The following is a 56571-nucleotide window of genomic DNA, read 5'->3' on the forward strand; positions in this document are numbered from 1 at the left end:
TTGATTGGCTGCCTCCTGCACACCCCTTACTGGGGATGGAGCCCGCAACCCAGGCATCAAACCTGGGACCTTTCATTCTGCAGGCTGACACTCTAACCACTGAGCCAAACCAGCTAGAGCCAAAGACCCTATTTCCAAATAAGGTCACATTCTGAGGTTTTAGGTGGACATAAAATGAAGAGGGTAGGGACACCACTCAACCTACTACAGGTCTTTATCCAAAAGAAAGGAAGACATGGTTTCACCAAAGATGTGAACAGAAATGGTCATAACAGCCCTAGACTGGAAACATCCTAAGGGTCCACCAACAGGTCTGTGGATAAACAAACAATGACATAGTCACATAATGGAATACTACGTAGCAAGGAAAAGGAACAACCCAGTGCTACATGCATCCCACAGGGGGATCTTGCTGACATTAAGTGAAAGAAGCAGGTGTAAAGAGAACACACTGTATGAATCCATTTATGTGAAGTTCACAGACAGACCACACTAATCTATAGGCCAGGGACCACTTGGTGTGGATCATCAGGGAGGGAAGGCACTAACCACAAAGGGGCACGAGGCCGTGAAGTGATGGAAATGTTCTATTTCTTGATTATGTAGCAACAGGAAAGGGGGCTTATATCTGTCAAAACTCATTGAGTGCTTAAAGTGGTTGCATTATTGTATGTAAATTTTGCTTCATTAAAGCCAGTTTATTTTTTACAAAAGCGAAAATAAAAGAGGCCAGATGGAGCCAAGGTGATATGGGTAAGACCTGGGGCTGCCTCTGGGGGCTGACCAACTGGAAAGGGTCAAGAGGGACCCACAGGGGCTTGGGGTGCTCTGTACTTGGGTCACAGGAGTGTAAACATTCATGGCTCTATACGGTAAAAATGGGTGAATATTGCTGTTTGTGAATTATACTTCTATTACAAAAAAAGACCTAGAGGCTCAGAGTAAGTAATTTGCCCAAGGCCCCATCAGGAGAACGTCAGAGCCTTCCTACCCTGGAGCTCACCACCATCTCCTGGTCTCGTGCTGCCTCCCTCCAGCAGCCAGGTGCTGGGCTGTAAGCATGTCAGGCAAGATCCCTGCCCTTATGTTCCAGAATATTCTGGAATGTATATTCTTTTTTATTCATTTTGTTTTGTTAATCCTCACCCAAGGATATTTTTTCCATTGATTTTTAGAGAGAGTGGAAGGGAGAGAGTGAGGGAGCTGGGGGTGGGGGAGAGCGAGAAACATTGATGTGAGAAAGACACATCAATTGATTGCCTCCGGTATGCGCCCTGACCAGGGCCAGGATGGAACCTGCAACCCAGGTATGTGCCCTTGACTTGGAATCAAACTCATGACTCTATGGTGCGTGGGCCAACACTCTAACCACTGAGCACACTCACCAGGACTGATTCACAAACAGCAATATACACCCATTTTTACTGTATTCTAATGGGAAAGACAATCTGAGACACATAAACTGATCAATGACCAAGGCCTTTCCTGATGGTGATAACAGCCATGAAGTCAATGGGCTGAGAGCCACCAAGCGGAGAGGGACTACTTTAGCCATAGGTGAGGGACAGCTTCTTCAAGGAGGTGATGTCCAGCTTTAATAAAAGCAGGGGACAGAATATTCTAGGATGTTCCAGAACATTCCAAAACATTTTTTGTGTGGAAGGGCCCAGAATGTTTCAGGTGGAAGTAATGTGTAGGCCCCAAACCTGATGCCAGAAAGAGCCTAAGAGATAGAGAGAAGAAACCACATTGGCTGGGGTGACATGGGCAAAGCTTGGAGCAAGGAGGGAGGGTGTCGACAAAGATGTATTGAGAGCAGCCTCCTGGAGTGTGGGACACAGCTGTGACTGAGACTGCTCGCGCGTCACATCTGGCAGAGGGAACATTTATTAAACCAATCATCACATAAGCAAAGAAGCAATAATATAATTGTCAACATGATAGAGGCTTGAGTTGGGGCATAGTTACTTAGGGGGGCCAGGCTAGGCCAGGAGGGCAGGGAGGGACATTCAGGCTGAAGACGTGGCCAGGAAGAAAGCAGGGCCTTCCAGGAAGAGGGAATGGCCTGTTTGGGGACCTTGAGGAGGGAGGGTGCCAGGAGCCGTGTAGAGTCTGGTAGGACTGGGTATGAAGTGGGTGATGGGCAGAGTCACATGATACAGGACCCCTGGAGGCCTCAGCTTCCCTATTGGGTTGATGCCTGGCCCTGAGCAGGAACTTGTGTAGCCCCCAGGGGGGCTTAGCCTGCACCTCCCACAATACACAGGAGGTAAAGATATGAGTCCCCATCCTGGGGAAGTATTACAGGGATACCTCATTGCCTCCCTCCCTTCCTCAGCAGATTACCTCCCAGGGCCCAGAACTCAGGCCTGTCTCCAGGAAAACAGGACAGCCGGTTGCCATGACAACCCTGTGTTATGAGGACACATGAGCACTACTGCCATGATGCCAGCCACCACCCACCACCCACCATCCATCAGGTCTGCATTGGGTGCAGCAGGAAGGTGGAGGAAGGGCCAAGATGCCTGGAAGAACTGGGAGAACAGAAAAGAACCCTGAGGCTGAGAGAGCTGTGGTGAGTCAGGGCTCCTCACACGGTCACCTCTGCTGGCCCCACCCCTGAAAGGACCCCCAGATGGAAGCAAAGGCCCTCTCTCTCCTGTAACCCCAAAAGGGGCCCAAAGCCCTTTGCGTGGCACTCGGGCCCCCTCTCCCAGTGAACCCCTCAGAAGGGCAGGTGATGTGAGCAGGTATTACTTTTCTTGGAACACACATACACCTCCAACACACACTCATGCACCTGGGACAACCTCCCTTCTCCCCATATGCTATCCATCCTCAAAGCCCGAATTAGCTGCCACCTCTTCCAGGCAGCCACCACTTATCACCTTCCTCAAAGGGAGTCGTCTCCCCTTTCCACACATCCACAGCACTCATGGTTTCTACCCTCACCGCCTAGCGTTATTAATTCCACATCTACGAGGCATTCACTCTTGGCCCAGCCTTGGGCTGGTCACCAGAGCTTTCAGATTTAATACACTAGAGCCCTGGCCTGTGTTGTTCAGTGGTTAGAGCATCAGCTGGCATACCAAAGGGTCATGGGTTCAATTCCTGGTCAAGGGCACATACCTGGGTTGCAGGTCCGATCCTCCATCGGGGTGCATATGGGAGGTAACCAATTGATGTCTCTCTTTCTCCTTTCCTCTCTTTAAAAATCAATAAACATATCCTCAGATGAGGTTTTAAAACTTTTAAAAAAGAAGAATGAATACACTAGACACACAGCAGCAAACAAAACACAATCTCGAGAGAGAGAAGGGAGAAAAAAGATTCAGAGATCAGTCACAACTTTTGAGTTCCAAGAAGCTCAATGCAAACTGACATAAACCAAAAATCAAGAGGCAGTGTGGGCTTCAGGCACAGCTTGAACCAGGACTTCCAGCAATGTCATGAAGACAGTCTCTCTCCATCTGTCTGGAAGGCTCTGTCATTTGGTGACATATGACCCTTGGTAGCTCCAGACATATCCTCCCAGCTCAGCAACCCCAGTTAACAGGGCATGTCACTCTCCCAAGAAATCCCACCAATACCAGAGGAGGCTTGGGTCATGCTGCTCAACTTCCCCTGAGCCACATAGGTTTGGTCAAAGCAAACCAGAGTTCTATTAGGAGGGAAGAAGAGGGTGACAGGTATCAGGTAGATTCCTACCAAGCCCATGATAGCATTCTCAATGGAAGGAGCAGCTGCTGTAACAAAGGCCCAGGGGCTGGACCATTGATGTTACTGCAAGAAACAATGAGGACAGAGCCCATTTTGTTGGTAGACTAAAAGGTGGGAGGGACACAACAGGAGAGGTGCCTGGCAGGTTGACAAGTATTAAAAGCCCTTAAGAGGGAATTAGGTGATGTCTGGGAGCAAGAGGAAGTCATGGGAGTCAGTAGGGGAGGGACATGGTCTGACCCCACATAGGGGATGGACTTGACGGGGTGAGGCTGCTTCTGGGTCTGAGAGGGAAACAAGGAGAAACCCAAGCACACATACTGATCCCTGCTCCATGCGCCATCGTCTAGGAGACCCATGGAAGATGTCTTCATGGAGCTTATAAAATGATGTTATACCAATGTTGAAATAAGTAATTACTAATTATTTTATAATTACTAATTGTTTAACAATTACTATGTTAAGCACAGGGAGATTGACAGGGAACTAAACATGGGTATAACAGGGAATGCTAGCCCAGTTTGGGATGGCTGGGATGTCTTCTGCTGAGGAGCATATTTAGTTAAGAATTTGGGCAGAGCCAGGCTACAAGGGTATTCCTGGAAGAAGGAAATGCATGTGCAAAGGCCTTGGGGTTGGAAGGAACATAGTAAGCTGGAGCATAGTGAGTGAGAGGCAGGCAGAGTCTCTGTAGAAGTGGTTAGTGTGTTTTATTTAATGTATTTATTGATTTGAGAGAGAAGAAGGAGAAGGAGAAGGAGAAGGAGGAGGAGGAGGAGGAGGAGGAGGAGGAGGAGAAGAAGAAGAAAGAAGAGGATAAAGGAGGAGGAGGGAGAGGAGGAGGAGAAGAAGAAAAAAGAAGAGGGAGGAGGAGGAGGGAGGAAGACATCCATTTGTTGTTCCACTTATTTATGCATTCATTGGTTGCTTCTTGTCTGTGCCCTGATGGGAGATCGAATATGCAACCTTGGTGTATCGGGACAACACTCTAACTGAGCTACCAGGCCAGGGCCAGAAATGGTTAAAGTTAATGGAGCCAGATTGTGTGTGTGTGTGTGTGCGGCGGGGGGTGGGGGGGGGGTGGGGGGGTCATGTTGGTACATGTTTGGGCTCCTCATGGCAGCAGTAAACCCAGAAAAAAGGTGATGTCTGGGTTTGGATTTGTATAATACTGACAGCTTCCCAGCTGCTGCATGGAGCTGGACGGTGGCTGGAGGGGAAGCAGGGAGCTCAGAGAGGAGGCGGTAGCTTGGACCTCGGGTGGTTTCCACGGTGATAGAGAAGCATGTGGACTGGAAGCCAAGGGGACAGGTCCTGCTGTGGGATAAGGTGGAGTGAGTATAGGTCAGAATCGGGGGCCACCAGGTGTCTGGAGCCATTGGGATGAAGAGGACAGGGTGGAGATGTAGGGGAAAGGACCACTAGGGGCCCTCCCAGCTGGGCTAAGCAGTTCTGGTAGCCATTTCAATTGACAGTAGGGATGTTTGCACAACACTGTGGGTGAGTCTAATCCCACTGATTTGTATGCTTCAATACTGTTTAAAATTCTATGTGAGTTACATATTTTACCACCACAAAAAAAAAATAGAGGAAAAACCTTAAATATATATCAACTCAAACTGAAGGAAATGAACAATACAGTTCTTCAGTCACCTAGCTATACTGCAAGGGCTCTGTAACACCATGTGGCTGGTCGGGAGGTGGGGGGGTTGCAGGCGGAACGTTTCTGTCATCACAGAAAGTTCTACTGGGCAGGGCTGGCCTGCTTCCACTTCTCATCTCTGTCCAGGTCTCATTTCCTGGCAACGTTCCCAGGGGCGGCCCTGAAACCACAAATCGGGCCCAGAATGACACCTGGGGGCCTAACTGCCTTTATGTTGAATCCTGATGCTCAGGGCATCAGGCAGGGTCCTAGCAGCAGCAGGAGACACTGAGAATGGAAGACCCAGGAGCGCTGTAATGAAGGGGTTCTTTGCAAAGGCGTGGGCAAGGTTGGGTACTGACACAGGTGGTGCAGTGTGCAGGACAAGCAGCAATGGGGAGCTGTTACCAGGCCCAGGCTGAAGGCTCACTTGATGGAGGTGGGTGAAGGGAGGGACATGTGGAAAGGAACACCAACTTCTCACTCCTCCTTCTTCCCAGCTCCTGTTGGTCCTATCATCCCATCACCACCACCACCACCACCACCACCACCATGGCTGACTCTAGCAGAAGGCAGAAAGCCCAAGTGAATCAACCTCTAGGGGCACACGAGCCACAGGGAGTTCCCAGGGCTTCTCCCATCTCAGAAAGGGCCTGATGGGCAGAGGTCACGGCCATGCTCAGGCCACTCTTCCAAGACAAACAGAAGCAAGCTTGGTTCAAGACATCTTTTATGTACACTGTTTATTCCTCCTGACCCCCATGCTGCAACTCCAACCTTAGTCACCCACCCTCCCAGCACGGAGCTGTCCACAGTCCTCCGGAGAGGGTCTCCTCCCATGGGGCTGGATCTCCAGAGGTGAGGTGGGGAAAAGGGGGGGAGCCCTACCACAAGACGATTGGTTCCTCTGAGGCTTCAGAAATGCACCCTCTCCAGGGGAGAGAGGAGGAAGGCGACACAGAACTTGGGTTCAATACTCATGAAGCTACACAATAGAAAACAAAAAGTAGCAGGCACCAGGGAAAGGAGGCTCAGAGAGGAACAAACGCCAGATCCCACCCCCCGAAGTGGCAGCATGGCAATCCCAGGATCCAGTGGGGTGAGGGATGGGACCAGGGAGAGAGGATTTGGGGGTGCAGGAGCCCAAGGATGGTCCCACCCTGGCCTGGAGCCCTGGGCACAGGGCAGTGAGGATGGAGCTTCCCCTGCCCCTGGCTGTACGTGGTTCAAGGGTGGCCTACAGCTTGGTCGGGTCCAGCTTCAGCTTGTAGGGTGGGGGGCTGTCCCCATAGGCGTGCGACGGGGGAGGATACAGAGGCCAGTCTGGCTCTACCATGTAGCCCTTGTGTTGTTCCAGGGTCAGAGGCTGTAAGGGAAGAGGAGGAAGGGAAGGCTAATGAGCCTCACTCTGCAAGGCTCCTTCCCACCCCTGATCTCAGGTCACTCTGACTAAGGACAGGGGGCGTTCTTCCCCCCATTTAACAAGGGAGTGAAGAAACTTGCCCGACATCACACAGCAAGTCAAGGGTCCTGCCTCCATGCAGAGGGGGTAGCCCCATCCTGAACTATGGAGCAACTCTCCCCTACCCCTCCTCCAGGCCCACCCACTGGCCCCACCCACCTGGAACTTGAGGTGCTGGCCAGGAGCAGTCACCAGAGTGGAACAACTGAGCCACAGCATCACCAGCACAGAGAGGAAGAGGCAACAGGCCAGGATCCAGCGAGGAAGCCCCGAGCGCCTGCGCAACGCGGCAGGTATACTCAGTGACCCTAGTGGGGTCTGGGAACCCTCCCCTCCTGCCCCAATCCCACCCTCAGGGTCCTGCCACCCACCGGGACATGCAGCTGAGGAAGTCATTGTCCTGCAGCTCATCAGACTCCACCTTGACCTTGCTGCTGGTCCTGACTCGGATCTTGGCCTTCCTTACCTTGTCCAAGGGGCCTAAAGGGTCTGAGAGACAGGTTGTTCCTCAGTGGCTGCCAGGCCTTCCCTTAGAGGCCACAGCAGCCACTGAGAGGAGAAAGGAGGTCAGGACCTGGAGGTCATAGAATCCTGGAACAGATCAGAACCCTGGGAGATGGACCATGAAACTCTGGGAGATGGACCATGAAATCCTAGGAAACAGACCAGGAAACCCTGGGAGATGTATTATGGAACCCTGGTAAGCAGACCATGAAAACCCAGGAGGTGAGACAGAAATCCCAGTCCTAGAGGGTTGATTTGCCAGGAGGACTCCTTATGGCAGTGGAGCTACCCATGGAAGGAACACTGGTCTAGGCTCAGACCTTACCTACGTGTACCTCCAAGGCCTCCGGATGAGATCCTCTCCAGGTCACCTCCACTCGCTGCAGACGGGCCCCCTCATGCCCTAGGTTCTCTACCATGGGCTGGGTCTGGACCAAGAATAAGACAGCACAGAGAAGGTCTTTCCAAAGGCACCCCTCAGTTCTGGGAAGCACCTCCCTGTGTCCCACATGTGCCCTACATTGTCCCATGCCCAGCTGGGCACCTAGTCCCACTGGGAGTAGGAAGGACAGTCTTCTGTGGGGCTATGATGTCAGGGATGTTGTACCCTGCTATGGTGAGCCCCTCAATTTGTCTTGAATCCAGTCTCCAGCTCCTGAAGAACATGATCCAGGCCAAGCCAACTGAATCACAGGGTTTGGCTGAGAGGTGGTCACATGACCCAGCCAGGGTCAATCCATGTAAAACCCTGCTTAGTTAAAACTCCAGAGAAGTTGTAATTTAGAGCCTTAAGTATCCATCCTGCTATCAGGAGTAAACTGCTTGCCTGGGAATAAAGCCACCACAAGAAGAAGCAAGTGGCAAAGTGAGACACTGAACTCCTGGATCCAGCTGTGCCTGAAGCATCAGCTGTAGACTTTGTATCTCATGACCCAAGAATGATTGTATCCCACCTTCTTACCCTGATCTGGTGTGGCCCCTGCCAGACTCCTCACCTGGAACACCACCACCTTCCCATTGTCAGTCTGCAGGTAGTATGTCCAGGTGGAGGAGACGAAGCCCTGGGCTGAGTTGACAAGGTCATTGCAGAGGGTGGAAAACAAGTCCAGGAGCGAAAGAGCCCTGCTCGGAGCTTCCAGGACCTTTCTCTGCCGAGGAGAAGAGCAGGGTATAGAATGTGACTAAGGTAGGGCACTGACCAACGGGAAGGGAGATGGGTGAGTCCACTGTGACTGGAATTCACTAAATGGTTTGGGGCAACAGGGCTTCATAGGGGAAACACAGATCTCTGCTGCCTTTCATTGGCTGGGTGCCCTGGGGAAAATAGACCGTTCTCTCTGAGCCCTAGAATGGGAATGATTCTCTTCCCTCATGTGGTCGCTACAAGATTTTAACTAGACCCGTGGTCGGCAAACTGCGGCTCGCGAGCCACATGCAGCTCTTTGGCCCCTTGAGTGTGGCTCTTCCACAAAGTACCACGGCCTGGGCGAGTCTATTTTGAAGAAGTGGCGTTAGAAGAAGTTCAAGTTTAAAAAATTTGGCTCTCAAAAGAAATTTCAATCGTTGTACTGTTGATATTTGGCTCTGTTGACTAATGAGTTTGCCAACCACTGAACTAGACAATGGCACAGCACAAGTGCCTACTATATAATAGCTGCTATTATTAAAAATTTTGCCACCATCATTATTCTTTTGGTGGCATCAAGAGAGAACTTAGAATAGGAAGGAATGATAGTGCTCTGTCTTTTATGAACAGTGAAAGGCTGGAGTGGGTGGAGGAAAATGGGGGAAGAAGGGCTTTTTGTGGAATCCCAGCCCATGGGTCTCTGGCTATAATGAATTGTTTCCTGTGCCTCGGTTTCCTCTGATGCTGCCGTGCCTAGATTCATTCATGACTATGAGGGAGCAGTTATTAATAAGCGAGCAGTTATTATTTCTCCCCAGGGTGGCGAGGAAGGGAGGGCAGTGTGTGTGTGTGTGTGTGTGTGTGTGTGTGTGTGTGTGTGTGTGTGCTTGGAAGGTTGCTTCTCTCTGAACCTCAGTTCTGAGCCACCCCCCCCCACCCAGATGACAGTGGGCACCTGTTCACCATGAGAAAAGTGCTTAGATCAGCACCTGGCATGCAGTGGGTGCTCGATAAAGTGAGCTCTGGTGGCACGGAAGATGACTTAGTTGAGGAAATAATTTATTCGCCCTGGTGGCAGTGGCTTTAGATGCCACCTCTGCACAGCTCGGTGTGACCTTGGACTCCTTGGGCATGGCATTGTCCCTGGTACCTCCAGGCAGCACGAGGAATTTAGGACAGGCTGAGGTCAGATCTGGACCAAGATACATGCTTGATGAATGGGGGCTATTTTCTATTATTTACTTCTTGCAATGAGGTGGAGGGGGGACACAGATGACAACTGAGGCTTGAGACATGATATGGTTGATCGAGGATACCCAGTAGGCCCAGCATGGATCAGAGAGCCCGGGAGACTCTGGACATGAGTGTGGATTTGGGTAGAAAGAAGGGGGTATAAGTACAGGGTGGCAGGTGGGAGGGTGCCCACCTTCTGCATGGTCTCTGGCTCAGGCTCCAGCTCAGGGTTCTGGCTCCAGCAGCCCTCGATACAGGCCTGCTGCTCCATCTCCTTCACGTAGGCCTCCACACAGGCTGCAGGAGAAGGAGGGGGTGACTGGGAGCAATCTTCCCAGGCCATCTCTCCCCACCCTGGCCCACCCAGCCAGCCCTCACCTGCTTCACACTCAGCTTGGGTGGCATTGGGTTTGGAGCTCCTGGCCACAAACCGGCAGATGGAGAAGAGGCGGCAGCCTCGCTCACAAGCACTGATGGAGACGGCCCTGTCATATTCATTCTGGGACTTGGAGGGGTCCTCCTGCTCCAGCTTCTCCTGGGAAGGGGAACACAGGGCTCAGGCCAGAGGGGGACACAGGAGGAGGTGGGCACTGGAAGCACTCAGAGGAGGAGGTGTAAGATTTGGTTTTCCGCCCTGACCGGTTTGGCTCAGTGGATAGAGCGTCGGCCTGCGGACTGAGAGGCCCCAGGTTCAATTCCGGTCAAGGGCATGTACCTTGGTTGCAGGCATATCCCCAGCAGGAAGTGTGCAGGAGGCAGCTGGTCGATGTTTCTCTCTCATCGATGTTTCTGACTCTCTATCCCTCTCCCTTCCTCTCTGCAAAAAATCAATAAAATATATATTTTTTTAAAAAAGATTTGGTTTTCCTTCCTCAAATCTAGGGACATTAGGATGAGGCTGAAAATATTAGTGGGGGCTCTTAGCTCTAAGGAGCACAAAAAGGAAACTGGGCTTCAGGAGGAAGATGGACAGACAATGGAGGACACTGGCTTCGGGAAAGGTTAGAAAACGAGGGAAGGTGGAGGGAAATGGGCCCTTAAAGGCTCCAGGGAGGAGAGGGGAGATTGAGGAGGATTCTCAGTCCTGAGAAAGGGGAGGGGGTGCTCAGAAAAGGCCCTGTCACCCTTCAGACCTGGGAAAATTGGGATCCAGCTTTGCGGGGGGGGGGGGGGGGGTAGGGGGGAGGAGGTACAAGTGGGGGCTGGTTGCTCTGAGTGGGTTAAGGGAGGAGTATATGACAGCTGCTTGGGTGGGCGAGTAGGAGGAGCCCTGTCTGGACTGAGGGAGGTGCAGGTTGGACACCCCAGGGTCCTTGCGCAGCAGAGTGTAACCAGAGCCGCCAGGTGGCATTAGGATCCTCAGTCCTCGCTCTACCCCTCCCCTGCTTGAAGGGACTACCCCACCCCCACCCGCAACCCCGCATTCATCTGAGGGATCGGATCTCAATACCCTCTCCCATCGCAGGGACCCCCCTCCCCAGGCCATCCCCCAAAGCAGGAACATCCCCTTCCCTTCGGGGGACCCGGGTGCCTGCGCTTGCTCCCATTCAGGAGACCCAGCCCCTCCCCCACCAGAGGGACCTAACCCCGTGGGAGAGACAACCCCCATTTCTGACCGCCTAGCCCTCCTTGGAGCCCATCTCGTGCCCCCAACCGAGAGACCCGCATCCCCAACCGCTCCTGCGTCGGGGGATCGCGGGTCCTCAGGCTGGCGCCGCATGCGCGTCACCTGCGAGGGCTGCAGACTAGGGTAGCGATCGTGGCATCGCAGCTGGCAGCTCTGCGTGTCCCCGAGCTGCGGGGCGAAGGGGTCGCGGGCGAGCGGCGCGGGCGTGGCGGACGGAGGCTGCAGCAGCAGCAGCAGGAGTGGCAGCTGCGCCACCGGAGCCATGGTTGCGCCAGGCTCTAGGGGTGCAGGATGTCGGCTCCCGCAGGCGCGGAGGTTGCGGCGGCTGCGGGGTCCCAGTCGCTGACGTCACCCGAGTGAGGCAGCCTGGGAAGTGGGGGGGGGGAGGGGAGCGGAGGATGCGGAGAACGGGCGGGGCCGCGGCGCTGCTGCACCTCAGGGATGCGGGCAGGTGGATCGCGGCCCCTGTCATCTGGTCTATCGCGTACCCACTGGAGAGAGGATCTCAGCCTGAGCCCCGGACCAAAGGGAAACAAATAGGGTGATGAGATAGAGGAGTCTATTTGCCAGAATATCAGGGAGGGCCTCCCGGAAGAGGCTACGTTTGGGCTGGCCAAAACAGGCAACTGAGTCAGAAGGAACTGCGAGGAACCCGAAATAGGGAGGGGCTTGTTAGGATAAGACGGAGGCGGGGCTTAAGCCTAGAGAATGGAAATGAAGCGTCGGGAGCGTTGCAAGGCTTTGGGAAGGTCCCCGGCATTATCTCCTTTGACACCCAAGTCCGGGGGCGGTAACTTGTGAGCAGTTTGCCTCCTTTGAAAAGCCCTCTCAGCCCGCCCAGGGCTCCCCCAGCCTCGTCTCCTTCTGGCCCAGCCCTGACCCACAGATCTGAGGGATCTGGCCCCTGCTCCCCCAGACTGAGGGCCTCTCGGCCCGCACTGAGTGGGATGGGGCATAGAGGTGCTGATAGGTAAGTGGGGAGTGCTGTTAAATTTTCTAATCGTCTTGGGAAAACTTGGGACAAACGGACACTTCTGGTTTCCATAAAAGCCGTACTCCCAAGGTGAGGAATGGTAGCCCCGTGAATCTAGCGTTAGGTAACCCTAGCTTCCTCTCTGTCAGGCATGGGAATGGGGGTGCCCCTCTAAATCTGGGTCTCCTGTAAAAATGACCCCTTCTCCCCAGGGTGTCCCCCACAGGTGCCTGCCAAGGCCTAGAGGCCTCCCGCGCCTCTTCTACGCTCCGCCCCCGCAGACGGGGCGGCAGCCCCGCGGGGTCGATGGGTCAAAGGGCGCCGCAGGTTCCGGCCCAGGAGGAAGGAACAGAGGTTGGGGGGGGGGGGGCCGGGGGGCGGATATTTGGAATGGCGCACGCTTTCTCCCCGGCCGGCCGCCCCGCTTTCATGTCCGCGGCCTCGGCCGGCCCCCACGTGGCTTAATCAGGCGCGGCTGTGCTTGGTGAACCCCGAACATCTGGATCCTGGCGCGCCCCTCCCCCTCCCCTCCCGGCTAGGCCGCGGCGACCCTGCGGCGGGGCCTTCAGCTGCGGTTTGCGAGTGTGGGGAAACCCGCGTCTAACCTACCGCGCGCCAGCCCCGCGCCTCGGGCAACGTCCCGTTTCCCCGGTGGGAAGCCTAGGCCCCAGGACCCTTGGGCAGAGCTAGGACTCAAGCCCACACATGTCAGTTCCAGAGCCGCAAGCGCTTACGCCTTCCACAATTACCGCCCTGCATTTATCGCAAACAAAACCTTTCCCAGGCATTTTCTTGTAATAAATCTGTAAGGAGGTACGAGTAGCATTTCCCAATTTGCAGACGAGGAAACTGAGGCGCAGGGTGGCCAAGGGTGTCGGTCCAGGTGACAAGAGCAGCAAAAGACGGCAAGATTGGGGGTGGACGCGCGTCGGGGATACGAGGCGTCGCCTAGAGCGAAAAAAAAAGAAGTACACCCGAGTCCTGCGGAGGGGGAAACTGAGGCAGGAGGGGTTGGACCGCTGGCCTAGGTCTCCCGAGAGGAGGGAAAAGGTTTGATTGCCGTCGCCCCTCTTTCTGCTCCAGGAGGCTGCCGGGGGCCGAAGCGGAAGGAGGAATTGACCTCGGCCCCCCAGGTGAGCCCACTCGCCCCTCCCGTCGTTCCCGAGGGAGCAGGTCCAGGTGAGGGGCGGGAGGGCCGGCGGGCGGCCAGGGTCGGATTTCAGGAAATCCGCCGACATTCCTTCGGGGCTTAAGAGGGAAAGTTGACTCGGCGCCGCCCCTCGGCCCCCCCCCCCACTTCCTACCCCCTGGGGCGGCCCGGTGGGGGCTGCAGGCGGGAGGGGGGGCGCGCTGCGGCCGGCCTGGGTGTGAATCAGCAGAGCCCGGCGTCCGGGAAGCAGCGGCAGCGGTCAGCGCGGGCATCGGACAAGCGCCCTTTGTCCCTTGCCGCCCTCACCACGACCCCGCTGACCCCCACCCCCAAGTTGGGTACGGGCTGGGGAGAAGGCATGGCCTCTTGGCGCCAGCGATTGCTGACAGTGGGGAGGCAGGGGAAAGGGGCACAATGTCTCCCTCCAACTGTCAGTGCCTCCTGGGCCCCAGACAATCGAAGTTCTCCAGAGTGCAAGAGGGGTCGGGAGCTCAGGCTCAGTGCACTGGCCCTGACCGGGACCGAGGCAACCCTGGGACTCCCACCTCCAATGCCTGTAACCCAGGCATCCCAGTTCCCCAGACTCAGCCTCCTGGCTGGATATGATAAAGCACCACGGTCTTATGCATACAGGTCCTGAACCTTATTCTGCTGCTCCCCACCCCACCCCCAGTCCAGGTCCAGACCCTCACTGTCACCACTTCCTGGGAACACTGGCCTGAACCAAAAGGCAGCTAATCTCATGCTGAGCTCTAAGCAGGGGATGGGGGTGGGGATGGTGTCTCAAGGGAGAGACAGCTCTGTGCCCTCCTCATTCCCACTGGCTCTGGGTCTCTATGGGACCCTAAAGGTGCTGTAACCATGGCCTCCTCCCAGTGGCGCCTCAGAGCCCTGGAATGACGCAGGGAGCTGGGGCTGGAGGGTCTCCCCCAACCTAATCCTTAGGTGCAGAGACTGAAAGACTCAGGAGGAACCCCTCCCCTGGCCCATGTGGGGCCCTCCCTTCATCTGCCCCCCTCAGTACATTCCCAGCCATCTTCAAGGACTTGGGTCAATATTTGCTAGAAGTTCTGTCAATGCTGGTTCCTTTTCCTGTACAAAGCGGTGGTGCAACTGGGAAAGAAGGGGTTAAGTCACAGGGACACCAAGGTTAAGGAAGGGTGCACCCAGAGGTCAACTCTTTCCTTAAAGTAAAAGGTATGGGGTCAAGATCACCCAGAGGGCAGAGGGCACACTTCAGGACAGGGTTGGACAGGATTGAGAAATCCAAAGGATCCATACCCTTCTATAGGTAAGGACCAGAGAGGGGTGGCTACTGGCTTGCGTCACACAGCACTTCAGGGGCATGGGCCTGGCTAGGACCCTAGGCAACAGGATACACTTGGACTGAGTTTTCTTGCTGCTTGGCGGGACTGAGAATTCTCTATCTTTTTATTTTGCAAATGTTCGCTGAGCTCTTCTCCTGTCCTGGACCCAACATGAGGGTCCTAATGGCTCTCAAGGTGCTCACAGTCTAAAGGAAATAAGTCACCAGAGAAAGCTGATGTTTGAAGAGCTGAGTTACAAAGACCATTTAAAAGGGGGAAAGGGATAGAGAGTGCTTGGGAAGGGTGGGAGGTCTTTCTGAGAAGACAACACTTGGCCTGTGACCTGGTGGAAGGAAGAGAAGGCACTAGCTGGGGGAAGATTTGGGGGAGCTGCACTCCTGCAGAGGGAACAGCAAACGTACAAATACCCTGCCTGATGCGTTTGGGGAAATGGGGCCGCAGTGGCTGGAGCGTAGTGAGGGAGAGGAAGGGGAAAAGGAAGGTGGAGAAGAGGAAGGGAGGGGAGGGAAGGAATGTGGCAGGGCAGAGGAGACCTGCTTCACTTCTTTTAAAAGTTCCCTCCCTCTGCCTGCAATGCAGATGGGGACAGAAGATTATGGGGAAGGTATGGGGTCAAGGTCACCCCAGAGGAAGCCAGCGACACCCCAGAGGGAGATGGTGGGGCGTAGACACAAATGTGGTAGGAAGAAGGGGGTCAGGATCTCAGGATGGGGATGCATTTTGGAATCAGAGCCAACAGTATTTGTTGATGGATGGGACGTGGGGGATGCACTAAGGAGAGAGTTGTCACGCACGCCTCCAGGTCTCTGGCCTGAGCACCTGGGTGGATGGGGGAGCTTTTCCCTAAGACCCAGGGATGACTTGGGGAGGAGTAGAGATTGAGGGGAAATATCAAGATTTTCCTCCAGAAGCCTAAAGTGTTCCAAAGAGGGAGTCAAACTTTGAGGGGGGGGCACATATCCTGAACACAAGTCCATACAAGAACTGCCACCTCCACTTCACCCTCTGGACCACCCAGTGGCAGGTGGGGTTATGGCCCCATTTTTCAGAGGTGACAAACTGAGGCCTGGGGACCACCTCTGCTCTAAAATCACATGTCCTCAGTGCTCAGTGCTCTGCTAAGCACTTAGATTGTGGGGCCCTCTGCTGCACTGCATCTTTCCACAGAAACCCTGAGGCTGCCGAGGAGTCACCCACTGTGCCAAGGGGGAAACTGAGGCAGAGGCGTGGGTGGTTCCAGTAAAAGCCCAAGCCCATCTAAAGTCCAGATTGGGGGGCAGTTGCGTAGAGCCCCCAGAACCCCAATCCCCAATTCTATTATCTGACAGTCTGGGTTCTAAGTTGAAGACCCAAGTAGCAGGGGTGGATGGAGGACATCCTTGAGCAAACAAGGTGGAGGTTCCTGAGCCCCTTTCAGACACTTTTACCCCCTTCACTGGTTAGGGACATGCGTGAAGGTCCAGGCCTCAGGGAACCCAGTGAAAGGAGAGTTAGAGACCTCCTCTCAGGCGAGCGGCCGGGGGCGGGGCTTCGACCCAAATCGCCGCCCGGCAGGAACTCTCATTTCTGGCCTTGGGTTCAGGAACCCTTTCCTCCTGGGCGTACTGGTCGGCCAGGGACGGAGAGGAGGGGGATGAGGCGTCTGGGCTTGAAGGGGGTCCCGAAACCCAAGCTATAGCCAAAAATAATAACACAGAGGATTCCTGCGCAAAAATAGTAAGGCAGACTCGCATCGCTCCCGGCAGCCTGCGTTACCTGGAGTCAGCGGGCGGCGGCCGCCGGAGCGATTACTCACTGCGTGGCGCACCCCACCCGCAGGGCCGCTGAGCGGATTTTTCCGTGGGGGGTGTCAATGAGTCTGGGGGGCCTCCTCGCCGCTCTCCTCCTGGGCATCGTTTCTGCCAGCGGGCAGGACCCGCACAGGGCCGCGTCCCCGCTCCCGCAGGGGCCCATCCCCCTGTCTGCCCACGCAGGAGCTCCCTCCTGAGGCCCCCAAACCCCCTGAGGAACCTCAGCCCCATCCCGCTCGAGGGGGGACTACAGAGCCAGAATGAGTGCCAGGGACTCCGTGCTTCCAGCTTTTTCTGCGTTTTCCCTCCAGCAAAGCCTGGGCCGGAGGTTGGCGTGAGGACGGAGGAGAGGCAGGATGCAGTGAGAGGGGGTCCGCTGGGCCCAGGCGGATAGAACGCGCACGCCGCGGGTGGCGTGGGGGCGAGTAGGGAGCGACTTTCAGGCCCCTGGGGAGGAAGGGGGACTGGAGGTGGAAGCGGGCGGGGCTCAGGGACCACTCAGTGGGGTGACGGGACCAAAGCTGTGGTGCAGCCTGAAACAGACGATTGCGGGGACAGGAGCGGTCAGGGCTGAGGGCCACAGGGGACATTGAAGGGGCACAAGGCTGAGAGCAGGGTGCAGAGAAGTGTGCGGGAATATGGAAACGGAGTGGGGGCGCCAGGTCCTACACTGGGGGTAGGGTGGGGAACCTAGAACTGGCTGGGTTCGAATGGAAGGTCCCAGGCTGCTAGGGGTTGGGCGGGAGGGGGGTTCTGGGCCGCGGGACAGAGAGCGCGCGGTGTGCGGCAGGGCGGAGGCCGGACGGGTGGGGCGCGCGGTGCCCGCGGGCAGGCGGGCGGCGGAGAAGCCGGTGCGGGGCCGCCACTCCCCCCCACCCCGGGCCGGGGGCGGGGCCGGGCGGGGCCAGCGGCGCATTAGCGCCTTGTCAATTCGGCTGCTCAGACTTGCTCTGGCCTCCGCGCCCGCGCCCAGAGACGTGCGGGCTGCCCAGTCCTCGCCCTCCCGTGCCCCGCGCCGCCGCTGCCCGCCGCGCGCCCCCGGCAGCGCCGGCCCCATGCCCGCCGGCCGCCTGGGCCCCGCCGCCCAATCCGCGCGGCGGCCGCCGCCGCTGCTGCCCCTACTGCTTCTCTGCGTCCTCGGGGCTCCGCGAGACGGATCAGGAGCCCGTGAGTACCCAGCGCCCTGCTCCCCCCTTCCCGCCTGGGCGGAGAGCGTGCGCCCTGGGGGGAGCCGCGGGGGGGCGGGAGGGAAGGGAGCGCAGGCGCCACCTGGACGGCCCGGGAACAAAGGAAGGCGCCCCCGGCACGGCCCTCGGGGCGCCCTCACCTGCGGGGCGCACAGCGCAGCAGTCCACTGGCCCGAGGGTCCAGCTTTCGCGCCCGAGGCCTTACCTGGGCCGCCGGGCCGAAGACGTCCGGCCCGGCCCCAGACGCCCGGCCTGGCCCCCCGGAGTTTGGGGGGCCCGCGTACTGGGACCCTCTGCATGCTGGGACTCGGCGGGCGCACGCAACAGCGTCCGCAGACTCCGAGCCGCGGAGACCGCGGGGCACGGATCCTGGGCGGGGGCGCACGCGGAAAATGCGCTGGGTGCCGGCCCCGAGCACCCCCCTCCCGCCCCCGGTGGAGGGATGAGCCCCGCGAGGAAGGCGGGGCGGGAGGGGGGCGGCTCTGGCCGCCTGGCGCGCGGCCCGGGGTCCCCGGGGACGCGCCTCTCCGCGGGCCGGCGCCGCCGCCCTCCCCCAGCGGGACATTGCTCGCGGGGGTCCACGGAGTTTCAGCCACCGGGTCCGCTGAGAACCGTTCCCGGCTCGGCTGCGTCGGGCTGGTAGCCTCCAGCGAGAGAAATCTTTGTGAGCCAGTGGGGTGAGAGGGAGAGGAATCGGGAGCCAGTGAGTCCGGGCACCGCGGGCTCAGCCTTGGGTGGGCCCCCCTCTCCCTCCCCGCAAACCCACAACCTGGCAGGCCAAGACCCCCGCCCCCGACGGGAGCTCTTGGCCTGCCGAAAGCACTCTCTGTCCTCCACAACATGCATACCCCCTCCAGGACACAGTCTCTATATCCAGACCCATTCTAGGACACACCCAGAGACACACAAAGACACACTGGCTTGTGGCCCATCACCCTCGCCCTCAGACGCACACACTGCATCCCAGATGCACATTCGCACACCATCGGGGCGCACACACATTCCATCCCTGGCACACACACTTTCATGGTCACACACTTATCCCTTAAGGAATAGAACACAGGAACGCATACACAGGCACAGCTGCCCTGGACACGCATAGTCACTCCACACACCCATCCACACACACAGGTTGTCCCAGGTGGACACACACTGCCGCCAGGTCGCCCCACACTGCCAAGAGCTATCTGCAGGCTCAACTGCAGCGCTCCTCCAGAGAGGGCAGGGTCTGGGCACCCTCTAGGGGAATTTGCCGAAAACCTCGCAGTCCAGATTGCCTGGGCAGGTGAGTGGCGGCCCCAGGCCCTCCCCAGGTCCCTGATGCCTTGAGTGCCAGTGTTCATGGCAGGCTTTGTTTCCCAGCCTGTAGAGCAGCAGGGAAAGTGGTGGTGGTGGTGGGGTGGGGGGTGTGTGTGTGTTGTGCGTGAGTTTTTTCTTTAAGGGGAAGAAATTAAATAAAAGATTCTCACACCTTGGCAATATGTTTCTACTTACGGTGTATCTTAGCACCTGACCAGACCAGCAGGCGGGTGGGTTGTAAAGTGTCAGCAGGTACCAGTGGGATGGGAGATGGGGACCCCTGTAGGGACCCCAGGATGGAGGCCACCCTCCTGTATTGCTTGCAGAGAATCTCACACTTTTCCCTTTTAAAACACATGGTGTTCCTTTTTAATAACAGCAGTGGCTCCAGATTGGGAAGTGGGGAAGGAAAAAACTTTTAAAGGCCTCAGCTCTGCGGGAACGGCATGGAGACCGGGATGGAGGGTGGGAAGGCTGTCCAAAAGACTAGCCCAGGGATCTGCTTTGGGGAGCCTTCTAGGAGGCCCCCAAATCAGGCCAAGGGCCCCCCAACTTCATGGGCTATTCCCCTCGGAATGTGTGCACCCCGGTCCTGAGTGCCTTGGCCCATTATTTGGGGAGTGCAGAGCCAGCCTTGACCCCAGAATTGGGAGGGGCTTTAATCCTAATAGTTCCTAGGCACTTTGGACCTCTTGATCTCATCTCATTAATCTCCCCAGCAGGTAGAATATATTTTCCTCCCATTTTATGGAAGAGGAAACTGAGAACTGGAGAGGGAAAAACAATTGCCCAGGTGCTCCAGCTGGAATTGGCACCCACGTCCCAGGAGGAGAAGGCCTCCCTCTGACCTTTCCTACTGGAGCTGCGGGGGGGCGGGGGGTTGGCCTGTCCAGGCCCGCCTGGCCTTGCCCTCTCGCCCCGTCCCCCGCCCAGCCCTTGGAGGGCAGCTGCAGCTGCTGGCAGGCGGGCAACACTAGTTCAGGCCAGGCGGGTGTGGCAGAGGGGCAATGCCCCCTGGCCAGGACCCCCCAGAAAGCCCTTTCCTGACCAGGCTGTGAATATGGGAGGGGGGGATGCAGGAGGGATGTAACCCATTCCCCGAGGAGTGGGTCTGGGTCTGGGCAGGCCTGGCCTGGCCCTGCCTCCCACCCTGCTGGGGGTGGGGGCAGGCAGGAAGTGGTGGGTGGGCCGGGGCAGAGATGCTGGCACGCCCGAGTTCATGCCGGAGGAATTCCGAATTAGCTAGCGGCTGGCTGCCTGGGACCTCCGGGGCGGGCGGCCCCCTGCCCCCCCCAACCCCGCCTCCTCGGCTCTGGCCCGCTCTGCCGGCTCCTTCGCACGGATGCTGAGACCTCCGGAGAGCCCTGGGCCAAGCCTCAAACGCAACTGTGATTCTAGGCTCTAGCAAGACATGGCCTTCAAGCCAAGTTTGCCCCAGAAAATTGTCAGAGCTGGCCCCTGGAACCGTGTCCACCCCACCTCTCCCATCTGGGGCAGCGAAGGCCAACACAAGGCAGCCGCTGGCTTTGGGGGGGGGTGGGGGAGGGGGCATCCCAGGGGGCCAGGATCATCCTGTCCTGGGCTGCCATCTCAAGGAAGCTGGGCTGCTCTCCCCTCTGCCCCCCTGCCCCCCTGCCCCCTGCAGTCCTTCTTACAGTTGCTTGGGGATCTTTTAAAAATGTTAATCACTCCCCTCCCCCCACCCCACCCCCTTCAGAACCCAGGAATATTCCCTGCCAGTCAGTCCCCTGCTGACCTCCCAGACCTAATTTCCTACTATTTTTGCCCCAGGACTTTTGTACTTGCTGCTCCCCTGCCTGGATACTCTCTCCCACATATTTTTCCTGGCTACTTCTTTCACTTTATTCAGGTCTCACCTCCCTAGACAGGCCTCCTGGGCCATTGAGCTGCACTAATGACTGGTGCTTTACTTTCTCCCTATTTCTTCTCTTAGATATTTATTTGTGTTTTCTATTTTTCCTGCTGCTCTCTTGGATTCAAGGCCCACCAGGGCCGGAGTCTTGGGTATCTTGGTCACCATGGTGCCCCCAGCTCCTGGCACACTGTAGGTGATCAATAAAGGAAGGATTGAACGAGTGAGTGAATGAGTCCCCACAACTAACTGCTCTCGGTGGAGAGAGAGGCTCCTTCCCAGAGACTCAGAGATGTGAAGTGCCTGGACCGAATTTCCACAGCGAGCTGAGGGCATTCGAACCCAGGTCAGCCTGGCTTAAAGGTCCCACAGGGCTGACCTGATGACAGTATTTTCACTCCTTTCAAACAACTGCATGTGTTTGACACTTTGATGCCTACTTCCCAGGTAGAGAGACTGAGACTCCGGGAGGGGTTTCAGGGGCTTGGACTGTAAGTACCCACCCGCTTCTCTGGCTCTTGGTTTCCCTGTGGGTAAAACAATCTCCTCTTAGGTTCTGATTTCCAGAAAAGGGAGCCCTGGGCTACCCCCAATGGCCAGCAGGAGGAGAGGCATCAATCACTTCATCCCTGAGGCCCAGCGCTCAGCACCCAGCTCACAGAACCCAGTTTGGGAAGTCATTTCCCAGAATCTAATCATCATAATGGACCTGGGGACCAGGAACTTTCTTGTTCCCATTTTTCAGATTCGGAAAAATGAGTCAAAGGACAGATTGAGTTAAGGGGCTGAGTCAAGTCCCTTTGAGTGGTGGTTGGGGGTCTAGAACTTGCCCAGCCACCTCCCATTCCAACACAGAGTAGGACTTTGGAGACAGACAAATGTGAGTTTGAATAGTATGCCCTTCTTTCAGTCAGTGACTTTAGGCAGGGGGGGTGGGGGGGGCTTAATCTCTCAAGAGTCTTGTTTTTATTTTTATTTTTTTAACCTATAAAAGAGCAGGATTTTCATAGGGAATTCCCCCTACTGTGTGGGAGACCCTCAGGCCTAAAATAAACCTTTTTTTAAAAGCAAAGTGTAGGGTTTTCCAGAACTATATGCAGAGCAAGAATTACTTGAATGTGAGTGGGCATTTCCGTCTGAGGTTTGTAACCACTCAGAACCTTCAGTTGGTCAGTGATGAAGTGGCTTGAATGAATTATCACTGAACCTCAGTTTCCTTATCTGTAAAAGGAGAGCAATAGGAAAGAGCTCCTTTGCAGGCTTGTCATGAATCCTGGAGGTCCTAGCATGGTGGTCTCAGGGCAGCTCTATCCCAGGCCTGACAGGCCCTCTTCTCTGACCCCAGACACGGCTGTGATCAGTCCCCAGGACCCCACACTCCTCATCGGCTCCTCCCTGCAGGCCACGTGCTCAGTGCACGGGGACCCGCAGGGCCCTACTGCAGAGGGCCTCTACTGGACCCTAAATGGGCGCCGCCTGCCCCCCGAGCTCTCCCGCATACTCAACGCCTCCACCCTGGCCCTCGCCTTGGCCAACCTCAACGGATCCAGGCAGCAGTCGGGGGACAACCTCGTGTGCCACGCTCAAGACGGCAGCATCCTAGCGGGCTCCTGCCTCTATGTTGGCCGTAAGTGGCCCCCAGGACGCTCAGGGGTAGCTTTTGGGAGCAGCATCTCCCCCTAAAGGGGCATGGAACATGGGCCCTCTGGCCCAGGGCTGGATGGTGGGCATGCACACTTGAGAGGTATGGGCTTTTGGGTGGGAATGAAAACCTGGAGACCCTCCCCCCATGGTCCCCAAGAGAACTCACGCAAGGGGTCATGCCAACACCCACTGTCCGCCCTCCTTCCACTCTGAGGTGGGGCTGGCTGGCGACCAGCAGCTCCTCTGCCTATCCACAGCCAGTCCAGACCCTCAGCCCCTGCACCCTCTCCTCAGTGCCCCCAGAGAAACCCTTCAACATCAGTTGCTGGTCCAAGAACATGAAGGACCTGACATGCCGCTGGACACCGGGGGCCCATGGGGAGACCTTCCTCCACACGAACTACTCCCTGAAGTACAAGCTGAGGTTGGTGATGGCCCTTGGTGACATGTATCTCAGCCTGGCTGTGAGGCATTTGCCAAGCCTGGCTGCCCTCTGAGCTCAGTGTTCTGTCTGTACTCTGGGACTGCCCTAGTGAGGCCTGAGGCCCCTAAGGGACCCTCATGTGTCCTCACCCCCCTGCCCCCACAGGTGGTATGGGCAGGACAACACATGTGAGGAGTACCACACGGTGGGACCCCACTCCTGCCACATCCCCAAGGACCTGGCCCTCTTTACCCCCTACGAGATCTGGGTGGAAGCCACCAACAGGCTGGGCTCGGCCCGCTCAGATGTGCTCACACTGGACATCCTGGATGTGGGTGAGGCACCTCCCAGGGGGGATTTCCCTCCCCCGCCCCCCGCAGCCCCCCCCCCCCCCCCCCCCGCAAGCCCAGTCATGGCTGCATCTCTGGTCCAAACCTGCTGATTGGGACAGGGAGTACCCATCAGTCTCTAGCCCCCTGAATCAGCCAGGAGAGTTCCACTCCGCTGAGAACACCTGGCCTGGCCCCCCTCCTCCTCGAAGCCCAGGTGTGCCAGAGGGACCTCACTCCCCACCTGGGAGGGGCTGTCCAGGTCTGAGGCACCCCAGGAAGCCACAGTCTGGAGCTGGGGTGGGGTGGGGGGGCAGGCAGGAGGCAGGAAATGGATGATCTGCAGCAGAATTGGGCTTAATCTAATTAGGGTGTTTCTCAGCCCGGAGCAGGCCTGTGTCTTAACCCATTCGGCCCCTCACCAAGGCCTCAGGGAGAGAGCCAGCTCTCCCTGCTTCCCACAGGGCCCCCAGAAGGATCCCAGATCCATCCTGGCTTGGAGCCACCCCCACCCCAGCCTTCCCGCTTCGCTTCCTTAAGTCTTGAAGCTGCGGTGGGCATGTTCTCAGCTTCAGTTGTCCCTCTGCACCCAGCATACTGAGGACCTTTGTAAGGTGGGAAGGTGCCGGAGGGGTGTGGTGATGGTCCCCTGGCCTCCTGGGAATAATAATAATAATATCATCAGCCAGGCAGTGTCTGCTTTTACAGAACTCCCTGAAGATAGGATTATGTTTCTCCTGTCACAGATAATAATGGTGATAACAGCTAACATTAATTGAGTGCTTCTAGGCGCTGAGTGTTTCCTGAATATTGTCTAATGTAATCCACCATCCTGGGGGAGGGGAGGGATGAGGGGGGGAAGGGGGAGGAGAACGGAAGCAGGTGCCACCTAAGCCACATGCTCTGGGATTTGAACCCAGAGGGGGGCCAGCCAGGTCCCAGGGGCCCATGACTAAGCCCTGTTCCACCCCGCCTGGCAGTGACCACGGATCCCCCGCCCGATGTGCACGTGAGCCGAGTTGGGGGCCTGGAGGACCAGCTGAGCGTGCGCTGGGTTTCCCCGCCCGCCCTCAAGGACTTCCTCTTCCAAGCCAAGTACCAGATCCGCTACCGCGTGGAGGATAGTGTGGATTGGAAGGTGTCCACCCCGCCCCGCCCTGGCCCTGGCCCCGCCCCCGCCCTGGCCCCCTGCCCTGGCCTCTGACCCTGCCCTTGCCGCCCAGGTGGTGGACGACGTGAGCAATCAGACTTCGTGCCGCCTGGCGGGCCTGAAGCCAGGCACCGTCTACTTCGTGCAAGTGCGTTGCAACCCCTTTGGCATCTACGGCTCCAAGAAGGCAGGGATCTGGAGCGAGTGGAGCCACCCTACCGCTGCCTCCACCCCCCGCAGTGGTGAGCACCCCAACATGGTTGGGTGGTTATGGGACCAGCCCTGAACCAGCCTGGGCTTGGGCTTCTGTTTTCTTGTTTTGTTTTTCCAGGAAAGTAGAGGTCCCAAACTGGTGGCCCCAGGGCTGAATTTGGCCCCTGGATCTATTTTCTTTCACCTGTTATTTGAAAAACAAACAAAACACACACACACAAATACCCAAAGATTTTTTTTATCTACTTGCAGACATTTAAAAACAGGATGTTTTAACAACAAAAAAAAAATCCTATATTCCCTAGAAAAATTGTCTAGAAAATGTAACAGGACACAGCCAGCATTGCGCCACAGCCCCTATTAGCAAAGGCTTGCCCCTTCATGCCGGGTCCTGTCTTTCAAGTTGCCTCATCCCCAACTGGCCCATTTCACCAACCTGTACCCCCTCCCCAGCCCCTAAGGGCAAGTGAGTTTGAGACCCTTGCTTCCAAGGCTGATGGGCTGCCAACTCTCCCTCTGATGGGCCTCAGCTTCCCCTTCTGACTCAGGTAGGGGGCTGGGAGTGATCAGGGTCCTGGGTCTGGCTCCCCTGGCCATCTGGGGTTCCTCTGAGCCCACCGACCTCCTTTCTCTCCTTTGTGAAATGATATGAAATCTGTTCATTGAAATGTCTGTCTTCAGCTTACCCATCTGGAAAGTGGGGATGATAATGATTCCTATCTCAGACTTGTATAGACTATTGAGATATGATAACCCGTGAAAAGTGCCCTCATTGTGAGCACTACCAAAGGCCCCCGTCCCCTGCTCTCCCCCCCCCCCCCCATGGATTCACCCCAAGGTAGGCCTCCTTTTCTCAGATGAGGACACTTTGGCCTCAGTAAGTTTAGCCAGCCCCCAAGATCATATAGGGATCTAAACTCATTTTGCTGGAAAATCAGGCCCATGCTCACTCCTGGGATGATGGGGAAACCGAGGCCCAGAGAGGGTCTCAGAACCTGGGAGGGGCAGAGCCTAGCTCCAGCCAGCTCCCCAGCCCCCAATGTGGGGCCCTCCAGGTTCTGGGATGGGCGGGAGCTAGCATGACTGGGAGGGGCTGAGCCTTGGCCCCTGCTCGTGCCCAGCACCTGCGATTCTTGCACGGCAGCCAGCAGGCGGCTGCGTCTGCAGAGGAGGCTGGGGAGGCTGGGGGAGGCCAGCAGGGGCCTGGGCTGTGCCAGGGCCTGTCAGCGGGTCCCCTGTGTTATTTATGACGTGAGGCCGATGTCCTTATCCGCCGGCCTGTTCAGGGCTGGCGGAGTCCAGCAGCTGGACTCGCAGGCGGCCCTCCCACCTGGCCCTCCCACCCGCTCCCGGTCCCATTGGCTCATACTCCCAGGGGCTGTCTCCTTAGGATTGTCTGTCACTCTCTTCCCCTCTGTCTGTCTTTCTTGTCTTTTTGTTTCCCTGTTCCCCCACTTTCTTCACACGCCCCCCCCCCTCTGAATCTCCTTGGCTGACCCCATGGCTTTGGTCCTCCCTGCATCTCCTGTCTCTCCTTGTCCCCATCTCTCAGTCTCTGCCTCTGTATCTCTCTCCCTTTCTCTGCCCCCTGCTCGGTCTCATCCCTCCGGCCTTGGCCTCTCACCTTCTCCCCCAGCCCCTTCCACTCACACCTGGCTCAGACCACAGGAATCGGGTTCCTGGAGGAGATGTGGAGGAGGAGCCCCTTCCTTTCCCTACCCCCCACCTCCTCAGGGGCGCAGCTGGGCTGGGCGGTGGGGAGGACGCGGTCTCGGGGAAATGGGGGGAGGTGCCCGAGGGGAACGCGGTCCACCGCGCAGGGACCCTCCCTCCACTGTCCGCGCGCGCCCTCTGTCGGGCGCGCCCTCACGCTGCCGCTTCACCCCCAACAGAGCGTCCGGGCCCGGGCGGCGGGGCGTGCGAACCGCGGGGTGGGGAGCCGAGCTCGGGGCCCGTACGGCGCGAGCTCAAGCAGTTCCTGGGCTGGCTCAAGAAGCACGCGTACTGCTCGAACCTCAGCTTCCGCCTCTACGACCAGTGGAGAGCCTGGATGCAGAAGTCGCACAAGACCCGAAACCAGGTAGGAAGGAGGGACCCGTGGGCAAGGGATGAGGGGTGGGGTGGGGAGGTGGGTGCGCAGCCCCCGACACCGCCTCCTTCCTTACAAGCACAGGACGAGGGGATCCTGCCCTCGGGCAGACGCAGCTCGGCGAGAGGTAAGGGGGCCCAGGTGGGTGGGCTATAGGAAGACTTGGGCCTTCCGGGTGGCCAAGAGGCTGTGAACTCCCCCTTTCATTCTTGTTTTATCTATCAGCATTTACTTAGCATCAAGTGTGCCTGGCCCTGTGGCTTTTAACCTAGTAAGCACCCAACTCCTTGGAAATGTCCAAAGTGGAACGTCATCCTCAGGAATGAGCATACTGGTCCAAGTTAGCATGTTTGAGCGCCTACTGCATGCTGGGCCTTTGCCAAGGGCTTTATCTGCAGAACACCCCCCTGGGATAGATATTCTTACTTTTTAAATGGGGAACCAAGGCCCAGGGAGAGGCAGTACCCTGCCCAAAGTCACCCAGCTGAAAGTGGAAGGGCCGGCCAGGACCTGAATGGCAGGGGGGTTGCGGGGGGTAAAGGGGACTCCTAAATTGCTCTGTAGTGCTGACACCTGGTAGCAGCCCCTGCTTAGTCTGGCCTCACCTCTGCCTGCAGGTCCTGCCAGATAAGCTCTAGGGGCTGGAGGCTGCCCTCCCTGCTTCGTGGAGACCCAGGACTGCAACCAGACTGGGCCACCTCTATACCCTCACCTCACGGTGCCCAGGCACCCTTGGCAGAAGCTGGAGTGGGCACTTTGAGCTTCAAGGATCACATCTCTGGCCTCCATGTGAGGCCACCCTTGGGTGCACCCAGTGGGGTGTGTGTATGTGTGTAGGTTGGCAAAGCTGCCCAGGACTCCTACCAGGGCTGAGGGTGAAGAGGAGTTATTAATTCCCTCACCAGAATCCTCCCAAAGAATCTTTTTAAATAAACGAGCTATTTAGGTTCCCTGATTGTGAAGGTGAGTTTGGGGCTACAGAGGCCTGGGATGGGGACTGTAGGGGAGCATGAGGACTTCTAATGACCCTTTGCAATTGAAATTTTCCCAGAATTTCAGATTCTCTCTCTCCAGGATTGGAACTATCTGGTTCTAAACTCCTTGGAGAATGTGATTGAAAACACCAGAGTTTCATCAGTCTTGGGGGAGGGAGTCTTCCACCCTCCATTCCTGCCTTTGTGGGCCCCCTCAACAGGTACACACACCCCAGCACTCCAAGATGCAGAGACAGTAGAGCAGTTGCAGATGAAGGTTTCTTTATTGGGGAGGTGAGGTGGCCTCACGGAGGGGGAAGGTCAACAGCCCGGTGAGGTTCCACCTTGTCCAGCCTAGCAGTCAGAGCTGGGCGCCACCTGACTCATTTCCCATCTCCCTCAGCGGGTCCCTGGGGAGTCACCATCACTCAGCAGATTCTGCATCAAACCTGAGGTCCTGGAGAACCTCGCTGATGGCTTCCATGGTTTTAGTTACCCTATAAAAGTGGATGGGAACTATAAATAAAACCCAGATGGGGCAAATTGGCCTCCACTGCGCAGCTCTGAGGGGGCTGTGGCAAGCCCTGGGCCCTCCTGCCCACCACCAAGCTTCTAGGTAGCATTAGGAGCCAGGAGGGCCATTTGGGTGCCTGGGAGCAGGGGTAGGTCTGTAGGTCACAGTGGGCAGAGAGAAAAGGCCATCTTGGGTGGGTGTGTGCCATCAGGAGGGTGTATAATGTGACTGTGGCACATGTCGACGGGGTGTGTTTGGGGGGTGAGGGCAGGAATGTGCAGGTTTGTCCTTGGTGGGGTCTGGGTGACCGTGTCCAAGCTGTAAGTCCAGCCACATGAGTGGGATGGGTGTGTCTGAGATGTGCAGCTGTCCCAGAAATGAATAGTGAGTCTGGTATGGAAATGGGAGGGTGTGTGCACTAGGGGAATGTGCTGTGTGTCTGGGAGCCACCAGGTGGGAACTCCAGTGTGCACACCCACAGGGTCTGACAGTGCCAGCCCTAGGGCATACTTGGTTGGGAGTGTGCACCTGGACCATGTGCAAATCAGGTATGGCCAGCCCACTGGGAAGAGGCACTCACTTCATCTTCAGCTGGTGCAACTGTAGGGTGTCTTCCTGCCCTGTGAGCTCTTGTGCCCCCATCAGTTGCAGCAGGGCCACCTGGTGCAGGGGTGAGGGGAGGCAGCAGGGAGGATATCACTGCAGGCAGAGGCCACCCCTGCCCTCCCACACACACATCAGGAAAAGACAACGAGAAAAGCAGCAAAGGGTTGGGGCCAGGGCGGTGTTTTGCTCAGGAGGATCCTGGGATTCAGTTTAGAGACCTGGGCAGGCCGCACCTTGGCATGGGGTGGGACTAGCAGTCAGCCAGGTATTGGTTGCAGGGGCACAGGAGGTGGGGCCTCATGGTCTTGGGGGTCTGCGGATGCTATAATCCCAGGGTAGAAGTAGGCCAGAAACCTATACTAGGACTGGGATGTTCAAAGCAAGTGTGGGTGATCTGGAAATCCCTGTGTAGAACGTGATATGTATGTGGCTTTGACTGGACTTAGCCTGGGAATAGTGTATCTCAGTAGGACTGGCTATAGAGGCAGAGTACCCAGGCCTTGGAACCCTAGGGAAGGAGAAGGTCCAGAACCTAGGCTAGGGTCTAGGGTAACTTGGGGAGGGGGTGGGGCAGGGAGCTGAAAAACCCACATTGCCCCATATGCAGGGAGTTGAGGACTGGACCTGAAGCATTAAGAATAGCCAGAGGGGAGGAGCGTTGTGGGGGCGGGTGCAGGTCATCCAGGACAGCATTACTCTGGGAGCAGGGACTGGGATGAATGGACATGTTCTGGAACTAAAATCCTGGAATGAAACCCTGCGGACAGGTGGAGACCAGGAGGTCGGAGAATCTCAAATGAAGCCTTAGTGGAAGATTGAGGTGGGGTGGGTCTGGGACTCCAGGAACAGGGACTGGAATCATCTGGCCTTTCGACCACGTGGCCCAGAGTGGACCCAGCAGGCCGCCGAGGGAGAGATTCCGTTTAGAGTAGGGGGTGGGGCAGGGCCTCACCGTAGCCAGGCGTGTCTGCTCCAGCTGTTGTAGGCTTCGCACGTGGCCCGCGAGCAGCGGCTGCGCTCTAGGGCCGGCCAGCTCGGCCTCCACCGCCAGCACCTCCCTGGAGGCAGCGGCGAAGGCCTGGGTCACCTCGTGCACTGTGATCCGGTAGCTCGGGAAGTCGTAGGGCGGGCCGCTGCGCAGGTACTGGTGGTGGCCTCTGCGGCAGGGTGGGTACTGAGGCTACGCCTCCAGGCTCACAGGCCCTGCACCCGCATCGGCCACCTGAAAGCCCTACCCCCCACGAAGTGTCCCTGGACCCTCACAAAGTGTCCCTGGACGATGATTCCTGCAGAGGAACCCAAGACACTCTCCGCTGCGCTTGGGGAAGGGAGACACCCCCCGCTGGGTGGGGATCTGGGGAAGTGGAGATACACCCTGAGTCATCTCGCAAACCCCACCCCGCCTGGGCCCCAGCAAGCTGCACGGGGACGCAGCTCTGGCCCCGGGCACGCCTACCTCCGGAGCAGGAAGGGGACTGAACCCTGCGACCCCGGCGCTGCCACTTACTCCTCCAGGCGGCGGAAGGCCTGCGCACGCTCAGCCTGCAACTGGTGGATGCGCTGCACCAGCGCCCGGATCGGGGCATCTTTCTACGGAGCAGGGGACATGGCTGGGCATAAAGCCGGCGCTCCCGAACCTGTACCACCCGCCCCGCACCCGTTCCTGCTCGGGCCCCGGGCTCACCCAAGGCCACGTCGGTTCCTCGAGCTCTGGGTCTCCTCTGACTGCCCCAGTTTCGGGCACCGTGGGGACCGCTGATTCAGCCTCGGCCTTGGCGGTTATCATGACTGCTCAGCCCTGGCCACGCCTGGGTGGCTGCTCTGCTGCGATAAGCGCCCCCTGTAGGCCCGGAGGCCTCTGGATCTCAGCCAGTGGCTGGCCAAACGGGAAACCCCCGGAGCAGGGAGACTGAAGACGGGGGACTTCTCAGGCCAGACAACTTACCCCCACCCCACCCTTGTTCTGCTTTCTTTCATTTGCTCTTGAATGTATAGCATAGCAAGGCTATCTCTGGATTTGTAGGCATTTCATTATTCTATGTCAACACCAATTTCCTTTCATCCACATACTGACCTCACACAAAACTGGTATCTCATCATATAGTCCCACAAGGCTGTGACAAGAGTGGGATTTCAACACAGCTTGACATTAGAAGTAGGTCCAGACGACTTTTTTCGACTGTGATAAGACCTCATAATCTGAAGGGAGGAGTATTGGGGCAGGGGTGAGGCCAACAGGGCCTCATATTAAGCACTTAGGTGGCCTCCAAGCTTTCTGCTGGATTCACCAGTTTGAGCTGAGACGCTTCCTTCTCCAGGGGTGGAAATGGGAAGATCATGAAGATGGTGGTGACCTGGCGCAGAGAGGGGAGGGGGTAGTTTGAGGGATGAAACTGAACTGAGATATGGAGTGACTAAGATTCCAGCATTAGTTAGCACTGCAGGTCTCAGCTATTCTTAGACATTTTCCAGGCCTGGGTTGTCACATACACCAAGCCCCAATTGTCCCAAGAAAGCATGGCCTTCTCAGGGCATCTAGCCCTCACCTGATTTGCAGAAGCATCATTCAAAGTTGTGAAAAACTACAAAGGCTTACCCCTCCAAAATCATCAAATGGGGCCCAAGTGCTTCTAAGATTCAAAACTGAGAACAGATGTTTTCCACTAGGTGGGGTGTTCCTAACTTTCTGGAACCCATCCACACCTGAACACGCAAGGACTCACAAAGCAGAGTCCCTAAGGGCGATACCCACACCTGGCCACCTTTCCCACTGGACAGACCAGCCACATGGACACCAGTTACTGCTCCAGTCAACAAAAGAGAAACTTTATTGAGGCCCCAGCATCACAGGGTTCAGGTAGAAGGCTGCCCTGTGGACCCAAGGAATTGGTGGAGGGGCCTTATTTAACCTTCTTCTTGGGGCGCAGGTTGTTGGTGTGGCCACACTTCTTCTTGCGGCAGTTGACAGCACGGGGGTGCAGGCGGGCGTAACACCTGAGCAGAGAAAGGAAGGATTGGTCAGGGCACCTGACCCCTCTCCACCAGGCCCCACCCCCAAGCATGCTTACTTGCGGCAGATCATCTTGTCGCAGTTGTACTTTTGCGCGAGCTGGCGGAGGGAGGGTTCGATGATGCCACCCCTCAGACGAAGCACCAAGTGCAGGGTGGACTCTATAGGAAATGAGGGTTGGGGAGAGGCAGTGACTCACCCTGGGCCCAGCACCTGGCCGGCAGATGCAGGATAGAGCCTTTGTGTGATGGCCACACCAGCGCTCAGAGAGTCTGAGGCTAATAAATGCCAATATAGCTTTGCGCAGTGGCAGTATCTAGCCAATGAGGTTATCCGAGGCACGATTATTGCTAATTAAAAAAAAAGAAAAAGCCAACAATGCTGTCCAGCTGGATTCCCAACAGGTAATTTCTAAGTGGTGTGAGGCTGACCTTTTATTTTTGCTTGGCAGAACAGTTAAAGCTTGTTGCTGCAAAGAGTGACACTGATTTCCTTTATAGTAGTTACATTTAAACAAAACAAAACAAAACACATTTTAAAAAAGAAAAGGTGGCCCTAGCCCGTCTGCTCAGTAGATAGAGCCAATCAGCTCTTGGACTGCAAGCGTGATCACCAGCCCCCGTCGAGGTTAAGTGCGGGAGGCAACCGCATCCATGTGTCTCACATCTATGTCTATGTCTCCCCTTCTTTCCACTCTAAAAATCAATGAGAACTATATCCTCGGGTGAAGATTAACAAGAGAGAGAAAGATAAGGTGAATAAGAACATGGGAAACTACTGCCATTTGGAAACACAGGTATCAATCATGAGACCTTTTCCAGGGACGAAAACAGTACCTTATAAAAGCAAGTCTCCCCACCTCCTCTGATCCTCACCTTAAGGACCATACCCCTCTGCCCTGGCCACTGTGGCTCAGTTGGTTGGAGCTTCATCCCCTACACCAAAAGGCTGTAGGTTTGATTCCTGGTCAGGGCACATAATTAAGTTTCGGGTGTGTATGGCAAGGCAACAGATCGACAACCTCCCACCCCTCTTCTTCCACTCTAAAAGTCAATGGGAAAAATATCCCAGGGTGAGGATTAACAAACAAACAGAAAACAAACCAAACAAGCATGTCTTCAGGTGAAGCTTAAAAAAACACAACAGCCCTTGCCAGTGTTGCTCAATGGTGAGAGCATCAGCCAAGCACTGGAGGGTCTCGGGTTCTATTCCCAGTCTGGGGCACATACCTGGTTTTCCGGTTCCTTTCCTGCCCCCGATTGGGGTGGGTGCGGGAGGCAACCAATCAAAGTTTCTCTTCCCCCTCCCTTCCCCTCTCTAAAAACCAAGGGGAAAACTATCCTCGGTGAGAATAAACAAAAAGACAAAACCAAAAAAACCACTGACATCAATGTTCCACCTGGGCCCCAGGTTTTATGGGTCCCTGTTCAGCCAACACACACTCAATACCTTTCTGAATGTTGTAGTCTGAGAGAGTGCGACCATCCTCAAGCTGTTTGCCCGCAAAAATCAGACGCTGCTGGTCAGGCGGGATGCCTGGGGATTGAGAGAAACTCAGTTACTGAGGCTCTGGCAAGCATTATTGGCAGCTCCTAGTCCCCCTCCGCCCCCGCCTTCTCCACCATTAACCCCAATCTGTCAGAAGGGAAACCCAGATAGAGATAAAATGCCTTCCTGAAATTATGCAGAAACAGCATTGGCAAGGCCTCAGCACCCATAGCTACCCAAACTTACCCTCCTTGTCTTGGATTTTAGCTTTGACATTCTCAATGGTGTCACTGGGCTCAACCTCAAGGGTGATAGTCTTGCCAGTCAGGGTCTTCACAAAGATCTGCATTTCTGCGTCTGTTGGGGAGGCTGGAACAAAGTAGGGAGTGCTGTCAGGCCCGAGCATCTTGGGCTGGGGGGCTGGCCTGCTTAAGCCCTGACTGCCAGTGCTGTGCCTTCACGGAGCCCAACTGTAGGCCCACCCCAGTGCCTGTAACCTTCCATTCCTCCAAGTCTGCAGATGCAACGAGAAGTACCTGGCTAGGGCACCATTTTGCCTTACACATTTTCCCCAAGCATGATCTGGAGGTTCCATCAATCCATCCTCCCTCCCCCCGCCCCCTTCATTAACCCCTAACCACATCTCTACAAAGTACCCTTCCTGCAGTTTGGGTGGGAATCCCATCTTAATAGTCATTCCCCTCCAGGTCCTCTCCTCTCCAACTATAGCTCATACTCACTCTGGCTTCCTTCTCAGCTACCCCCAAACTTCTTAGACCACATCTCTTGCTTTGCTCCAACCTATCTGCCAACCAGGTGCCACACACTTGTTTAAACAGGCATTTGTTTTCATTTTCAAAAAAACACACCTACAAGATGGACACTACCGGATTCTTCTTTACAAATGTAGAAAAGGAGATAGGTGGGAACCCTCCTTAGGGGGTGGGAATTAAGGTTTTAATATTTTTAAAGTACAGAGGAAAAGCTACATGCTTAATATCCCACCCATTAACTTCCCCAAGGCCCCGTCAAATAGCTTAAGCCGGCGGCGCGGGCAAGCCATTCTCCCAAAGGCCGGTTCGCCTCCTGGGGACCAGAACGCTGGCCCAATACGCGCTACGTAGCTGACCCGCGGAGCCTGGCCCGCACGAACGGATTCGGACCGTCCCCTGCGCTGCCTCGGCCCCGTACCTCCCGCTCGACCCCGACACGACGCGGACCCGCACGGACACTACCACCAACCTGCTCCGCCGCCTCGTTGACGAGAAAGAGGACGGCGGAACCGGAAACCGTCGAATCGCCTCCGAGAGCGCCTGCGCACTGAGTACGCTACGCGCGTGCGTCACAATTCGCGCCGCGCGTCGTGCCCCGCCCCGCCGCCGAGTTGTGTGCTGGAGAACGAAGCCCGGAGTGTCGCTCACCTGCTTCCGGGTGTGCACTTCCGCCGCAGGTCACCTGAGAAGTCTGCCGGACTTTACCAGGTGTTTTTACCAGGTGTTCCTACCCTGCTGTTTCAGGGTCGGCTGAAGACCCGACGATGTGGGAACTCGAGTACTTATTGGGTGGAGTAGACTTTTGTGCTAAATCGAGGCATTAAGCAGAGGGTCTGCGGGTATAGGAAGCGGGGGTGTAGCAGGAAAGGTAGGAGAAGGCCTGGGACCCTTTGGGAGCCACGTAGGTACCTAACACCCGGAGCCAAGTTATTCTAAAACTTTCTGGCGGCTGTGCGCTGATGGATTTGAGGGCGGCGCGCCTGGGAGCAGGGAGAACAGGTAGGATTGGTGCATCGGCTCAAGAAAATGGGGTGGGGTCCTGGCCGGTGTGGCTCACTTGGTTGAGCTATATGCTGTGCGCAGAAGGTTTGCTGGTTGGATTTCGGGTCAGGGAACATGCCCAGGTTGTGGGTTCCATCCCGCGTATAAGAAGCAACAAATCAATGTTTCTCTCTCACATGGATGTTTCTCTCCCTGTCTCTCTAAAACCAATTTAAAAATATTATTCTTAGCTCTAGCTGGCTTGGCTCAGTGGATAGAGCGTCAGCCTGTGGACTGAAGGGTCCCAGGTTCGATTCCGGCCAAGGGCACATGCCTGGGTTGCAGGCTCACCCCCAGTAGGGGGCGTGCAGGAGGCAGCCAATCAATGATTCTCCTCCCTTCCTCTCTGAAATCAATAAAAATATATTAAATTTAAAAATATTATACTTAAAAAAAAGAAAATGGGGTGAGACCTAGCGGACTCCCGGATGGCTAAAAAGTGGCCGGCGTATGAAAGAGGTGAGGACCTAGAAGTTACTTGTGGGTTTGGCAGCGTACCTCTTCATTTCTTTGAACTCTTCCCAGCGCCCCTCTGGGTCAGGCAAAAGCAAGTGCTTCAAAGATTCAAGGACTCTGAGTTTCTAATGGGGAAGGGGACCATCTCAGTTCCCTGAGGAGCCTACCCTGCAAGTGAAAGCTGGAGGAGTTATTCAAGGAGGTAAACTATGTAGTGATTTTCTTTTTTTTTTTTTTTAAATATATTTTATTGATTTTTTACAGAGAGGAAGAGAGAGGGATAGAAAGTTAGAAACATCGATGAGAGAGAAACATCGATCAGCTGCCTCTTGCACATCCCCTACTGGGGATGTGCCCGCAACCAAGGTACATGCCCTTGACCGGAATCGAACCTGGGACCCTTGAGTCCGCAGGCCGACGCTCTATCCACTGAGCCAAACCGGTTTCGGCTATGTAGTGATTTTCAACCGTGTGCCACAAGAATTTTTAAAACCTTTTTTCTCATATTGGCAAAAATATACTTTATGTTGTGCCACAGAATTTTAGTATTAGTTTATGTGTGCCATGAGATGAAAAAGGCTGGAAACCGCTGAGGTAAAGGAATAGTGTTGGAGCAATGGTTATAGGAACCTGGGTTGTTATGGCTGCACCCCTCCTGTCCCACTTCCAGCACTTGTCCCCCTTCTGAGCTGATGGACACAAGGATGGAAGGAAGCCACTGCTGGGTACACCCTTCTCTTTTTAGTCTTTTTATTGATAACTTCCCAACAGCATCTGTAAACATCGGATACAAAAATATTCTGTTAAATTCTGTTTTCCAAGGTGGCTTGGCTTCATGGAGGCCCTGGGAGAGATCTGCAGGGCCCTCAGGGCTCACACCTTTGGTCAGACAAATGTGGGCTTTTATCACACTTGGGGGCTGAGTGGATGGTCTTGAGCTTTCTACAGCTGTTTCAGAAACCTCCTTGAGATACTGATTGGAGAAAGTATTTAATACTTTCCTTGGAGGAAGGGACAGGGAGACCAGAATTAGTAGGTGTGGGAGTGAACTGAGACATGCTAGTGTCTGTCCACTAGTTGGTGGTGAGACAGGGGACATCTGGCTTTTGTCTTTGGGAACCTTTAAGTGTTGTTCAGAGCAGACCTCAGGCCTGGCTCTGGAAAAGACTCCTGGTGCCCAGCCCAATAGCTCCAGCTGGCTGCTCATCCCCTGGCCTGGCAGAGGGTCTGCAGGAGAAAAATAGCCTCAGTGAAGGAGAAGTGAGAATGACAGATTCCCCAGAATTCCACAATGCTGGGAGGGAGCCTTATCCCCCAGGGTGCCCTGGATGACAGAATAGGGTGGCAAAGCTGACTGGTTCCAGGCAGGGTTATCTGCCACCTCAGACACCTGGAGAGACCTGGAACCCCTTGGAGTGCCTGGGAACAGAGCTACTGGCCCGACATCTGCTTATCATCCATCTGGCTGTGGTCATTGAAGGCAGGGGAGTTGGGCTGGATTTGGGACAGGTCCTCGAATCCAGGGCTGAGGGAGGGTGAGATGGTATCTGGGCTCGTGTCACAGGAACCTGTGCTCTGTTCCGAGGTGGCAATGGTGGTCGTGGTGCTGGGCGGGATGGGGTCTTCATCATCATCCTCCAGGAGGGATGCCTCTGGGACGTCTGGGGGAAGGTGGCCCAGGAGTTGGCTTAGTCACCACGATGAGGGATTAACTGGACCTGTGACCCTCCCACCCCCCACAGCAACCCCCACCCACCCTGCCATGGGGCATGACTTCATCCATTTTACAAAAGAGGGAACTGAGGCCCAGGCAGGTGAGAGGCCTCCAAAGGGAGGTAAGGACTCAGGTTCTCTGGATCAGGCTGATATGGGTCCTGGGGTCAAGCCTGAGCCTGGCTCTGCCCTCAACTGTGTCACCTGCGTCAGGCCCCTCACCTGCCCTTGCCTTAGCTCCCTCCTCGGTAAAGTGGGGCTGATGGCAATGGCATTGCCTCTACCTCTGGTTTTCTGTGGGGTGGGAGCTGTTGGCCCATTCAGCACCTGGGGTAAACTGAGGCTCAGTGTAAGGGAACACTGTGTTTCCTCTGACAAGCAGGTGCCCCTCTGGCCCTCAGTTTTGCCATGTGAAATGGGGATACGGTCCCCACCTCACAGCTGGTGATGGGTAACAGCCTATTTGTAAGGGTATGTAGCACTCACTGGGGCAAGGATTGCTATTCTTCTTGTCCCTGCCACCTCCCCCCAGAGAGGGGACCCTGGTCCCAGCACCGGCTCCACAGGTTGCCTTGAAGGCCAGGCTAGCACCCCCACCCCTGCCCCCTGTGCCAGGACTCTTTGGACCCATTACCCACCAGCCCCTGAGGTGACCTTCCAAAAGTCAGCCCTGGGCTGAAGAAGGTGGCATCCAAGGGTTGCAAAGATGAGACATGGGGCACAGGAGCCCTGGGTGACACTTACGGCTGAAGGCCTCTGGATACTGCCTGGCCAGCTTCCCTTTCAGCGTCCTGCAGGGCAAGAGAAGGCACATAGGCTGAACCCCTTGAGCAGATAGGCTGGGCCACATTCAGGCTAGCAACCCTTGCTGTCAGCTCTGGGTGAGTGGGTGGTGGGAACTTCCCCCTCATTGCCTGTCCCATGTGCTCCTGGACTGGAGAGAGGCCCAGGCACTCAGCCCTGCAAAACTCCCACCCGCCATGTGGGCACCCTCGGTATGGGCACCCTCGGTGAGGGTGTCTGTGTTAGGGCCAGGCTGAGGCCCAATGAGCAGGTCGGTGGAGGTGAGAAATGCTGGCTCCCCATACCCTAAAACCCAGCAATCTGATATGTTTCTTGAGAGAAAATCTGGGTAGAGCGATAGCAGAGCAGGAGGCTGGCTTTTCACTGTTTGCTCTTTGCCTGACTTTTTTGCATCATGTGTCTGGTGCTATGTTGCATTTTTTCAAAAGATAAAATTCAGGAACTTTGTGATTTTTATGCCAGAGTTCATTTCTTGGATGCTAAGTGCAAGATGAAGCCTTGAAACACAGCGAGCTGGATCTCCCCGTTACTCTGTTATGTGGAGGGCCCTATTGAAGACGGGAGGACCGGAGGCTCGGAGGGGGAGGCAGAGGCCAGTGGGGCCAAGTACTTACCTGATCCTGCGGAAGATGCTGTCCAGGTCCCGCTTCATCTCCATCAGGGTCCTTGTGTGGTGCAGGAAGCGCTCGCTCATCTGCTGCAGGCGGGCGTTTGATAGGTTGTTGAAGTTCACCAGCATCTCGTTGGTTTTCTCAAAGCGGTCCAGCCTGGTAGCAGAGGCCACCAATGCTTCTGGTCAGTCTCCAGGCCTCTGCCAACTGAGTATGCTAAGCCCTTTTCCTGTTCTATGTGCCATTCCCTTGTCCTACAAAGCTCTACTTGATTGAGCCACATAGCAAACTACTATTCAGACTTCAAAACCCTATTCAAGTGTGCCTTTCTCATGTAGCTTTCACTCTCCCTCTCAGACTTCTCTGATTCCCTTAACCTCAGGTAGTCTCTCTGGCCTAACCCTGATACCATGGTGCCAGGAAGGTTTGTGTCTGGTTTTGTCTCCCCTCACGACAGTAATTCTCCAGGGCCAGGTCTGAATCTGACATAAAGAACTAGGAGAGCCGAAACCGGTTTGGCTCGGTGGATAGAGCGTCGGTCTGCGGACTGAAGGGTCCCAGGTTCGGTTCCGGTCAAGGGCATGTACATTGGTTGCGGGCACATCCCCGGTGGGGGGTGTGCAGGAGGCAGCTGGTCGATGTTTCTCTCTCATTGATGTTTCTAACTCTCTATCCCTCTCCCTTCCTCTCTGTAAAAAATCAATAAAATATATTAAAAAAAAAAAAAAACTAGGAGAAAAAGAAAAAGAAAAAAAGAACTAGGAGAGCCCAGCCAGCATGGCTCAGTGGTTGAGCATTGACCTGTGGACTAGGAGGTCACAGTTTGATTCCCAGTTGGGGCACATGCCAGGTTGTGGGCTCGATCCCCACTGGGGGATGTGCAGAAGGCACCTGATCAGTGATTCTCTCTCATCATTGATGTTTCTGTCTCTCTCTCCCTTCCTGTCTGAAATCAATAATAAAATATTTTTAAAAAAAGAACTAGAAGAAAGAGGAGTATTGCCGATACCCAGACATACCCAGCAACCCTGTCACAGAGCAAGAAGATAAAGAGTATCAGGTTCATGCTGTGTCAAATGGAGGGAAGAACCTTCGTCTTAAAGATACAAAAATGCTCTTGCCAGTTTTGCTCAGTGATTAGAGCGTTGGCCCATGGACTGAAGGGTCTCAGGTTCAATTCCCAGTCAAGAGCGTGTACCTAAGTTGCAGGTTCGAGTCCAAGCCCCAGTTGGGGCCCGTGTGGGAGGCAACTAATCAATGTATCTCTCTCTCCCCCTCTTCCCTCTCTCACTCTCTAAAAATCAATGGAAAAAATATTCTCGGGTGAGGATTAAAAAAAAAAAAAAAAGATACAAAAATGAAATCCCAAGATTGTGTTAGCCCTTCCTCCCCAAAGATCAGGCCAGATCAGAATGGGGCTGCAGTAGCCATGGTGCCAGGCCCAGGGAGAGCAAAAGGGCATTCATGGTCCCTCCAAGAGACCCCAGGTGCTCTGCAGACAGTCTAGGCTCTGAGACACCAGGCTCCCAACAGGAAGGCAGCCCACCAGCTACCTTATATCCCCATCCTATCCTCCCAACTTTCTACCCTAGCCTTGGGACAGGAGCTGCTGCGGTCTTTGCCAAGCCACCCACAGCTGCAAAACCATCCTAAAGCCCTGTTTCCTGTGCCACGGCCTCACCTCGGGCCATGAAAAAATTTACTTTGGAGTCAGCCAGCAGCTTTGCTCATTTCATTTTACCACCAGTGTGGGGCCTGGGTAGGGGTGGGCAGGGCAAGAATGCTGGCCAGCAAAATGGATTCCTTCCCACACCTGGGCCCAGGGCTCTTGGCCACCACTCACATGTTCTTCTGGGCCAGGATGATGGCGTTGACATCATCCACATTCACCATGCTCAGGATGCGGCTGCAGAAGACCCTCGAGGCCGGGGCCGGGGGATCCATCTCTTCCTCCTCCACTGCCTGAAACAGGCAGGAAGAAAGTCTTCGGTCTGCATCAGGCACTGGGGAAGATGGGATAGAGAGAAGGGGCTGGGAACCCCACAGGCTGCTAAAGTGAGTCAGTCTTGCCACCTGAGCCTCAGTGTTGACATCTTGGGAATGCAGAGTTTTTGAGAACTCCAGGAGGTCATATTTAGAACTTGTACCTAAGTACATCAGAATCCCATCTCTCCTCTCCACACCCACTCTCAATGTGCCCAAGGCCACTGGCACCTTCCACCTGCACTGATCTGCCTGCCTCCTCCCACCAGCCCCCTCCCCTGCCTTTGCCCATTCCCACTTTAGGGCCTTTGCACCTGCTGTCCCCACTGCTAGAACATGCGTGGCTGCCCCCTCAGATCATCACCACCTCCAGGGTCTTCTCTCCCAGAAGTCCTTGATGACTACCCCTACTCTGGTCACTCTCATCACTCCACCTTGTTTTGTTTCACTGGCTCATTTCTGTCTGAAATGATCATAGTTGACCTGTTTGCCTGTCATCCCACAGCGATATCAGCTCCAAGAGAGTCAAGGCCTGTGTCTCTTGCTTGTTTGCTGTCTTCAGAGCCCTGCCCAGAACCTGGCGCACATCAAGGGATCACCAGAACTTCATTTGGCAGAGGCAAACGAGACCTTTCAAACTGCTCTGATGCTAGAATTTTAACACCAAATTAAAGCCAAGAATTTTAGGCACTTGCAGCCAGGCTGTGGGCCCCAGCAACCCAGATGGCTCTGCGGCTCTCAGCTTCCCTGGCACACATAACCATTGCAGTGGGTGGGGGCTTTCTGGATCAGGCCAGGGCAGAAAAGGCCACAGTGTTAGCACTGACCCTCCTGGTGTGTGTGTGGGGGCTTCAGGAAAAACCCAGAATTGTGACATAGCTTGGTTCTGGGCCCACACATTTAATGGCCAATAGAAAGGCCCACTTGCCATTGGCAAAGATTTACACAGGGATCAGAAAGGGCTTTCAGATTCCACTTACTCCACCCTCTACTGAGCACCAACTTTAAGCTAAACAAGGTACAACTTTATACATGGGAATTGTTACCCTTATTAATATGCGAGAAAACTGAAGCTCAGAGACTAAGCCACTGGGCCACTGTCACACAGACAATGAACCTGAGTCACAACTCAAATGCCCATAGTACACAGGATCTACAAAGGCATGAATCTGCACAGGTGTTCAGTGTCTACCCATGACAGCACAGCAGCTTCTTGAAGCAATTGCTTCCTAACGGACTTCTGATTTTTTCCAGGAACAAAATGGAAATAGAGATTAATTTTTTCTTCTGTGAAATCGTCTAATTTACAAAGGTTAGCAAATAAACATCATGGAGGTCAAGAGTATTTGTGCCCTGAATCTGGCTAGCAGGTTGCAGCTCCCACCTGCCTCTGGAAATAAGCTGCCACACCTGGTGAAATCCTACCCCCTGCCAGTATCACTGTTTATTGAGCTCTCACCATGTGCCAGGTACAGGCATCCAGTCTCTACACTTCAAGCATGATCATGTATAAACAGGATACTTGGGCTCAAAGGTCAGAGCCTGTGTGTGTGGCGGGGGGAACCATAGCTAAAGTCTGGCAGTCACAGGATTTGGACCTGCAGGAAATGGTTCTGCTTCAAAGTAGGGCTCTTTCCTGTATCTGGCTTCCAGATGTGAGGGATTCAAGGCACATCCCTCCACTCCCAGCTGCCTCTCTCAGGAAGGCTTCCTTGACTAACAGTCTGGATCGCAAAAGGGTGGAAATGACCCCAAAAAGGACCTGGGCCCTGCTCCAAATATATTTATGAGGGAAACACGCAGAGAGGGAAGCTGTGTGACCTCGGGAGAGTCACCTCAATCAGTTTTTTCATCCAGAAAAAGGTAATAAAAAATCAGAATCTCGCCGAAACCGGTTTGGCTCAGTGGATAGAGCGTCGGCCTGCAGACTCAAGGGTCCCAGGTTCGATTCCAGTCAAGGGCATGTACCTTGGTTGCGGGCACATCCCCAGTAAGGGGTGTGCAAGAGGCAGCTGATCGATGTTTCTCTCTCATCGATGTTTCTAACTCTCTATCCCTCTCTCTTCCTCTCTGTAAAAAATCAATAAAATATATTTTAAAAAAAATCAGAATCTCACAGTGCTGATCCCTTTTAGTTACATCTTTTTAGACTACATTCTGTGACGGTTCCAACAGTGATAAAAAGTTGAACTATAGAGCAGGCTGTTTCTCCAAGGGGAGTGTAAAGAAGTCCTAGGACGGACATGGGAATTAGGGTTTTGAGGAGGCCTCCCCGGTGCTTCCAAGAATATGAGTAAATTTAATTCCCAATTACCCCTACAAGACAGACACTATCATTCCTCTCCGAGAGCAACTAAAGCTCACATTGGTGGGCTCCGTCGCCCAAGGTCAAATGGCAAGGAGTCGAGGAGCCATGATTCCACCCAAGTCATTTAACAAAATAATTTGGCCACCCAAGCTTAGCAAAACCCCGGAGTGGGGCGGGACTCGCATATACCCTCACGGCCCACCCCTGCAAAGCGGGAAACAGGCCTAAGCAGGGCAATACCCGATTCTGGGTGACACTGCCCAGTCTGAACACAGGCGGCCCCAGCTCTTGCACCCCGGACCCGGATCCACCGAACATACAGGGAAACTGAGGCCTGTGTACAGGAGAGGTGCCCAGAAGTGTCCAGTGGCACGCCCCACCCCGCGACAGCCCGGGGGCCGCGCCCGACCTGGCCTGGCTCCCCAGCGGTCCCGGCGGCCCCGGCCCCACCCCGAACTCGGGCCCCGGCGTCGGTGGCAGCGGCACCTGCACATCTGGCGGCCTTGCTCGCGCTTCCGGGATGGCGCCCGCGTCGCCGTGACGTCACCACGCACCTTGCGTACGAACTAGCAAGGAGGCTACCAGCCCGGAACCAACTTGGGTACGTGGAGGCGCGGCAGGAAGGGGTGGGGCTCAGACGCAGCTCCTGTTCGCGTGTGCGTCACAACGCAGAGCCAGTCCAGCAGTCCCTACCGCGCCTGCGTAGTTTCCAAAGCCGGAGCTTCTAGGCAGAGCGGAAGGGGGTGGACGAGGCTGAAAGACACCCGATTTTATAGCTGGTAAGACAGGTCTGAGAGCGGCAGGCAGTTCCCCAATGTCATACAATGCTCGAGTGGCCTGTGGTTGACCCAGACTCAAGTGTCCCGCTTTCCAGGCTTGAAATCAGACTCATCTGGGTTCAGAAATCCCTGCTCTGCTTTTTGCTGACTTTTTTTTTTTTTTCTGGTGCAGGATCCCATTTAGTTACGTCTTTTTAGACTCCACTCTGTGACAGTTCCTCAGTCTTTCTTAATCTTTTATGACCTTGACACTTTTGAAGACTACTGCTTTTGTAGAATACTTACCAATATGGGTTTATCCAGTGTTTCCTCAGGATTAGACTGAAATTAAGGAGTTTAGGCAGGAATCTCATAGAAGCGATGTTGTGTCCTCAATGCATCATATTAGGAGGCACGCGATGTTGACTGATGGATGACTTGCTTTTGGCAGTGTCTTGCCAGTTTCTCAATCAAGTTACTATTTTAGCCTTTGCAATTAATAAGTATCTTATGGGGAGAGACCATGCAAAGAACATAGGTTTTTAAATATATTTTTTATTGATTTCAGAGAGGAAGGGAAAGAGAAAGATAGAAACACCAATAATGAGAGAGAATCATTGATCGGCTGCTTCCTGCACGCCCCCTGCTGGGGATCGAGCCCGAAACCCGGGCTTGTGCCCTTGACAGAAATCTAACCGGGACCCTTCAGTCCCTAGATTGACGCTCTATCCACTGAGCCAAACCAGCTAGGGTGACCCTAGGTTTTCTGTGTGTGTGTGTGTGTGTGTGTGTGTGTGTGTTTTGACATTAAAAAAAAAACACATTTTTCATCCACTAGTTTTAGCATCTATCCATGGCTCTTTCCAGCAACAATTATTACTGTGATATTTGTGTAATGGTGATTGTGTGTATATGTTTTTAATTGTAATTCTATTTAAACAAGAGCTGTCCATTCTCCAATTATGTGTTTAGTCACATATTTATACCACTATGAACCAATGAATACTTTTTATTCTGTATGTTATAATTAATTTCTATATTATTATTTTGCTGCTCCTTTAAGTTAGCTCCTATGTCCTTTTAATATATCTCCATCTTTCTCTGAGCATTTTCTGACTTTTCCCTTGCTTGTTTTGGAATATCGTTGGAATCAGCCATTTCTCCAAGGAGCCTGGTTAATTTTTTTTATAGACTGGTATTTAAAAACCAAGCTCTGAGTACTGGGTGTGCTCACTGCTTAGAGACTCTCTCAGCTGTCAGAATTAGATTTGTATGTCTACTAATCCATGCATACACACATCTACATTTACTACTATATTTGTCCCTTTGTGTATACTAGTATACTGAAAATCATGAGCAAAATGGGGCAAATAGTAATTGCTCAATAAATGCTAACAATTCATTATCATTAGTTGAGGTCTTACGATATGTGCATGCTACATTATAATGTTTCTGGTTCTCAGTTTGTTAACTGGGAGCCTGGATGATCACAGCATCTGTTTCTTAAGGTTGTTGAAAGCTTGGGAGGTACACGCATGCCCTTGGGCACATAGAAGACTCTTTTATATATATATTTTATTGATTTTAGATAAGAAGGAAGAGGAAGAGATAGAAACATCAATGAAGAGAATCATTGATTGACTGCCTTCTGCATGCCCCCTACTGGGGACCGAGCCTGCAACCCAGGCATGTGCCCTTGGCCGAGAAGACTCTTTAAGAGCCCTGCAATTGGACATATCTGAGTTCTAATTTCCAATTCTGTCATATCCTAGTTGGATGGCCTTGTGCAAGTGGCTTAACTTTATGAAATCATGCATGTAAGTTCCTTACAACAGGCTTGGCCCACTGTAAGCCCTTGGTAAACTGTATTATTACCCCCCCCCACACACACACACACACTGCTGCCTTTATTCACTGAAAAGTTAATGAGGACAAAGATTCTTATATATTTAGTTTAACAAACAGTTTTAAACCCTCTAACCACCCCCTCTCGATGTGGCCCATATTCTGGGGATCCAGAGAGTACTTCACCCAGTCCCTGCTTAGCCCTGGAGGGCAAAGGGAGACAGAGTCTGACACAAACGTTCCCAGCCCCAAATGCCACAGTCCTGGGCTAGAGGAAGGAGAGACTCAAAGCTGGAGGAACCTGAAGAGTGGGGTGCATTTTTGGGTACAAGGGAGCAAGTATATCTGGATGGGATTTTGAGGTAGGATTAGGAGTTTTCTAGTTGCTGACATTCATTCAGGACTGAGGGAATCACAGGAGCAAAGGTAGCACAGTGGGAAAGCACACAGGACTTGATCTTTGTAAAAATTGTGGAGCTCAGTGATGCAGACAGCAGCCAGTGCTGGGAGGAGTCCAGGTTGGGGGCTGCTGGGAAAAGTGAAACCATGGCTCTGTGTGCAGGCTGCAGCAGAAGAGACCCAGGCTGGATAAATCAAGCTTTTCAATGGGTCTCTTGGGCTCTGTTAAAGGCCAGGAAACATTTATGAGGGTCCTGGAAGGGAGTGGGGCTGTACATTGACACCAAAAGGGACTTGGCCAGTCCCAAATGTTTTGTGCTCAGTGGAGTGGATACAAGAAAAATATTTTTCTCCTTTGTGTGTTTGAGGGAGAAGATGGGAAGTGAACGAAACACTCAGCCATCTCAGTGATGGGGACACTGGTGATGGGAAGGTCTAAGTCTGAGGACTAGAAGCCTTTCTCTGCCTCAATTTTTAAGTTTTCTACGTAGCACTCATCACAGCTGAAATTAGATACTTATCTGCATTATTGCTTGTGCAGTATCTAGCTCCCTGGCTGGAATAGAAGGTCAGTGGAGGAAGAGACCTGGCCCATTGTGCCCTTCATTAGTAACCTTGAAAACGGTAATTACCTTCTCTGTGCCTTGGTTTGCCCATCTGTAGAATGAGGATAATAAGAGTCTTTCCAAGCTACAAGCATCCAATTCTAAAGAAGGCAAGAGTGCTCGCTTCGGCAGCACATATACTAAAATTGGAACGATACAGAGAAGATTAGCATGGCCCCTGCGCAAGGATGACACGCAAATTCGTGAAGCGTTCCATATTAAAAAAAAAAAAAAAAAGGCAAGAGAGAAAAGGAGCATAAAGAAAGTATGCCAGAACCCTGACCGGTTTGGCTCAGTGGAAAGAGGCCTGCAGATTGAAGGGTCCCAGGTTCGATTCTGGTCAAGGGCATGTACTTTGGTTGTGGGCACATCCCCAGTAGGAGGCGTGCAGGAGGCAGATGATTGAAATTTCTCTCATCGATGTTTCTAACTTTCTGTCCCTTCCTCTCTGTAAAAAAATCAATAAAATATATTTTTTTTAAAAAAGAAGGTATGCCAGAGAAGAAACATATTAGAAGGCAGATTAAGTCTAAATATGTCTATAACTGTTAAATTTAAAGAGATCAGCCCTAACCGATTTATTTGGCTCAGTGAATAGAGCGTCGGCCTGCAGACTGAAGGGTTCCAGGTTCGATTCCGGTCAAGGGCATGTATCTTGGTTTTGGGCACATCCCCAGTAGGGAGTGTGCAAGAGGCAGCTGATTGATGTTTCTCTCTCATCCATGTTTCTAACTCTCTATTCCTCTCCCTTCCTCTGTAAAAAATCAATAAAAATATTTTTAAAAAATTTAAAGAGATCAGATCCCCCAGTTAAAAGACAAAGGTGGGCAGAATGGATCAAAAAACAAAAACTCACCCTAACTGGTTTGGCTCAGTGGATAGAGCGTCGGCCTGTGGACTGAAAGGTCCCAGGTTTGATTCCAGTCATGAGCATGTACCTTGCTTGCGGGCACATCCCCAGTAGGAGGTGTGTAAGAGGCAGCTGATCGATGTTTCTCTCTCATCGATGTTTCTAACTCTCTATGCCTCTCCCTTCCTCTCTGTAAAAAATCAATAAAATATATATTTAAAAAAACACAAAAAGACAAAAACTGGTCCTATACTGCTTTCAAGAGAGACATGTACAACATAAGGATACAAAAAGATGGAAGATAAGGGGTAGAAAAGGATGGAGCCTCTAAAACATTAACCAAGAAGGAACAGGTGTGCAATATTAATATCAGAAAAAATCCACTCTTAAGGCAAGGAGCATGGAGTTAACAAGGGCACATCACAACAATCACAAGTTCCTTTCACCAGGAAGATACGAAGATTGCAACTCTGCAGCCAATGACGTGGATTCCAAATATCAGAGTACCAGTATTTCTCTCCTAAGGCTAATATGAGGATTAAATACCTGTAGAATGTTTGCCTATACCTGTGATACCTGAGTGTCAGCCATTATTATTGTTATAATTGTTGGTGTTATTAGGTTATATTTGTTTATTTTAGTTATTCATGTATTAGTATTATTTACTACAGTTCCACCAGTCCCTGTGACAGAGGTGGGGCTGGAAGGATGATTCTGCTTTACAGATAAAAACACTGAGGCACAGAAATGGACAGGGCTGGGACTGGCCCGGTGTTTATTTGATATTCTTTCCGGACAGTTTCTCACATATCCCTGCTACCCTCCCACCTCTTCTGGCTGGCCAGCCTGCTTCCTTCCTCCCACCATTATTTTCCCCACCTTTTGTGTCATGCACAGTATAGGCCTCAGGGCTAAGATAATGAGAAACTACAGGTCCTTTCCAGACTTTGGGGTCTTCCAGTTTAGTGGGTGAAGCAGAAGGAAGGCCAAGTGATGGCACAGACAGAAGTCAGTTATGAAGTGGAGGTTCAGCATGCTAGAACAGCCAATCCGGGCACCTGGCCTTGCTTTGGGGAAATCTGGTAGGGTTTCCTGTATGAGGTGACTTCCAAGCTCTGATCTAACATGTTAGTTACCACCCAAAGCCAGTTACCTCCTCCAGTGTCACCTACTTCCAAAGCCAGTGTCTCACTCATTTATTTATTTGTTAACGGGGCTAGGCATCATTACAGGAGATGGGACAAAAGAAGCAAAATTCCTCCTAGGAAGGAGCAGATATGGGTGAGGGTATCAAAAGCAAAAGAACAAGCTGGGAAGGAAAGAAAATAGAGCGAGGCGGAGTAAGTGTCTCCCCCTTTCAAAACAAGATCCATAAAAGCCCATCTAATCTCGAGGCAGCCACCTTCGCCCTGAGAAGTGGACACCTTTATCACTAAATGGCAGAGGGTGCAGAGAGGAGGAACTACCCCCAGCGGCTGTGCTCACTCAGTCGCTCACCTAGACATAACTCTGGTATGCACCGGGCAACCTTTTGGGGATTAACCAGACCACACAGGGTAGCGGGGGTTGTGTGTACCCTTAGGCACGTCTTTCCCCGTCAGGGCCTCGGGTCTACATCCATAACTAGGACTTAAGGGTGTGTTTTTGCAGAACTCTTGAAAGGAAATATTATTTATCCTCCCAACAGCCCCCAAGGTGAGAGTGCATAGATTGGGGTATTTAACCCCATTTCGCAGAAGGACAGTACGAAGCTTAGACCGGAGCGGTGAATCGCGCAGGTTGCAAAGCGCTGAATCGCAAAGGGACTGGTTCAGAGCCCGGTGCCTCCGCCCCGCCCCCCTCCGGTCTCACGGCGGCCTCTGCCCCTTTAAGAACGTCTCGCGGAAACAAGCAGGAAGGGGGAGGTGCCTGCGTGCAAGATGGACGTGCGCATAGGCCAATGGGCGCTGTAGTGGCGGCGGTGGTGGCCAATGGGCGCTGTGTGGGCGGGGCCGGGCGTCTGAGCCTAGTTCCCGAGGCGCGGCGGCCGCGGCTGGGGGCGGGGAGGGGGGCGCAGGACCCCAAGAGGGGGTCCCGGAACCGGAGGCACGTGTCCCGGGGCGCTGGCAGGGCCGCGCCGGCCGGGAGCGCTGACCGGGCCCTAGGCCAGTCGGGGACCGGCGCGGCGGGGGCTGCAGCCGAGGGGCGGGGCGAAGGGCCGCGGGGGAGGCGAGCCGGGGTGTGCGGGGGGTCGGAGTGACCGAGGGGGCGCGGCCAGGCGGGGGCAGCGGGGGTCGGGGCCCAGGAGATCCGAGGAGTGTTAGGGGGGCTTTGCTGGCAGAGACGTGCAGAGCCAGGGGCGCTTGAGGGGTTCGGGGGGGTCGAGGACTCAGCCTGGTGGCGTCAAACCAGCCTGGGGCGTTGGGGGCCTGGGTGAGGGGCTGACGGTGGGCCAGGCCCGGGCGGGGGGCGTTTGGAAGGCGTAGGGTGTTATGGGATCTGGAGCGGGAGGCGTCTGGGAACATAGGCATGTTTGCGGGGCGATAGGATGGCTGTGGGGTTAGCTGGCCCAGACTGGGAGCGGTGGTTGGGTGGGGGGGGGAGGGTGATTTGTGCGGGTATAGGGGATTGTGGGGGTAGGAGCTGGGAGGGTCTCAGAAAAGGGGCCCAAGCCCGGAAGGAGCAGGCAGGTGAGGGTTGGGGAGGGATAGAAGATGCGGTGGGTTAGAATGACCAGGCTGTACCACCTCCGAGCTTAGGGCTTGGGGGAGGGAGACAGTCCTTGATGGCCCAAAGAAGAGGGTGTAGAATGCGGTGAGGATCATCACTCCTTTTTAATAAAGGCCACTTTGGGAGGGTAGTCAGGAGGCCTGAGAAGAGAAACAGCTCCCAGGAAGAGTTTGGGCCGAGGTTCAGGTTCAGAGTATGGAAGGAAAAGGCTTGGGTTTCTGGGTGGTGGGAAGTTAGCAGGAGCTCCCTCTAAGAGAAGGGGCAGCTGGAGGTGGGGAGCCCTGGTAAAGATTCCGTTCTCCTGCACTTGGGGTCTAAAAATAGTCTCCCCAAGACCTCCGGGATTGCTCATCTGAAAACCACCCAGCATCTTTGGGCATTTAATCAGATAAAGCCCCAGATTCAAATCCTACTCCTGCAGTTGGCTTGCTCTGTGACCTTGGGCAAATAGCTTTGCTCCTTTGAGCCTCAATTTCCTTTTCTGCAAAATGTGGGGGTATGTTTCCTACTTCCTGGGGTGTTTATAAATATTAAATATTATTTAGCTCTAATAATAGTTAACTGTGTTTGAGCCTGATGCCCATGCTTGATGCTTGGGTCCTTAAATCCTCTGGACAAGCCAGGGTTGTTGCTCTACCCACTGTGAAGATGAGGAAACTGAGGCCTGGAGCCCCTGAGTCACATAGCAAATGACTCAGTGTGGAGAATGGATGTACAGGAGGATTTGAGTGGCTGGGTGGGATTCTTATTCCCATCCATTCCCCCACCAGGGCCAGTTCCCATCCCCCCAGCAGCATGGCATCCTGTGCTGAGCCCTCTGCCATGGGCCCTGAGCCTGCTGCCCCACCACCTGCTGGGGTCCCACCGCTTGAGGACTTCGAAGTGCTAGATGGGGTGGAAGATACAGAGGGCGAGGAGGAAGAAGAGGAGAACCTGAGTGAGCTGCGACCACTAGAGGACATGGGACAGCCCCCACTGGAGGAGACTGAACAGCCAGGGGCCCTGGCCCGAGAGTTCCTGGCTGCCATGGAGCCTGAGCCCGAGCCTGCTCCAGCCCCGGACGAGTGGCTGGACATCCTGGGTAAGGTGCAGGGGTGGCTTGGGTTGACCCACAGGGCCCAGTCAGCAGCAGTTCAGGAGTGATCTTGACCTAAACCTTCTACCCTGAGCCTCATTTCCCCACCTCTGCCATGAAGTAGGTTGGAAGTAAAATGTGGTAACCACGGTGATTGCCAGACACAGGCAGCTGCATGAGATGCTTCATGTCTATGAAGCCCTTTTATTCCTCTCTCTCTCTCTCTTTCACACACACACACACACACACACACACACACACCCCAGCTCAGAGAGGCTGAGTCACCTGTCCAGGGTCACACAGCCAGCACAGCACACCAGGCGCCAGCAGCTCCCAACCTCCACAGCTTCTTTTCTTGGTATTTGTCTGATAAGTACCTGTCCCCTGGAAAATGTGTCCTGAGATCACATAGGCCTGGGGAACATTCCAATTTGTTTTTCATTTCTTTATCTGGTTCTCGGTATTCATTAGCATTCTAATTGCTCAGAGAAGTCTTTCAAGAGAGGACTTGGGGAATCCACACAAATGTCCCCACCATGGACCCCATTGCAGCAACATTTCTCTGGAAGCTAGAGAAATGTATTGCTACTAGTACTGATATTTAACATGTTAAATAATGTTAGCACCACACAAATAGTAGTAAAACGTCATTGTTACTACTACCATTTACACTGACACCAAAGCAATAGTATAAAATGATACTAATATTGATTAAACAGCATTGTTACTAATGTCACCCCACTGCTGATAAAAATGTTACTACTACTAAAAATAACACCAGGTAATATTGACTGTCCACTGGTTCTGTGCCAGGCCTGTGCAGCATTTTACTTGATCCTCACAACAGCCCTGTCATTTAATTCCTACCATTCCCATGTTTTACAGATGGGGAAACAGGGTCAGATAGGTGAGGGCACTTGCCCAAGGTTACACAGCTTTCTTGGCTATGTTAGAGTCTGGGCAGCGTCTCTCTACTGATAGTAGGAGCTGCCTTGCTCCTCTTCACAATCAGCTGCGTTCTGAGGTCAGAATTCAGGCTTCTAGACAAGGAAACCGAGGCCTTGAGAGGGGCTGTGATTGGCCCAAAGTTCCCTCTATGAGAGGCAGTGCTTGATTGTGACCTTGTCAGCACATCCACCATTAATACCCCAAAACCTCAAGATACAGGCTTCCCCAGGATCCACTAGATCAGTGGTTCTTAGGCTGGATGCTGGGGCATGTACAAGTTGGGGAGCAGCACACAAATTTGGAACATCATAGAATAATCCAGAATATGAATGGCTATCTCCCTATCCCTAACTTTTAGACTAGGATTCACTCAGATTTACGGTATATTCCTGACCAGTCGTATATTATAAACCACTGGGACACTGAAGCCCAGAGGTGTGGGGTCACCTGCCTGGTAAGTGGCAGGGCAGTCTTTCGAAGCTCAGCTTAGGCCCTGGTGTGGGGCCACCCTGGGGATGGGTGGAGTTAGTGGGGGTTGGGGAGGAAGGGGCGTGGAGAGCAGGTGCCCATCTGAGCCACCCAGTGACAGGCTGCTTGTCCTCGGTCCCTGGCAGGGAATGGGCTGCTGAGGAAGAAGACGCTGGTCCCAGGCCCACCCGGCTCAAGTCGCCCGGCCAAGGGCCAGGTGGTCACAGTGCAACTGCAGACGTCACTGGAGAACGGCACACGGGTGCAGGAGGAGCCAGAGCTGGTGTTCACCCTGGGTGACTGTGACGTCATCCAGGTGGGAGTGGGATGGGGTCTGGGCAGGGTGGGGAAGGTTAGAGGTGGAATGGAGGGAGTAATGAAGGTCGAGGTATTGATGGCTAGGTGGGGGGCTCAGGCTGCACCTGGCCCCACCTGACCCTCATAACCTTTGCACACCCAGGCCCTGGATCTCAGTGTCCCACTCATGGATGTGGGGGAGACTGCTATGGTCACTGCTGATTCCAAGTACTGCTATGGCCCCCAGGGCAGGTGAGAACCTGCTGCTGCAGGGGTCCCTCTTGGGGTAGGGAGGAGGTAGGTGTGTGACTCACCAAGTCATAGCTCAAGGGTGGAAAGAGTTACTTTCCTTAAGTTTTAATGAGTAGGGCCAGCTCTAGGACTTGAGTCCTTTTCTGCTCTCAAGCTTGCCCAGTGTGTCTGGGGTGCCGTCACGGTGGCTGCCAGGTCTGAGTGCTCCCCGTGCCCCATCCCCCAGCAGGAGCCCATACATCCCCCCTCATGCGGCCCTGTGCCTGGAGGTGACCCTGAAGACAGCTGTGGATGGACCTGATCTGGAGATGCTCACAGGGCAGGAACGTGTGGCACTGGCCAACCGGAAGCGGGAGTGCGGCAATGCTCACTACCAGCGGGCTGACTTCGTGCTGGCTGCCAACTCCTATGACCTCGCCATCAAGGCCATTACTTCCAGCGCCAAAGGTGACCCCCCGCCACCTCCCCTGAAAAGGTGTCTGCTAGTGCCAGGAACCTCAAGCCACAGAGGACCTGAGACTCAGAGTGTTGTAGAATATTCCAGAATATGGATAGATTCTCAACTTTCCCTAACCTCTTTAGGCTAGGGTCCACTCCAGCCCTGTGGTAGATCCCAGATCAGTGGGATGTCACAGGATGCAGATATACTGGTACATGGGGGCATGGATGACTGCAGACGATGTCCCTCCACAGGCCCGTGGTTAAGCCTCTGCTTCACTTAGGCTCCGTTTTATAGACTCCTTGGCACTGCCCTGAGGGTGGAGCAGTCCTGGCCTGTGTCAGAGGTGGGGAGACTGAAGCCAGGGAGGCTTCAGATCCCTCAGGAGCAACTTCGCATGACTGGGACCCCTAACTAGTCTCCTCTTCCACCAGGTGCAGAGGGGTGGGCCTTGTCCCAGGTCATGCAGTGGGCAGGTGGTTGTGAGGGGCTGGTGGTGTGGTAATGGCTGCCACGGTTGAGCACTGTCCCCCCCACAGTGGACATGACCTTTGAGGAGGAGGAGCAGCTTCTGCAGCTGAAGGTGAAGTGTCTGAACAACCTGGCAGCCTCGCAGCTGAAGCTAGACCACTACCGGGCCGCACTGCGTTCCTGTAGCCTCGTGCTTGAGCACCAGCCTGACAACATCAAGGCGCTCTTCCGCAAGGGCAAGGTGGGCCATGGGTGGTGGGCCACAGGCCACAGGTGCAGGTGGCAGGCTGGCTCCCCGAACCCAGACCAGCGGGACTTGTTCTGAATCCAGGATTTGAAAAGGGCAGATAGAGAAACTAAGGCCCAGACAGGTGCAGAGGTATGACTTGAGTCACAGCAATTCATTGACTGAGGCCAGACGTGAACCCAAGCCTTAGGCTCCCACACATTTCCCTGTGGCCCAATGGTGACTGCTCATTGCATACAATCTTCCATGGCTACCTTCTCCTTCAGAACAAAAGCCGAGTTGTTTTTTTTTAAAAAAAAATTTTTTTTATTGATTTCAGAGAGGGGGAGAGAGATAGAAACATCAATGATGAGAGAGAATCACTGATCGGCTGCCTCCTGCACACCCCCTACTGGGGGTTGAGCCCGAAACCCAGGCATGTGCCCTTGACTGGAATCGAACCTGGGACCCTTCAGTCCGCAGGCCGGCGCTCTACCCACGGAGCCAAACTGGCTAGGGCAAAAAGCTGAGTTCTTATTGCAGCCCTTGGGGCTTTGAGCCATCTGATCTTCCTTCTGCTGGTACCTTCCACCTCACCTCTTGCTTCTCTCCATCCTGTTCAGCCTCATTACCCCAATGCCTTTGCACAGGTAATTCCCTCTGCCTGAGACATTCCTACTGCAGGTACCCCCATGGCTCTTCCTTTGCCCTCTTAAAATCTTTGCTCTGATGTCACCTCTTTGGGAAGCCCTCCCTGCTGCCCACCCCCCCCCCCCCCGTTCACCCCTCCCACACACACCTCCCTGTCTTCTTCATGTTTCCCATGTTGCCATCAGCACATGGAGGTGTCAAACCTCTTGTCTGTCTCCTCTGCTAGGAGGCGGGGATTTCATCTGTCTCACTCACTGCTAAATCTCTAACCCTGCAAAGAGGGCTAGGCACACAGTAGGTGCTGGTGGAACATAGGAGAGAATTTGGCCTGCAGGGACTTTACTGTAATTGCTTTTGTCTCCATCTATTCATTCTCACAGCAACTTTGGATGGGGAAGAACAGAGATTTTTTAGCACCTTTTAGCAGTAAGCTGAGAAAACTGAGGTGCAAGCAAGCACTGGGTCACCTAGCATGTTTGTGAGAGACCTGAGCAGGGCCTCCCTCCAGGTGGCATTTTTTTTAAAGCACTTGCTATGTGTAGAGTTTTGCATAGAAATGTGGAGATGATGTTCTAATTTTTCAGGGGTTTATAATCCTCTTGGTGGCCATGGATTATAAATGTAGCTCACACGTTTGGATTTGCTGGTTGGAGGTGACAGAAACTCAAACAGATTTGAGCAAAAGGAGGACTTGATTTATGACACATTCAAGTCCCATGTGGCTGGGTTCAGGCAGGGTTGGATCCAGGCATTAGCAATGTTGTGGGAATACTGTGTCTGCTGTGGGTTTCCCTCTCAGGCGGGCTCCTCTCTTGGGAGCAACCAAGATGCTCCCTCTTGCCCCCCAAAAGCTGCAGGCTTGCATCCTTGCCACTTAACAACCAGCTTCCCAGTGGCATTAACATATTTCAGGCTGGATTTCATTGGCTGGTTTGAGTTACATGCTGGCTCTGAATCATTCACTTTGGAAATGTCCAGTCAAGGTGGTGAGGGAGGAGTAGATGAAGAGGGTGACCGGGTCTCCTGTACAGACCAAGACAGACACTCAGGAAAGGAGAAGGTTAGGGGGACAACACTGAATTCAGTGGGGTGCTCTTAGAGTCTGAGGGTTCAGGAGCGTAGCATGGGGAAAGTGGTCCCCTGGGGATAGATTTGGGACTTGTCACGGTGGTTAGGAGCCTGGCAGGGTTGGGTTTCATGAAAGAAAGCATGGCCTAGTATGAGTCCAGAGTGATGCTTCTCTCACAGGTACTGGCCCAGCAAGGGGAGTACAGCGAGGCCATACCCATCCTGAGGGCGGCCCTGAAGCTGGAACCTTCCAACAAGGTGAGAAGAACAGAGGAGCTTTGGGAACTTGCCCTATAGCTTGTCTGGGAAGTCCCTCCTGTCATCTGCCCTTAGTCCTTTTTTTTTAAAAAAAATATTTTTTGTTGATTTTTAGAGAGAGAGGAAGGGTAGAGATAGGTAGAAACATCAATGAGAGAGAAACATCACTGATGAGCTGCCTCTTGCACACCCCCTACTGGGGATCAAG

The 56571-nt window shown here is 54.3% G+C and overlaps 6 protein-coding genes across 14 annotated transcripts in view; 2 read left to right on the forward strand and 4 right to left on the reverse strand.

The window, feature by feature from the left end:
- Nucleotides 1-6304: 6304 nt before the first annotated feature.
- On the reverse strand, nt 6305-11578 carry TMEM59L (transmembrane protein 59 like; the record flags this gene model as incomplete). 3 transcript variants are annotated; one of them, XM_079770835.1, is made up of 8 exons in its annotated part: nt 6305-6728; nt 6984-7101; nt 7196-7313; nt 7654-7756; nt 8324-8476; nt 9881-9984; nt 10066-10207; nt 11417-11578. In XM_079770835.1, 8 exons carry the CDS (start codon nt 11576-11578, stop codon nt 6600-6602), a joined length of 1029 nt encoding a protein of 342 aa, XP_079626961.1. In that variant the 3' UTR covers nt 6305-6599. The 3 variants fall into 3 exon arrangements, with proteins under 3 accessions (XP_079626961.1, XP_079626960.1, XP_079626959.1); XM_079770834.1 differs by having other exon boundaries at nt 10066-10210; XM_079770833.1 differs by having other exon boundaries at nt 10066-10222.
- A 5986-nt stretch (nt 11579-17564) lies between these two features.
- Nucleotides 17565-27712, forward strand: CRLF1 (cytokine receptor like factor 1). Of its 2 annotated transcripts, none has more exons than XM_079773367.1 (9): nt 17565-17722; nt 22260-22541; nt 22853-22982; nt 23148-23317; nt 24292-24449; nt 24535-24703; nt 26567-26754; nt 26843-26890; nt 27381-27712. In XM_079773367.1, exons 1-9 carry the CDS (start codon nt 17611-17613, stop codon nt 27399-27401), a joined length of 1278 nt encoding a protein of 425 aa, XP_079629493.1. In that variant the 5' UTR covers nt 17565-17610; the 3' UTR covers nt 27402-27712. The 2 variants fall into 2 exon arrangements, with proteins under 2 accessions (XP_079629493.1, XP_079629494.1); XM_079773368.1 differs by having other exon boundaries at nt 26848-26890.
- A 318-nt stretch (nt 27713-28030) lies between these two features.
- REX1BD (required for excision 1-B domain containing) lies at nt 28031-30669 on the reverse strand. Its single transcript, XM_079772678.1, has 5 exons — nt 30542-30669; nt 30365-30447; nt 29810-30014; nt 28832-28911; nt 28031-28234 (listed from the first exon to the last, which is right to left on the reverse strand). Exons 1-5 carry the CDS (start codon nt 30641-30643, stop codon nt 28162-28164), a joined length of 543 nt encoding a protein of 180 aa, XP_079628804.1. The 5' UTR covers nt 30644-30669; the 3' UTR covers nt 28031-28161.
- A 993-nt stretch (nt 30670-31662) lies between these two features.
- UBA52 (ubiquitin A-52 residue ribosomal protein fusion product 1) lies at nt 31663-34664 on the reverse strand. The gene is made up of 5 exons (XM_079772667.1): nt 34598-34664; nt 33602-33724; nt 33317-33403; nt 31926-32028; nt 31663-31851 (listed from the first exon to the last, which is right to left on the reverse strand). The coding sequence occupies exons 2-5, from the start codon at nt 33702-33704 to the stop codon at nt 31758-31760; spliced, it is 387 nt and encodes a 128-aa protein (XP_079628793.1). The 5' UTR covers nt 33705-33724; nt 34598-34664; the 3' UTR covers nt 31663-31757.
- A 1309-nt stretch (nt 34665-35973) lies between these two features.
- On the reverse strand, nt 35974-43675 carry KXD1 (KxDL motif containing 1). 4 transcript variants are annotated; one of them, XM_079772300.1, is made up of 5 exons: nt 43531-43675; nt 40597-40715; nt 38757-38909; nt 38083-38129; nt 35974-37286 (listed from the first exon to the last, which is right to left on the reverse strand). In XM_079772300.1, exons 2-5 carry the CDS (start codon nt 40695-40697, stop codon nt 37057-37059), a joined length of 531 nt encoding a protein of 176 aa, XP_079628426.1. In that variant the 5' UTR covers nt 40698-40715; nt 43531-43675; the 3' UTR covers nt 35974-37056. The 4 variants fall into 4 exon arrangements, with proteins under 4 accessions (XP_079628426.1, XP_079628427.1, XP_079628424.1 ...); XM_079772301.1 differs by having other exon boundaries at nt 43454-43558; XM_079772298.1 differs by having other exon boundaries at nt 35975-37286; nt 40597-40756; nt 43454-43567.
- Nucleotides 43676-49496: 5821 nt separating this feature from the next.
- FKBP8 (FKBP prolyl isomerase 8) overlaps nt 49497-56571 on the forward strand; it is an 8613-nt gene continuing 1538 nt past the window's right edge. Inside the window, exons 1-7 of one of the 3 annotated variants that reach the window (XM_079772296.1) lie at nt 49497-49586; nt 50981-51291; nt 52848-53017; nt 53162-53250; nt 53477-53697; nt 54229-54401; nt 56286-56363. In XM_079772296.1, the coding sequence (XP_079628422.1) occupies nt 51006-51291; nt 52848-53017; nt 53162-53250; nt 53477-53697; nt 54229-54401; nt 56286-56363 (1017 nt within the window). In that variant the 5' untranslated portion in view covers nt 49497-49586; nt 50981-51005. Of the gene's footprint in view, nt 49646-50980; nt 51292-52847; nt 53018-53161; nt 53251-53476; nt 53698-54228; nt 54402-56285; nt 56364-56571 lie in introns of those variants that run through there. The other 2 variants (XM_079772297.1, XM_079772295.1) reach the window with 2 other exon arrangements.

Source organism: Cnephaeus nilssonii (genome assembly GCF_951640355.1).
Source record: "Cnephaeus nilssonii genome assembly, chromosome: 5".
Taxonomy (NCBI): Eukaryota; Metazoa; Chordata; class Mammalia; order Chiroptera; family Vespertilionidae; genus Cnephaeus; species Cnephaeus nilssonii.

What these genes read in the sequence shown, in the direction of transcription:
- KXD1 (XM_079772298.1), bottom strand. Translation starts at nt 43,538, where the DNA reads ATGTGCAGGTGCCGCTGCCACCGACGCCGGGGCCCGAGTTCGGGGTGG. An exon ending in CCGCTGGGGAGCCAGGCCAG is followed by an intron (nt 40,757 to 43,453) that starts GTCGGGCGCGGC and finishes CATCTTCCCCAG; the next exon opens with TGCCTGATGCAGACCGAAGA. An exon ending in ATCCTGGCCCAGAAGAACAT is followed by an intron (nt 38,910 to 40,596) that starts GTGAGTGGTGGC and finishes CTCTGCTACCAG; the next exon opens with GCTGGACCGCTTTGAGAAAA.
- REX1BD (XM_079772678.1), bottom strand. Translation starts at nt 30,643, where the DNA reads ATGATAACCGCCAAGGCCGAGGCTGAATCAGCGGTCCCCACGGTGCCC. An exon ending in AGCAGACACGCCTGGCTACG is followed by an intron (nt 28,912 to 29,809) that starts GTGAGGCCCTGC and finishes CCCCTGCACCAG; the next exon opens with GTGGCCCTGCTGCAACTGAT. An exon ending in TTGCACCAGCTGAAGATGAA is followed by an intron (nt 28,235 to 28,831) that starts GTGAGTGCCTCT and finishes CCACTTTTATAG; the next exon opens with GGTAACTAAAACCATGGAAG.
- UBA52 (XM_079772667.1), bottom strand. Translation starts at nt 33,704, where the DNA reads ATGCAGATCTTTGTGAAGACCCTGACTGGCAAGACTATCACCCTTGAG. An exon ending in TAAAATCCAAGACAAGGAGG is followed by an intron (nt 33,404 to 33,601) that starts GTAAGTTTGGGT and finishes CTCAATCCCCAG; the next exon opens with GCATCCCGCCTGACCAGCAG. An exon ending in AGACTACAACATTCAGAAAG is followed by an intron (nt 32,029 to 33,316) that starts GTATTGAGTGTG and finishes CATTTCCTATAG; the next exon opens with AGTCCACCCTGCACTTGGTG.
- CRLF1 (XM_079773367.1), top strand. Translation starts at nt 17,611, where the DNA reads ATGCCCGCCGGCCGCCTGGGCCCCGCCGCCCAATCCGCGCGGCGGCCG. An exon ending in CTCCTGCCTCTATGTTGGCC is followed by an intron (nt 22,542 to 22,852) that starts GTAAGTGGCCCC and finishes CCCTCTCCTCAG; the next exon opens with TGCCCCCAGAGAAACCCTTC. An exon ending in ACTGGACATCCTGGATGTGG is followed by an intron (nt 23,318 to 24,291) that starts GTGAGGCACCTC and finishes CCCGCCTGGCAG; the next exon opens with TGACCACGGATCCCCCGCCC.